At 40.8% G+C, this 70,240-nt stretch overlaps 6 protein-coding genes across 13 annotated transcripts; 3 read left to right on the top strand and 3 right to left on the bottom strand.

The window, feature by feature from the left end:
• Window positions 1-917: 917 nt before the first annotated feature.
• dsela (dermatan sulfate epimerase like a) lies at window positions 918-5,624 on the bottom strand. 3 transcript variants are annotated; one of them, XM_046876995.1, is made up of 3 exons: window positions 5,177-5,624; window positions 4,707-4,794; window positions 918-4,613 (listed from the first exon to the last, which is right to left on the bottom strand). In XM_046876995.1, the coding sequence occupies exon 3, from the start codon at window positions 4,608-4,610 to the stop codon at window positions 987-989; it is 3,624 nt and encodes a 1,207-aa protein (XP_046732951.1). In that variant the 5' UTR covers window positions 4,611-4,613; window positions 4,707-4,794; window positions 5,177-5,624; the 3' UTR covers window positions 918-986. The 3 variants fall into 3 exon arrangements, with proteins under 3 accessions (XP_046732951.1, XP_046732950.1, XP_046732949.1); XM_046876994.1 differs by having other exon boundaries at window positions 5,070-5,624; XM_046876993.1 differs by having other exon boundaries at window positions 4,707-5,624.
• A 1,049-nt stretch (window positions 5,625-6,673) lies between these two features.
• Window positions 6,674-17,899, bottom strand: tmx3a (thioredoxin related transmembrane protein 3a). Of its 3 annotated transcripts, none has more exons than XM_046877175.1 (16): window positions 17,748-17,895; window positions 17,566-17,620; window positions 16,482-16,521; window positions 16,266-16,389; window positions 15,340-15,385; window positions 14,126-14,206; window positions 13,113-13,212; window positions 12,192-12,269; window positions 12,037-12,103; window positions 9,509-9,607; window positions 8,776-8,833; window positions 8,631-8,684; window positions 8,488-8,544; window positions 7,389-7,518; window positions 7,248-7,316; window positions 6,674-7,139 (listed from the first exon to the last, which is right to left on the bottom strand). In XM_046877175.1, exons 1-16 carry the CDS (start codon window positions 17,776-17,778, stop codon window positions 6,945-6,947), a joined length of 1,284 nt encoding a protein of 427 aa, XP_046733131.1. In that variant the 5' UTR covers window positions 17,779-17,895; the 3' UTR covers window positions 6,674-6,944. The 3 variants fall into 3 exon arrangements, with proteins under 3 accessions (XP_046733131.1, XP_046733132.1, XP_046733133.1); XM_046877177.1 differs by having other exon boundaries at window positions 6,943-7,084; window positions 17,748-17,899; XM_046877176.1 differs by lacking the exon at window positions 8,488-8,544 and having other exon boundaries at window positions 17,748-17,899.
• Window positions 17,900-19,254: 1,355 nt separating this feature from the next.
• On the top strand, window positions 19,255-44,635 carry tesk2 (testis associated actin remodelling kinase 2). Its single transcript, XM_046877172.1, is given in 12 exon segments — window positions 19,255-19,681; window positions 25,607-25,771; window positions 25,774-25,914; window positions 29,550-29,671; window positions 33,629-33,677; window positions 38,690-38,836; window positions 39,842-39,924; window positions 40,465-40,549; window positions 40,639-40,722; window positions 41,175-41,261; window positions 41,966-42,104; window positions 43,309-44,635. Coding segments are annotated over 11 exon segments (1,848 nt in total). The 5' UTR covers window positions 19,255-19,681; window positions 25,607-25,690; the 3' UTR covers window positions 44,139-44,635.
• toe1 (target of EGR1, exonuclease) lies at window positions 41,064-49,306 on the bottom strand. Of its 2 annotated transcripts, XM_046877174.1 has the most exons (8): window positions 48,948-49,306; window positions 48,819-48,859; window positions 47,837-47,933; window positions 47,601-47,759; window positions 46,726-46,985; window positions 46,203-46,365; window positions 45,306-45,961; window positions 41,064-41,166 (listed from the first exon to the last, which is right to left on the bottom strand). In XM_046877174.1, the coding sequence occupies exons 1-7, from the start codon at window positions 49,062-49,064 to the stop codon at window positions 45,347-45,349; spliced, it is 1,452 nt and encodes a 483-aa protein (XP_046733130.1). In that variant the 5' UTR covers window positions 49,065-49,306; the 3' UTR covers window positions 41,064-41,166; window positions 45,306-45,346. The 2 variants fall into 2 exon arrangements, with proteins under 2 accessions (XP_046733130.1, XP_046733129.1); XM_046877173.1 differs by lacking the exon at window positions 41,064-41,166 and having other exon boundaries at window positions 45,192-45,961.
• Window positions 49,307-49,729: 423 nt separating this feature from the next.
• Window positions 49,730-52,759, top strand: si:ch73-382f3.1 (uncharacterized protein LOC100151273 homolog). 3 transcript variants are annotated; one of them, XM_046877179.1, is made up of 5 exons: window positions 49,730-50,241; window positions 50,758-50,917; window positions 51,260-51,432; window positions 52,231-52,653; window positions 52,698-52,759. In XM_046877179.1, the coding sequence occupies exons 1-4, from the start codon at window positions 50,092-50,094 to the stop codon at window positions 52,603-52,605; spliced, it is 858 nt and encodes a 285-aa protein (XP_046733135.1). In that variant the 5' UTR covers window positions 49,730-50,091; the 3' UTR covers window positions 52,606-52,653; window positions 52,698-52,759. The 3 variants fall into 3 exon arrangements, with proteins under 3 accessions (XP_046733135.1, XP_046733134.1, XP_046733136.1); XM_046877178.1 differs by having other exon boundaries at window positions 52,231-52,759; XM_046877180.1 differs by having other exon boundaries at window positions 49,731-50,241; window positions 51,263-51,432; window positions 52,231-52,759.
• A 2,162-nt stretch (window positions 52,760-54,921) lies between these two features.
• On the top strand, window positions 54,922-58,145 carry selenop2 (selenoprotein P2). The gene is made up of 5 exons (XM_046877181.1): window positions 54,922-55,074; window positions 55,158-55,435; window positions 56,172-56,384; window positions 56,539-56,647; window positions 56,727-58,145. The coding sequence occupies exons 2-5, from the start codon at window positions 55,218-55,220 to the stop codon at window positions 56,988-56,990; spliced, it is 804 nt and encodes a 267-aa protein (XP_046733137.1). The 5' UTR covers window positions 54,922-55,074; window positions 55,158-55,217; the 3' UTR covers window positions 56,991-58,145.
• Window positions 58,146-70,240: the final 12,095 nt, after the last annotated feature.

The following is a 70,240-nucleotide window of genomic DNA, read 5'->3' on the forward strand; positions in this document are numbered from 1 at the left end:
TTAACACGCAGATCATTAATTATTATTTTAACCGATATGAATATTCTGCATACTCATCAACCATTTGTTTATATTAATGCACTCGTTGGAATCCAGTTAAAGCTTTTGGGAATTGGTTCACATTAACTTTCACGATACAGACAAAAGTTTGGGGACACCTGCCCATAAGATTCTATTCCATCCCCTCCATCTTTCAGTCCAGATGTGCTGCTATAATAACCTCCTCTTTTCTGAGATGTTCCACTAGATTTGCGAGAACCACTATGTTCTGGATGTGAACGCTGACTGCACCTCAGACTTCTTCACCTCACCTACATCAGTACGTGCATCCAGTGAAACGTCTTCCCAGAAGAGTGGAGGTCTTCATAACAGTTAACAGAGACTGGATGTGGAATGGGATGTGACCACAAACTTTCACGAGGAATGTAGCTGGATTTCTTGTAGCTTCTTGTTCTTGACTTCAATAAGATGCTTTTTGGAAATAGAGCGATTAAAAGACACAAAGGTGAAAAATTGAACATGAGCTGAAGCACTTATGTCGTCATTGCCTGGACGTTATAAACTCTTCTTTTTTTATATCTTCCCAAAATATCCTGCATTTTAAACACTCCATAAAAGTCCCATAAAAGCAATCTAATCCTAAAACAATTTCATGTGAATTCCCATCCTCGGGAAACTCAATAAGATATTTCTCATAAAGTGAGTCATACAGCAGGCCTGCTTGTGCTGTTTTTTTCTCTCTCCTCTTTCTCATATACAGTATTTCATGTATTGGTACAAAGATGATTTAGTCCTCAGTTGACCTGTAAATGTGTGGGGTGCCAAAACTTTTGAGTCGTCATACCAGGGATTGAAACAAAACAGTAATAATTGCATAATAAACATCTACATTCCATAGAAGAAGAAAAAAAACACGATTTTAAATGTAGATATATTTTTTATATATAAACCGTTTTGCATTGATACAAACAGCAATTCCGTTTACTTCATACAGACACGTATCTTTTGTACTCGAGGACGTCCATGACGGTCCCACACACATGTTCTATAAGTCTAATCTGGTCAGGAGCCATGTTTTCTTTCCACATGTTAATTTTGGCAGGTGATACATCTCCTTCGTAGACTATGTGATACAGGTTCGTGGACGTGGCGAACGCGAGCTGGTTTACGGCGGCCGGAGCAACAGGGACGCCGAGAAACCTGTGTATCTTTTCTGCGGTATCTTCAGGAAAGTTCACGATGTCCTCGAATTTGACCTGTAGGTACGTGTACGAGGGCAAGTCGGCGCTCGCTCGGAGACTGGCAGACGTGTGAGCGAGCCAGAGATGAGCCAGCAGGAGGACAGGGTTAGCGTCTGGCTGAGCGAGGATCTCTCGTAACGGCTGAAATGCGGCGTCGAACCTCGTGCACGCCTGTCCTACCCTGTCGCTATGCTGGTTCAAAATGTTCAGCAAGTGTTTTCGAATGTTTTTGCTGGTGTAAAGGCTCGGCTTGCTGTTGTAGAGCATGAGATAGATCCACGCCCGGGGGTCACGCACTACTTGAACCGATCTCAACGAGTGTCCGATGACTTCTTGAAGGAATGGGAGTTTTAAGGACCAGCTCCCGCTGCGAAGGTTCAGCACAGGGCAGGCATTTGGGAAGTCCGTCAAGTGCTGCCTCAACTCCTTGATATACTCCACCTCTCTCGCTGCTGACCTCCTGTCTCTGATCTCGCTCACCTCCATCAGCAGCTTCCGTCTCTTCTTTATTCCCTTATTCACTGCTTCGATACTGCTCTTGTAGAGCTGAATGTTCTGCAGGTGCAGTCTGATACCATGTAACATCGAATGGAACCATCCTTGGATGGCTCGAAACTTTCCGTTCTGGGCATCCGCTCTGGACCACTCGCAAGCGTCTGCAAACGAGTCCGGAGCAAAACTGGTCTCAGGGATACGGAGGTAGGTGGAGGGAACACTAAGATACACAAAGTCGGAACTGTTGTCAAAAAGGGGTTGAAGGATCTCAGCTCCAGAGCCGGGAAGCGAGGTGACGATAATGAAAGGAAGAGGGTCTGGGGACTGATCGAGAGGGAACGTGGATCGAGTGACGGCTTCCTCGGAGGCACGGAGATCCCGCCACATGATGCCGCACAGCACCTCCTGACAACGATGAGACGTCACTAAGAGTTCAAACACCCAGAAAACTAGCACTGAAACGACCGTGCAGCGGATAAGTTTCCGGGAGGAGACGTTAAACTTTCTCTTTATGGTCAAAACCGCGATGGCAAAACATAGAATCCACACTGCGATGACATTGATCATGAAACCAAAGTTAAACATGGAGTCTTTTTTCTCTTGACTGGGTAGAACCTGAACTCCCTGACCAAAATTGATAATCCTGTGTTTATTCTCTGCTTTTGCGAATCCTGCGAAGCCTAAGTAGGTGAGTCTGGCACCAATGTCTTTGTAGTTTGTTGCTATGGACACGGTGGTCTCTGTGTCATTCAGGGTAAGTGACAGTTTAACTCCATTTTTGCTGTTGTCAACAAACCTGCAGTCTGATACTTTGACAAACGGGCCGTGCATCAGGTAGGCCACCCTGCTGACTACACCGTCCATGGAAAAAGTAACGTTTATGAACTGCGTCCACCTCTTTTTGAACTCCGCGACCTGTTCTACTTCTTGTATCCTACCGACGGGACTGGCTCCCTGACTGTCAAACCAAAACATCTCGTAATGAGCGTCCCATACGTCCATTAGCGCGCCGCTGTATTTATTCAAAGACCTGTGCGGGACGTATCTCAGGTCAATGTCAAGATTGTGGAAAAAGGCACTTACTGAGGTTAGGGGGGATTTTTCATGCTTTTCGACGTGATCTAACACTAACAAGGTTTGCGAGTTGAGCAGAACCAGGGCTCGATAAACACTAACGAGCTTCATAGCGGACGAGTAAGCGGACACCGCTTCGCCGCTAACGAACATGGTGTCCTGGTGCGAGGACGCCGCGATGACCTCACCTGCGCTGTCTCCTACTTCCTTTTCGCCCCATTTTAACCATTTGGAACATTCCCCTAGCTGCCCCTCCCATGGTGCATTGCACTGGCTAGTTGGGGAAGGTGCAAACACCAAGACGTTGTTTAGATAGCTGTATTTTGGACCGTACAACGCTTCAGAGACAAACACTTGTCCGTTTGGTGCAAAAGTGAAGGAGTTTTGATCCGGGTGCTCATGACCCGGGTTGAAGTTAGTCCAGCCGTCGACCCAGGAATAAGGCTTAGCGTGGACGATGTCGTACACCGCTCGTCCACCTAACTTCCCCGATTTAAAAGACACAAAAGTGTTGTCCTGCCCCGACGGCAACCCCGCGCCGTATGTCACCACCCCCCAGTTTGAAAAAACATGCATGTCTGCTTTCCCAAAATCAGGTGGCGGCTGAGGAGTGAGCTCTGCGTCAAACCAGATGAACTCGGTGTGTAAAGTAGCCCAGCGCTGCGCCACGGATGGAGTCATGGGCCCATCCTTGGGCCGACACTTTCTGATCTGCTGCGCCAGCCAGTTACCTGAGCCGTTCCTCAGAACAAACGCATCCAGGAACACCAGCTGACTCTCCGGCCCATAGAACCAGTTGTAGTTGGAATCTGCAATGCCCACGGTTCTTTGAAAACCAGGGAGCACGGTGGCGTAGTAGAACATGAAGTGAGCTCTCAGCCAGTTGTTATGCTTGTTGTCGATTTCGAAATGCCGCACCGCCAAGAAAACATACTGCGTGATCGATTTGGCCGTGTAGCTCCCATACGCGACGCCTTCGTCCAGCGAACCGTCTACAATGTGGTTCAGGAGAAACATGGTCTTTTCCATGTAGTTTACAGCGACCTGCTTCCACATCATGGCTTCACGATCTTTATGTACACCGGTTACGATAGCTCCCGTGAGCATGGCTAGAATGTTCGTAGTCTGGTGGTTTTGTAAAAACTGCCGACCCCAGCCTCTATGCTTGGACAGTTCGTAAAGTTCCGCTGTAACGGAACGTATCTTCTTGAGGTATAGAACCTTTCTCTGATTGTCCAGATAAGTATAAATGAAATCGTAAGCTGTAGCGAAGCCAGTGAGGGAATGGGATATGGGAACTTCATCGTGTGGTGCGCTAGTCACCATCCAATCTGGATATTCAGCCATACGGTCCATGTATTTAATTAAAAACTGGAACGCGGCGCCATCTTCAGGCTGGAGTAGGCAGTACAGCGCCAGCGGTGGAAGGTTGTTGCCATAAATCTCGTTCCATTTCTTTGCGAATTCCTCATGGTTCGTGGGTGGTAGGTAAAGCGTCGGGCTTTCGAGCATGGTCGTTACTGCGTTCCGTATAACTTTAAACACCTGTGCGTGCGTCCCGGCGGCTTTCTTTTTCAGCCGCCGCACTTCCGCCAAGTCGAAATAAAGGTTGGGGTGGACGTTCGACGCCATGTGAAATCCTCGCTCTGTCGTGGCGTTGGTGTCTGTATGGAAATCGGCTCGCTCGTCATGCTCGCTGGCCGTTCCGTATTTGCCTGACGGGTCAAATATCCCAGAGAAGGAAAATCCCAAGTTCACCAGACACAGCAGGAGCGCAGGCTTCACTACACATACAGCCATGATCTAAAAAACAGACGTGTGATTATTTTTTTTTTGTCTCTCTCTCTTTTTTTTTTTTACTTCAACAACATAAATAATCTTGTAACTTCTACTCACGTCTACGACAACTCCAGGAGATCCTACTTTGAGGAAGGAGGAATTTTACATCTGGGTTCTTGCCAAGTTCTTGGTCCAATCACTTGTTCTGAAGACATAAGGAGGGAAAAGTTCAAAAATGACAGATCTAGGTGGACCACCACCACCACCACCACCGAACCACCAGGTTTGTGATGATTTCCTTCATTCTAGATTATTCAAACGTGACCCCGTGTCAGTCCTGAACACTGCTTCTGAGGAGAAAGCTTCTGCAATGCATGCATCATCCATGACTGAACATGCCCATGTTCTTTCCTATCTCTCGTGTTGAATCCTTTTTCTTTGACACCACAAGTCCTTCACTTTCATCTGCTGATGTCTTACATGAACTGTCTCCATGGAGTCGGTATTTTTAAAAACAAAGAAAAAAACAACTATTTCCTGTAGGTGAATCTGAACCGGTAAATAAGTTCCTTCTGAGATGATCTCACGTTGCTGTTTTGGGTGCACGGCTCTGTTGCCTCTCGGTGATCACGTCTGATTTCGTTGTGCGCATGCGCGGCAACAAGTCCCTTTTATTTCGGCGTAACATAAACAAAAAGCCGAGAGAAATCGCTTTCCCTCGATTTTAAGACCCGCGTTTTAACTCACGGGGTAAAAAAAAACAATTATTTACCCCAAAAAGCAGAGAAGAAATCTAAAAAAAAAATATGCGCTCAAACATCAGAAAGAGGAACGATGGCGAGTGATACCCGGAAGTTACGTCCAGGCGAAACCGCAGATTAATGCGTGTATTATTAGACGCGAAATTCTTTGAAACATTTCATATCGTATAAATTAAGGAGTTTTTCGGCTTCTTTGTTGATTTAATATCAATTTCGTGCACCGATAGGAATTCTTCATCCAAACCGTGCATATTATTTCCTGTCGATAGGGGGCGTGTGGGGACCGGAAATGCATGTCCTCGTGACCTATGCTTTTCTGAGGAGGATAATTTATTTATTTATTTATTTATTATTATTATTATTATTATTATTATTATTATTATTATTATTATTATTATTATTAAATAATAAATTGTATTGCAGTATATTTATTTGTATTTAAAGAAAACATTTAAGTTTTGTGTATATATATATATATATATATATATATATATATATATATATATATATATATATATATATATATATATATGAGGCTGTCAAAATTAGCGCATTAATGCAAATGAATGTTAACGGCACTAATTCTATTAATGTGCGATTAACGCTGCGCATTTCTGTGACCATTTTTTTATTAAAACCTAAATAAATAAATATAAAAAAGGAGAAATTAAAACCTTTTTATTCATGACAAACCTTTTCTTTACTCAGGTATTTTTCAAAAACTCCACTTAAAGACATTTTAATCGCTAAACATTTGTTTTACCGATGTGCAAAGTCTCATATCATTAACTAAAACGCACACATCCGGCGATTAAAACCGTCCGTGAGGAAACATAGCAAAAGTTCTGTTTGGTATCCTGATGATTTACGTCATTTAAACCCCCATAATTACTTCACAACTTTTACAAGAATATTCAGATTTCATGCTCTATTTTGATTCGGTTTCAATAATAATAAATATTCAACTGAAATTCTGCATTAAAAAAGCACAGTGCACTGTATACAGTTCAATTAAACACTACATTTACAAGCTACATCATACAGTTACAATAATAAGTTACCTTCTAAAGTGGCTAGAAAGAGCGGTGAGGAACCAGGTCACTTCGTGGCTGTTTCACAACATTAAATGTGACTATAAATGCATAGAAAAAAAGAAGTCTGCTAGTGTTTGGGAAATTGCTGTGCTTTTAAAGGAATAAAACACTTTAATTTGTGATGTTTTGGGGGATAAAAGAAATTATGCATCATTACACCAGACTGTCCTTGATTATTTTCCCATAATACTCCCACGTTACTCAGAACAATGCAACAAAAGGCAAATAATACATTACGAGTGGGTTTTTATTATCAGACTTTGAACATATGAGATTCCATAAACGAGGGATGAATTGTAATTCGGTAAACACTGGTCTCCTGCAATGGTGCCTGTTTCATTGAGTTATCCGCTGTTACACAGTTAATTAAACTAATTTGTCAACTAACAGCCCTTTGCTGAGTCGATGAGTGTGTGTTAGACCAGAGAAAACAGGAAAATGTTCAAGGTAATGGCTGTGAAGAACCAGAGCTGGGATCCACTGCAGTGTTTGTGGTCCGTTTAATCTTTTTTCTTGGCTTCCGAGTGTTTCACAGCTGCTCTCTTTCTGCGAGTGACCACAGGATGAGGGCCATCATCTGCTTTTTCATCATCTACTCGCTCGGCCGTGCAGATTCCCGTGGCGACGAATCCGATCACGACTAACGGCAAGGAAATAAGAAAACACGTACCAAAGGGAGATGATGCGAAGCTCGTCTGAGTGAGAAGGAGAACTCTCTTAGAGATCAAGTCAAATATTTACTTCACTATTTGTGCAGCGAGAAGCATCTTCAGTTCACCTTTATTAATAATGCAGAGCCTCACCTTCAATGCGGATGTCGCACGATAATAAAGTCTCTTTATCCGCTGCAGGAATCCGTTTCCTCCGAACAACTGAAACGCACACAATTCGTGTTAAACGTGAAGCTGAGTAAAGATGAAACAGTACAGTGGAAATCACCAGACCTCAGATCTTCCAGTCAGGATGCTATTGAGGAACTCGAGAAGCTCTTCAATGGTCTTAACTGTGGATCCAGGAAGATAATATCCATCAATGGACATGTTCAATACAATGATTGAAGGCACTGGCAAGTCGCTGAGGAAAGGAAAACAATGACACTGATGATTATCGTTACAATATGCACCATCAACAGAATTTCCAAAACATTAAAAAACCTATGGAAGATAAAAGCTAAATCACATAAAATCTACATGTGCTCATGGTGTGAATCCGTAGCTCATATCCTAATCTTCTGGTCAAAACCATTATGAGAAAAACTATAAATCGATTTCTGAAGCTTATTGTTAAAGCCATGAACTTGACACAACCACCGTCCCATTCATGAGAGCTAGAAGTGTCAAAGAACCACATCCCCACAGTGATTACATCCTCAGAAGCTCTGTGAGACACCAGAAGGTATTGGTAGACCTCAAGTGGCATGTTCCTTAGCTTCAGATCTACCACCATGAGACCACACATTGTTCTGCTGTCTGCATTCTCCACACAAGTTGTCCTGCTGAAGCTCACTGCTCTTTTGTAAGAAAGCTTCTGGTCAGCGAATGCTAGTGGGCCGGTTTGAGGTTGAGATGTTTGCCAATAGATGTTTAACACCAGGGCTTTGCCTCTCAGTGTCCGTGAGCCCTCAACATGTCAGGCACTGTAGGAGAGGCTCAGAGCTTACGTTCATTGGAACAGTAGCTAGCTAAACATCTGGACACAAGCTGGGGTCTGTGTAGCCTGGAGGAGGGGGTATGAAAAATTCCTAAAAATTCCAGGAACGTCACGGATGGTGGGTTTTAAAGCATCAGCAGATGTATTTACTGAGATATATCTTGCGCCATGTGTTCATGTCAGACCTATGATATCATTTATTAGGTTAGGCAACTAAATACTTTTTTTTGCATTCAAATTATTCACCTACATTTTCTTTTGCAATTTCTATTAGTTGAAAATTATACTTCTAATGTCCAGTTTCACTCCAGAATTCAAGAAATATCAAAGAAATATCAAAAAATCCATAACTGCCAACAAAGTGGCTCCCATAATCAAGCTCCTCCTGCTCACCCCATTATGACACCATTGATGTAGTCGTTTCCATCCACGTAGCCAAACTGAAACTTCCTGTAATGCACACAGTCGCCATTTTTATTTTTTTACACCCAAATCCTCCATTATCTTGGCAGTTCTTTATTTCTTCGCCTACTCACGTGCTGTACTGCTCGCCGTGCTCGGTGGCCACCTTCTCCACCAGGCTCTTATAACTGTAGATATTAATAAACATTATGAGCATCGTAGTGTACAACTCAACACACAGCATGTGATACTTATTAGTGGAGAAATGTGCGGTTTTACCGAATACTTTCTGCAGATGGGTTTTTTTCATCCACCACGGCTACGGCTACAAGTTTCGCTGTGAGGAAAATGCAGGACACAAAATAATGAGATTATCTTGACGTCTGGAAAAAGTGAAACGTGTTTGTAGTGAACGCAACGGACCTTGCGTGCACAATTTTCTTTCAACCCGAAATGAACTAAAATTCCTATATGATTTGGAACAAATTCAGATGTTATCCTGCATATGTATGTTGAGGAATGACGATGACAAATTCACAACTATTCGGTGATAAAACATCAACGTAGCCAATGCAGCTACCAAAGAGACAAACTCTTCCAGGGTGTCAAGTCAGTGTACATTAATCTTAATTAAACATCCATTTTTTGTTGTAATTTATGGAATTGGACGTTGTAGCTCAGTGTTTAAAATGCTGAATTTATGCTTGGAAGACTGTGAGCTCTAATCTGGGCACTGACTCTGCTGGGCCCTTGAGTAAGGCCCTTAACCCCCAATTGCTCAGTTATATAACAGATAATTATAAGTCTCTTAGAAAATGGGCGTCTACCAAATGTAAATTTGTTTTACTTTGGTCAAGCCATTAAATTTTACGAAAAGTTTTCAAAAATGTTAGTAATCGTTTGTAGACTATTTTTTTTGCAGACGCTGTTTGCGTTGTTTTGGATATTAAACGACTGCCACCTTTGCGACGGTGTGAAATGCTAAGCATGTCGTGTTAGCGTGCGATCATACTTCGTTCTCCCATCTGATACAACGAGAAGCTGTCCATCAGGAAATAACGAGGGAAACGTTCTCGCTCCACCCAGGAGGATAGATTGCCTTCACGTACCTCTGGATGAAACAAAACAGCAAAGGAGAAGATTATATAGAAATACAGTAAAGCAATTTTTTTTTTGACAAGTTGCTTCATGTGAAAGTTCACTAAAAACCTGCTGCTTCAGAAGGTTGGGTGTTTAAGCACCAGCACTGTTGAGTTGCCAATGTTGAGCCCTTGAGAAAGCCATAACCCTCTCTGCCCCCGGGGTGCTGTATTATGGCGGACCCTGCACCTTAACCGCAAATTCCTAACTGAGAAGTTACGAAAAGGAAGAATTTCACTGTGCCGTAGTGTTCTTTCTTTCCGTAACAACAACAATGCTCTAATAACAGTCCAAGCTACTTACAGCTAATATTTACTTACAACTTAATTAGTGTCGCTGCTATCAACAAAAAAGTAATGGATGGGAAACACTTATACTTAGGAATTTAGTTTAATATATTTTATTTATTTTATTTATTTAATAGGAATTTAAACAAACCAAACAAAAATTAAAAAATGTTGAAATTGTTATATAATAATAATAATAATAATAAGAATAAAGTTAATGATCTTTGGTGCTGTGATAAGAAAATAATTTTACGATATGCTTCCAAAAGATTAGTAATATGTATTAGTTTTTCAAATCCTTTCTCTGGGTTTTAAAATTGTAATTAAGTGAATAAACAATTGAAGGGAAATATTTTTTTCTAAGTAAATAATTAAACCTTTATTACATGGTTATTCTCCAATTCGCTGCTGTTACTATTTGATTCATTATTATTTAAAGTTGACATAATGGCTGTAAATTTATATAGTGTATAAAGACGTCCTCGAGCAGGTAATGGGATCTGATCCCCGTCTTATCAAACGGTCTTTTATTACCAGCAATGCCGCAGCTGGCAGCGATTAAAGCGGCGTGTCGAGTAAACAGTCACCGATGACTTGAAACCACACAAGGAAACAGTTTTTTTTAGAAGCAGGATACTTTGTTTAAGTCAGTTGACTCAGAGGGCGGATGAGAGATGAAGCCAGACACAACTTTTGCTACGGTTCAGGTGACGACGTGTTTTTTTTTGTTTTGTTTTTTTGCTGATGATACGCCGATCTCTGTGAGAAAATAAACACAGATCAACCTGATATGATGGCGAGAGGAAATACGTTTTTAATTAAAAAGTAAACTGTGAATATGTGGAAGTTTAAAGGTATGTAAACAGAAGTGGAATAAAAATGTAATAAATGTAGGTTTAAGTGAAGTTACTTTCCATATCGGTTCATTTGTTGAATTTTTTTTATCGATTTTTATATACATGTAAACATTGTATTTGTCAGAATGCATTTACTTTCATGTACATTTTTTTATATTTTTGTATATACATGTATTTTTTAATATTGTTTCGGGTTTTTTTGCTAGTTTTTTGTTTTTTATTATGTGCTTTTTCATTATATATATACTGTATATATATATTTCTGCACATTTTTTGTCTATGCACTGCATTTAGTTTTTCACCTTTATTCGCCGGATTATTTTATTTCCACATTTTTATCCTATTTTTTGTAATAAATATAACATGATTGTCTCAGATGACTGGTTGATTTTCAGACCAGTTCAGTAAAAAACATTGTGATCATTGTTCACATTTTGTAACAGGATTTATCTTAAATCAGAGGTTTGATTTTTCTCGAATTTCTGGGTTCTAAATTTCACGTATCATTCGCGTGATCGTATGTTACGAGAAATGCGTCTGGGGTGATGTGGTGTTCGATCGTAGATGGGTGAATATTTAAAAGTGGTGTATTAACGGTATAAAGGGTGAACTGTAGTCTATTAGCTTAATATAATACAAAAAAAAGTCAAATAAGCCAAACTGGTTCTTCAGGACTGGTGAAATATCGCTCTAGAAGGTTTGTCCCATTCGATACCAGTGAAGTATTTGCTTTGCTAATATTCTTAAGACTCAGCAAACGTAAGGCAGAATAACTTTGTCTCTTTTCGTAGGAAAGCGAGTTCTCTGTTGGGATGACGGGCGCTAACTCGCGACTCTGGCGCCGATGATGGACGTCCTGACCATCCACGTCGTGGTGAACTCCTCCGACATGGCTGTGTTCCGCATCCAGGTGCGGTGCTCAGATCACTTTCTGCTGAACTTCTGGCTCCAGAAGGTGTTCTATGATAACGGCGAGGTTCAGCAGACGAGCGTCGTGCTGCAGGAAGACGGCCACGGCGTAGACTTCGTTCTCAGGGTGCTTCATCGCTGCTCACGCCTCCCTAACGACTACTACCTGAGCCCGTTCCTCGTAACCCTCTGTCTCGACGCTCTGGTTTTTCACTACCAGCTTCCTCCACAGCCCAATTGGGACGGCACCATCCGAGAGGCGCTGAGAGAAAACCGGTTACAGCTGACACGCCATCGCACGATGCCCTAAAACCGACCGGTTAAAAAAGTTCTGAAGGAGTTCTCACCGTCATAGACGACGTACGATCCGTCTTTGAACACTGCGACGGAGGGGACGTCCTGCAACGCAACTGCCTGGAATTCAACATATTTTCTTTTCAACAAATCAACTCAGATATGGAGCTTTATACCGAGTGGAAATGTGACATAAAAAGGTTTTCACCTTTGGGAGGACGTCCGGGGGGGCCGCGAAAAAATAGTTGTGGATGACAAATTCAGACGCCACTTTATAAAACTGACCCTGAAAAAACAGACATAAAAAAAATGACAACTTTTTTTTTCCTTAAATTTCTTCCTTGTGGACTTTGTAAATAGCTAACAGCTACTTCATGCGTGTGTGTGTGTGTGTGTGTTTACAAGATAATAATAAAAATACGCTCACATGAAATAGATTCCAAACTGCTTTCCAAATATAGTGCTGTATAAAACTTATTATAATGTTACGTTATTCTACTGTGCTTCGTTCACTAAATATTTATAATATTACACAAACAATATACAGACAAAAGTTTGTGGACACCTGAGCATAAGATTGTGCTTATTTTTGTACTTCCCATTCCACATTAAGTCCCTTATTTGCTGTGATAATGAGCTCCACTCTTCTGGAAAGATGTTCCACTAGATTTTATGGAGATTCATTCAGCCATAATAGTGTTAGTAATTTCAGGTAGTGATGTGGGTGAGAAGGTGAGGAGGTGTTCAATAGGGTGGAGGTCTGAGCTCTATAGCAAGCTAATCAAGATCTTCTACTCCAGCTTTTGTAAAGAAGATCTTCATGAAACTGGCTTTGTGCACATTGCCATGCTGGAACATGTTTGGATCTCCCAGAATTTCATGCTGCATCCAAAGACGTCCGATCCAATTGTATGTCTCCAGTTTGGTGAAGAACCACAAATGGCTGGAAAAGTCGTGTTACAGTTCTCGAGCTGGCTCTTATGGAAAATCTTGCTGTAGTGATGCTCTAGTAAGTGTCACACGTTTTCAAAGAAATCTGGATGTATTCCTCGAACGTTTTGCCAAATATCGTGCGTTTTAACATCATGCTTTCTTTTATCATGCGAAAAAATACCTGCAGAGGCTTTACCTTAAGTGGTGACCTCCCTCCGACGTAGAGGAAGAACAGCTGATGGTGGCTCAGGGCGTGCTGGAAGAGCCGGACGCTGCTCAGAACCCTCACGAAGGGACTGCGTTGAGCACAGATGGAGAAATTATTACACTAGTGTATTATATAGAAGAGTGGACTGACATTAATACTGAAGGAAGATTCTCAGAAGTATCTCTACTGTACATCTACTGTACATCATTTAAAGACGATATGCAGGGAATAAACCACTTTATATCACACTGATGTACAATTAGTTGGTTCCATAACAGCATATCCGTGAGTCCTTTTATACTGTAACTATTTGTCAGTACGGACTATTTGTTTGACTTTTCTCAGCCCATAGTTAATATTGTAGAACGTCTATGAGGCCAGATCCTGGTCTCATTAACATTATAGCGGCTCAGATTTCTCTCATTAGCGTCGCTCTTTTCACTCTCTTAAACAATGCAAACAAAAACTGTTATTAAGCACTAACACTGGAGACTCCTTCCATAAAGGTTCATCGAAAACGTAATGATCCACCAGAAGATGGTTTTCTTTCTTAAACATTGTCAGTTATTATAGTTCGACTAATTCTATTTATTCTGATTATTATTGTTGTCGTTATTATTATTATGAATACATTTTCATTTTATTGTGTTCACCGTCACTACACAAAGACACAACATTAAATAGAAATGTACCATTGAAGCATCTGAAGTTCAGAATCAGAATCAGGTTTTTTGGCCAAATGTGTTGACAGAAAGACACAAGGAATTTGGTTCCAGCTGTTTCTCTCAAAGTACAGACATAAATAACACTATACATTCAGCTTGGACTTTACGAGACAAAACAGTCAAGACAATGTGAGACAATGTGGATTTAGAATAACAGCCCAGATAATGATGGGTATGTTTTGTATTCCTTTAGCAGTGTGAAAATAGAAGTATTTAATAAAATAAATAATATGAACCAGAACATACAATAATGTTAAAAAAAGTTTCGATATTCACCCAGATACCCTGCTGGCGAACTCGACGATGGCATCTTTAGTCCTCGGGCCATTGAAGTGAAAATACTTCTCTCCTTTTATACTTGTAGAGAGATAACAAAGCATAAAATACAATTATAGAGCGATTACAGCGTGCAGTATTATCCTCGGACTAAAATAGCTCACTTTGTTGCTCGATGACAAATCGTTTGTAAATGACTTCAAGCGAGAAGTAGCAGCACTGAGATTGCAGAAGGTTTCGATATGCAAATGAGCCTGGAAATGGTCTGAAAAACATGTTTGTGTGTGAACTATAGAAAGAAAAAAAACATCTCAGATCTTGAGTGTGAGTTCGGATGAATTCAGCAGATAATTAGTTTGGGTCAGATAATAATGAGTTGCAAATATACATTTTGTCCATATCTCCGTCCTGTAGTGTGTTTTTTCTGCTTTATATCCAGTTTAAAGTGATAATACAGCATGCAGCTGTACTGTTTTTCTCTCGCTGGGTTTTTATCCGATGTTCATTTCATATTTTCACAGAAGACAAAAAGGAAATGATGCACTCACAAACCCCAACACACAAATTTCAAGTAAAATTAATATTTATATACATATTATATATAAACACACATATTATGGGGTTGTATTTTCTAATTCCAGTTCAAAAAAAAGAAAGGAAAGCTTGAAATATTGTGTAGGATTTCCTCACAGACCCCTGTAAAGAGGGGAAATCTTATCTTTTTCTAATTTTAGATGTTGCATGATCTATTTATTTAAATTAGTAAGACGAGAAAGTCCTTCCATTGAACCAGAATGAATCTTCTGAAGAGCCAAGCTGTATTATCGTACCTGCTTAGGCGGTCTATTCTGCGGTGTGAGCCGAATACGGCGATGAATATAAGAATGGGGCTGATCGGAACCCCGACTGTTTCAGAGCATGTGTCAAAAAAAGTTTTCTAAAAAAATGATGCAATCTTCGACAAGTTCAGAACAAACTCGAGGCTGTTTGCATCTGTAGCGGGTAGAGTCTCGCGCTGGTCTAATTTTAGAGAGTCTCACCTTCGACCGGCCGAAAGGTGATGTTCTACCTGAAATTGAGTTCTGTCACCGCAGAGGAAGGAAAGAATCCTGATAAAGAAATGCAAGGCTGGAGATGTGGTAATAGTTAATTTCTTATTCAAAATGATATTTGATCAACATAATCCTGAGATTATTCTGAGATTATACACTTACAAGATTATAGAAGGATATCCATGAATTTTAAAGTCTGTCACAGCATCTAAAAAAAAAGACAGGAACAAGAATTAAAACCACTTTGATACTTGAGTTTTTAATTAGTTAAGGGAAGGTGACTTTTCTTTATAGGGCATTAATAGTGCATTAATAGTGCATTGTATTAATAGTGCATTAATAGTGCACTTGCAGCAATTTCTTAACCAGGATGTTGTTCCACCTGTCAATCACTGAGCCATTGACCAATCATAGGTGTCTGTGAGCTCATGTATGAGAAAGAGGGCAGATAGTTTAAGTGTGTTATGAACTCACAGACATTGGTTTTGAGTGTGTAGACAGACGTTCTGTTTCATTTGATAGGGAATTAGCATGTGTCCAAATAAGGAAAAAAATGGGTGGATATATTGAATAATGCAAATTAATTTTTATAACCGTAAGTGTTACAATAAGGTGAAGTCTGTCCATATTGTTTCTTTATGGAAGTTTATATTATAATAATTTCAGGGCCAGAAAAAAGGAAAGTAGCAAAATCTTGGTATTGCATGAAAGCATTCCAAATTATTTTATATTATATTATATTATATTATATTATATTATATTATATTATATTATATTATATTGTATTGTATTGTATTGTATTAGTAAATATTGGTTAAAGCCTGGAAATTCTTTTTGAAACAAACTGCAAAGAAATAATTGAACTCAAGTTGTTAATGAAAATGCTGACTGTCCATCTGGTGCTTAATGAGAAGAAGCTTATTGAGGAGCAGGAGCTCTTTACTGAAGGCTTTAGACTCTCGTAGCTAATCTGATTATAGAGTACATTATAATGGCTATAGACTGTTGTGAGACAATGTGGTTGGGTATTCAGGGATTATTTCATGGATCTGATAAAAAAAGTTATTCTCGTGTTTATTGTGACTCACCGGCGTAAACAGTGGTGTCCATTTTGCCCACGTTGATGTGAGAGCCTTGACTCTTCAGCTCAGCAGCAACGTCGTACCAGATCAGCTCGAAGGTTTTACAGTATTCACACCATGGAGCGTAAAACTATAACACATATCAGATCAGATCAGATCAGACCAAGAACAGGCTGCATGTTCTGCTTGAAATAAAATGCTGGAATTAAAAAATGCACTTACTTCGACCAGCCAGGGTTCACTCTTACGCATCTCATTAAATCTATATTTTCAGAGAAATATGATATTATAACTTTACATCCTGCTTTTGAATAAACACATCACGTACATAAACATTCCAACCTTCAGTAATGAAGAGAAAGAAGTTACACATTCAGCCACTTGACGACTACTACTACTAATAATAATAATAATAATAATAACAATAATAATAAACTTTTATAATTAATTTTTCCATTTAAATGTAATTATCTGTTACTTTATTATTTTAGTGTTGTATCAGAGTTGTATTAAAGCTGTATTAGAACTGAATTAGAGTTGTATTAGAGCTAAATTAGAAAATTAGTTGTATAAAAGCTGTATTAGAGTTGGAATAGAGCTGTATTAGAGCTGAATTAGAGTTATATTAGAGCTGTATTAGAGTTGTATTAAAACTATATTACAGTTGTATTAGAGTTGTATAAAAGCTGTATTAGAGTTGGAATAGAGCTGTATTAGAGCTGAATTAGAGTTGTATTAAAGCTGTATTAGAGTTGTAATAAAGCTGTATTAGGGTTGGAATAGAGCTGTATTAGAGCTGTATTAGAGTTGGAATAGAGCTGTATTAGAGCTGTATTAGAGTTGGAATAGAGCTGTATTAGAGTTGGAATAGAGCTGTATTAGAGTTGTATTAGAGCTGTATTAGAGTTGGAATAGAGCTGTATTAGAGCTGTATTAGAGTTGGAATAGAGCTGTATTAGAGTTGTATTAGAGCTGTATTAGAGTTGTATTAGAGCTGTATTAGAGCTGTATTAGAGTTGGAATAGAGCTGTATTAGAGCTGTATTAGAGTTGGAATAGAGCTGTATTAGAGTTGTATTAGAGCTGTATTAGAGTTGTATTAGAGCTGTATTAGAGTTGTATTAAAGCTGTATTAGAGTTGGAAAAGAGCTGTATTAGAGTTGTATTAAAGCTGTATTAGGGTTGTAATAGAGTTATAATAGAGCTGTATTAGAGTTGTATTAAAGCTGTATTAGAGTTGGAATAGAGTTATAATAGAGTCGTATTAGAGTTGTATTGATGCTGTATTAACACAAATTCTGATGTACCTTTCATCGAGTTCTTCGACATATGCAGCTGCAAGAGTTATGCTCACTACAAGCCCTGCGAGATCAACAAATAAAAATAAATCAATTTCACAGTAGACATAAAAGCAGTGATGAATTTTGCCAAGTGTTAATAAATGTCACTCGGTGCTCTGCAGTCTAGCACTGATTTATTTTTAGCCTACCTGAAAAGATGAAGTGTCTGGCGGTTGTCATGGCGTCTGATGATGAAACAGAGTGTGTTGGAGAAGGACGGAGATGTGGCAATGGCTATTAGGCAGAACACTGTTACTGACCCAGTGACCAGATTAGACCCGGGGATTAGTGACGGATGAGGCCTTGAGGCAGCTCTTTGGTCCTATTGTGCGTGCCTGTGTCTGTGTCTGTGTCTGTATGTCTGTCTGTCTGTCTGTCTGTCTGTCTGTCTGTCTGTCTATCTATCTATCTATCTATCTATCTATCTTGTTCGATTATTTTATTTCTATATAAATGCATAATAATGTATAATATATTAGTACCAAATGTATTGTGTATCTTATTTTTTAATAGGTAAAGCCATTGAAGGTGTGTTCTCGAAAAATATACATGTATGTATGAATTATTTTGTTTACTTATTTTATATTTATTCTGTATTTACTTATTTATTTATTGTACTAGAATAATTAGTAGTAAGATCGTTCTTGTTCTTCATGTTTATGAGACAAATAACAGGGAAAAGTTGAACTCCATACTTCTGCACGTTTTTCTGTCCATCTGTTAAATTCTGTTTTGACCAGTAGATGGCGCTGACAACACACTGTTCACAGTTTGACATGCTGCCATGAGAATCACATGAAGTGCAGCATATTTTGAGTTTCACATCTGTATAATGAATAAATAACAATTATTTTAATTCACACAAGATTTTAGAAGCTTTTTAACTCGTGTGGAAAGATCAAGCCATCATTACGGCCTTTAAGTTTAAGCTTTGCAACTGGCTCAATCCAAAATGGTTTCCAAGTGCACTACGTAGGGCGTAGGCGCCATTATAGTACAGAACAAACAAGCACGGTCGTGTAGTGCGCTTTTATAGGGAACAGAGAGTATTTGGGATGCGGCCTTGAAGTGTACAGCTAAACTATGGGAGATAATTTATTAATGTTAATATTTTTAAGAAATATTTTTTTTAAAAAGCCTAACCTAATTTTAAATAAAGTTTTTTTTTTCTTACGAATTTTTAACACGTTAATGCAAGTTAAATATTACACGTTTATTTTTTCCGGGAAACGTATAATAATTCATATATAGAATAAAATGTCTCCTGAAGTACCTTTCTGGAAAAGAACGTCGTTTTTTTATTCACATTAATTCATTTTTAACGCATATTTATTATGCTAGTTTATGTGAGTTGTTTGCTAACTTTCAGGCGAAAACGACGTCGAAATTATTATTCAGACGCTCAGGCAATGAAGGATCTGATTGGTGCAAATCGGCCAGCGTCTCTTTGCTTATTGGATACAGGACACGTCAATCAAACTCCGTTCTCGATGTTGATTGGCTCTCCTAACTGTCAATCTTGATTGCTCCGAAAATGCGACTTGGTGTCAAAGGGGGAGCGGCCGGATGAAGATCAAATGCAAGTTTACTTCCTGGATTAGTACACTAGCTAGGGTATGAAATCAAAGCCGCACCGAGGAAACGTAGTGCACTCTTTTTGGAAATTGTGAGCTATTTGGGATACAGCTCACGGAGTTGCAAAAAGGGGTTGAAGTCGGGGATATACTTCGGCTGTGTTTTGACGCAGATTGGACTCGAGAGAACGGTTTTTTATGGTGGTGGATTTTCTTAACCAGCTTTAGATTTAGAGATATTTGAAAAATTTGATTTATATATTACAAAAAGGAGGATGTAATTAGAAACAAAAGAAAAAGTCTGCGGGGGAAAAAAAAGAGCCGTCGCGTTTTGTTTACTTTTCTTCTGTATTGGTTGCGCTCGCGCCTCGCTGAAATTCTGTAGTGCACGAGAAACTCCCTGTTTATGGATCCATTTGGAGGAGAAACGCGTTTATAATGTCGTCCCCTGAAGTGCAATGGGAGTAAATAAAGACTCGCACAACTTCAGGACAAGACGGACAATCAAGGTAAGACCCCCAGGTGTCTGGAAGCCATGCACGAGGAATACAAGAATTGCACCTTTGCAGTTTCCATTTAATGCAAGATATTGTGTGTGTGTGTGTGTGTGTGTGTGTGTGTGTGTGTGTGTGTGTGTGTGTGTGTGTGTTTGTTTGTTTCACTTGTTGCATGCTTCTGGTTCTCCAAGACCATTAATCTGCAGCACTGTGCATTTTGTGCATGCTCTGCAGACTATCCTCCTGATGCATGCACTTGATGAAGAACCATGAAGTTCTGCATCTCTTCAGATCTTAACTTTCATTTCCTGATGAACTCCTCAGTCATGTACCTGCAATAAGCGTAATCATGGTTAGGTATTTCTTGGTAAAGAGGTTGCATTATAACTGGGATCAGCACGTGAACAGTTTGAATGGATAAAGATCAGCAGAGTTTAGTTGGTTCTTAACATCCAGAAGGTCAGATTGATGTATTTGTTGGTCTGGACTGCAGTGTTGATGTGGGTAAAAGTTCACCTGGGGAGTGTTGATTTATGATGTTGGGTTGAGGGGAATTAACCTTTTGCAGGTTCCAGGGTTGAGTTGGTGAATTGGTCTTTGGGGTGTGACGAGGTTTTGAGAGGTTTTGAGTTGAGTGTGGAGTGGTGGTGGTGTGTACGGTGTTTAGAGTCGGTATGTTCAGTTTAAATTGTTAAAGGTTTGGTTAATTTGAGTGTTAGTGTTATAAGTTGGTGTTTCAAAGTTTGAACCGGCTTTTGAGTCTCTGAGGAGTTTAGTTGGCTTTTTGTGGGTTGAAAGGGTTGAGTTGGTACCGAAAAGACTGGGTTGAACTTTTGAGGGTTGAGTTCAACTTTTGGCGGTTGAGTTGGTGATATGAGGACTGGATTCAACTTTTGAGGGTTCAGTTGGTGCTGAGGGTCGAGTTAAACCCTTGAGGGTCGAGTTGGCACTAAAAGGACTGGGTTAAAACTTTGAGGGTCGAGTTGGCACTGAGGGCCGAGTTCACCGTTTGAGTGTTGAGTTGGCAGTAAAAGTTGGTAATAAAAGGACTGGGTTAAACCTTTGAGGGTCGAGTTGGCACTAAAAGGACTGGGTTAAACCTTTGAGGGTCGAGTTGGCACTAAAAGGACTGGGTTAAACCCTTGAGAGTTGAGTTGACACTAAAAGGACTGGGTTAAACCCTTGAGAGTTGAGTTGACACTAAAAGGACTGGGTTAAACCCTTGAGAGTTGAGTTGACACTAAAAGGACTGGGTTAAACCCTTGAGAGTTGAGTTGACACTAAAAGGACTGGGTTAAACCCTTGAGAGTTGAGTTGACACTAAAAGGACTGGGTTAAACCCTTGAGAGTTGAGTTGACACTAAAAGGACTGGGTTAAACCCTTGAGAGTTGAGTTGACACTAAAAGGACTGGGTTAAACCCTTGAGAGTTGAGTTGACACTAAAAGGACTGGGTTAAACCCTTGAGAGTTGAGTTGACACTAAAAGGACTGGGTTAAACCCTTGAGGGTCGAGTTGGCACTGAGGACCGAGTTCACCGTTTGAGTGTTGCCTTGACACTGAGAGGACTGAGTTAACCTTTTGAGTTGGCCTATTTTTGAGTGTTGAATTGATCTTTCTCTGGATGGGTTGGTTGTATTGTGTTTAAATGAGTGCTGAAATGTCGCTTTACAGTGGTCGAGACTTTATCAGCTGTTTTACTGTTGTTGTCCCTGAGGAGTGTTGAGTCAGCCCTTGACTTTCGGAGTGCCCTTTAGAATGTTGATAAGCCCTCTGTTAGTGTTGAGTCAGTCCTGATGGTGTTAAGTGAAGAGTTGCTACGACTCTGGAGTGCCTGGTTGGGACATCACTGTTAAGCCAGGCTTTAGAGTGTTTGGAAGGTTTTTACAGGGAAGAATTGGCCCTTGATGTGTCGCTTTGCTCATTACAGCGTTAAATTTAGCTTTTATATATTTGGACGAGCTCATGGGTGTGTGGTGGCCCTTTGAGGGGTTGGGTTGGTTCACTGCACAGCGGAGTCGGGTTATATAAGTCCAAATGGACACAAAGAGTTTAATTTACTGCTGTAGGTGCCGATTTAACACCTCGAGTGATAATCCAGGATCCTTCTCACTTCTCCACCCTCACCATGTGTGAACTCGTTTCCCGATTGTCATTTTCTTTCACTCGTTCCTGCTAGCGCTCGCACCGTGGCTGCCATGGTGTTCTCCAGAGCTTTAACCTGCAGTGGGAGATTCATCATATGGGCCCTGCATGCATGATAGACACTTCTTTATCTTCTGAAAGCTGACTCTGACATTTTTCAGAAAAGGAAATATCCGATGTGTTTCGCAACGTGTTTGTACAAGCAGACGATTTAGTTTCGGATGCTTATCAAAATCTCAGTTCTGATCTGGGGAATGCCAGGTATGTTATTGTTCAGCTCAGTCCAGAAAAACACCTGCAACTTTCAGGTAGTCTCTGAGAAACACCACGGAGACATGTCAGGGCAAAAAAAAACATCACAGAGTCATGACTTGTGTTGACATCCGCAGCCAGTTTCTGAAACCTGGATTTGGGGAAGTGTACGAGCAAACAAGTCACGTTTCTTAATTCAAGTGTCGCTATTATTATAAAACTTCTGACATTTATAAAAGATATTTTATTAAAATGCATTGATCTGAACAATTCACTGGCTACAGACTGATTTCCATCCAAAAAGATTCTTGACCCGAAACGTTCCTGTAGATGCAGTCTGACTCGAACGCCATGAAGGTGTTTGTAGATGTTTATGTTGCTGTGTGATGAGTTTTTGTTCATTATAATCCTATAGACAGCTGACTATCTGTTTCTTTAACATACAGAACATCCCAGCTTGTAGAGATGGTGTCATAATCCTGACCAACTTCTCCAGCTTCCTCATCTTGTCTTTTATTCCCATTCCAGAAATGGGTATTTTGTGGTGAAAAATACTGATGTATCAAAAGTATTCACACAAAGTTCTACACACAATTGTGATGCACAATTGTCAAATTTTCCCTTCACTTTTACACACACAAACCTGGTACATAAAGATATGGTTTACAAGGGTTGGATTAGAAGATCTCGCTAAATGTAGTGAATTCTGCACGATTCAGTTTAGCAACTCGCGTTTCGTGACGCACGACACATTTGAGTCGAATCACAAATGGTTTCTCTTGAAACGTTCGGTTGCTCAATTCCCTTCTGCCTGAAGAACCGCGCGAGAACTTTAACGCCGTGAACGCGGATATTTCTTAAGGGTGCTGTTGTACACCAACATGAGGAACACCACACATTCGATTGAAGTCGAGTCGAATCGCACATCTAAATACGTAACGTCGTGCCTTCATCTAATGGAAACGCAGCCCAGTTCTTAAAACCGGAGAACCGAACACCGTGCTCACTCTGGCAGTAAAGTCGGTGAAAAATAGGAGTGAGATGCCTGATTAAATATAGACTTCAGTGTTGCTCCAGCTGCACCATCTCCGCTCTCTGCTTCCTCTGTCCAGAGTACGAGAGGATCCACGTCAGATGCACTTTTACCCGCTCGGCGATCGGTTTGACCCGGCCTCTTGAGAGGAACAGCTTGAGGAATCCTGGCAACTTTCACGTTTTTTTTGCCTCTAAATTGGGGTGCGGTACGAAACTGAGAGAGAAGCTTGTGTTTAGGTCCTGGCAAAGCTGCACATTATCTCGCTTTTTTTTTCTCTTTTCCGTTTAGAAATAAAACGTTACGGCGCCGCAGTTCATCCGTATACTGAGTTTTTTTTAGATGAATGAGGGGAAACGCTTGGTTCATTGGTACGTGGTGGAAATCAAATGCAACATCGCTTTTAATGCATTTCAAGATGCTGGTCAGTGGAAAAAAAAACTTTGGGGTGTCATAATATCATAATATATAACATAAATATATATATTGTGATAATGTTATCATGATTCACGTTTTCTTGAGATTTTGCCAGTATTGTGATATTATTTATATATTTTTTTAATAAAACAACAGGCGATTTCAAATTCAGTAAATATAATTGTGTAACATATTGTTAACAATTAAAATTGTACAACTAGGAATTTATTATTTAGTAATTAAATTGATTGCAATTTAAACTACAACACTTGTGCTAGCAGCCAATTTACCAACGTTTATATATTATTATACGATAGCTACTTTTTATTGAGTGAAAATTTTAATACAATTTAACAATTTAACAACCTCGCTAGCGTTTTCTTCAACCCGAACGCTACCAATACCAGTGCTGTTATGGAAACATGGGACGTCGTAAAAATGCGCTAGCTAGACTAGTTACCTTGGATTGATTAGGGTTGCGTCAAAACCCGTTCTGTCAATTATCATCATCATTTGTAGGCATTCATTCTCTCCTACACAGTATCCTCACAAAGTTGTGGACACCTGACCATAGGATTTGTATGCATGTCCTGTTTGGAGCATCCCATTCCACATTCAGTTCAATTCAATTATATTTGTTTGGTGTAAGTTTATTGCATAGAAGGTAGTAATTGTTTTTTCCTAAAGAGCAAGCCAGTGGTGACTGTGGCAAGGAAAAACTCTCTTAAGACGGTATAAGGAAGAAACCTTGAGAGGAACCAGACTCAAAAATGGAGCACATCCTCATCTGGGTGGCCCCGAATGTCCATTCATTGCACATTTAGTCCCTCATTTCTGTTATAATAACCTCCACCATTCTGGAAAGATGTTCCACAAAATTTTGTGGAAATTTATTCAGCCACAAGGGTCTTAGTAAGGTCAGATACTGACAGAGGTGAGGTGAGAAGGCTTGTGAGAACAGTCAGTGGATTCATCCCAATGTGTTGATTTCAGAGCTCTATAGTTGGGGGTCTTTCACATCTCCAAAACCATGTAAAGAATATTCAATTCAATTAATGTTTATTTGTATAGCGGTTTTAACCATGAACATTGTCTCAAAGCAGCTTTACACAGATAAATATCTTCATGGAGCTGACTTTGTGCACAGGGACATTGTCATGCTGGAACAGGTTCGGATCTCCTAGTTTAAGTGAAGAGAAAATTTCATCCAAAGACATTTTATACAATCCAACTTTGTGCCAAAGTTTGGGAAAGAGGCACATATGGCTGGAAATGTTAGGTGTCCCAATACTTTTGGCAATACAGTGTAGCTAAGCTAAGTGGTAACTTTTACTTTTGAGTTTAATGATAATATTGTAATAACTCAGCATATAATAATGCTAATAATAATTTGTTTTGTCAGGTTTGTTGTATAGGTGGAAAAGTCTTGACATTTTTACACTCAATACCAGGTGTTCCTCAGGGGTCGAGTCGAGGTCCGGTGCAGTTTATTTCACTGATCACATATTATTTGTTCTACTCTGTAAAAGAGCAATGATGTAATGTAAAGGTTTCACTGCCATTCAAGCCACTTACTAACATTAGTGATGACAAATAAATTATTGCCACTATGCTACCAGAGTCTCGAAGATGGGTTCAAGTAAATATTTATCTCACCACAAAGGCGTTCCTGTTTTGAAAGAGCACCGCGTCCAGGCAAACACATAGAACTCAAGATGGCTGTAATCAATCTGTAAACAGAGAGGGAGCAAAGTTTACTTTTTCAGCTTCGAAAAAATGTGCTCTTTTTGCCTCGGTTTGTTTATGACATCGGTCCATGTTGCCCCATAGTTCATCTTCTCGTTCTTGAGCAAACAATCCTTCTTACAATTAAAGGAAATGTCAGTGTTTTTCCCAAATGTAGTAATATTTTTACGTCATTTGGATTACGTAAAATAAAAATGAAACAATGACTCAAATTTTTGGTATTTAAAACAAATGTTTTTCCCCCTCACGATTCAAGCTTTTTACATCTCCGTTATGAGGAATAATGTGACCGAGAGTGAGTTCATGTCTAGATAACATCGATTTATGTCTCTTCTGATTTCACAGGTCTGAGGAAGACCGTCACTGCGTAGAAAATGTGAAGGCCTGATTAAAGACTTGTCCGCCACATCAGTCGTGCAGCACTTAGCAATGGAGAGGAGCAAGCGCAACTCCATTGCTGGGTTCCCCAGGCGGCCTGATCGACTGGAGGACCTGGACGAGCAGTGTTCGAGGCAGAGACAGGTCCTGCCCAAACGGACAGGGTGTGTCCTTCTTCCTACCGTGCCCTCATCAGTGCCTTCTCCTGCCTGACACGCCTTGATGACTTCATATGCGAATGGATCGGCTCCGGGTTTTTCTCAGAGGTTTATAAGGTAACGGAATTTTGTTCTGTTTATGCTGCTGGGCAAGTCGATCCAACGTTACGTCCTGTAGTACCTTCTGGTCTTCTTAAAGGTCTTGTTTTATAAAACGCATTGGACTTTGATCTTCGAGGTACACCTGCTGGAAGGTGTGGACGCGTAAGGGTTTTTCGGTAATTGCGTCTTTTCCGTCTAATTAACACTAAGAGGCAAAACCAAGGAAGTTGCTGTGGTGTTAGAGGAACAGGAAACGTCAGATCATACTGTTATGGAAGTTTAGTACGCTTGAAGTAAGGTCGCTTCATCCCACCACACCATAATTGGAAAAGAATGGTGTGTTGAAGGTAGGAGGAACAAACTGTTCGGGCCAGGTGGCCTTAAGGACAGGAGTTAACGACCCCTGGTCTAGATGACTGAGGCCGATGTGATTCGCATCTCGATGCATAGCTAACGATACGATACATTAAAGATAGATATGAAGCTGCTACTGGTACGATCAGACTTCAATTCAATTCAACAGTATGATTCGAAGCAATCCGATGCAATGTTAAAAAAATAAGATGTCCAGGAAGTTACAGCTCTACCTCTGCCATGTTAATCTATCTGTATTCTACGTGACTCTCAGGACACGCCTCTGTCTCCGTAGCGTTGCGATACTTCATATTCACGTAGCAGCAGCGGTGCTGAGAGAACTCGCTCAAGAGACGGTTTAGCGACGAGAAAATCCATTTACATATAAAATATTGGACACAAAATCGGTCACTTTCTAAATTTATAAAAACCAAGCGCATCTACTAATAATGATATATCAATAAATCGTTTTTACCGATGCAAATGCGTTTAAAAACGATGCACACTCTTTCTTTTAAAGCGGTGCATCACATTGTTAACTTTTATGGCGATGCACCGTTACAAATCAGGGAATCTCATCATCCCTGCTGGACGTGCAGAGCTGCTCGCCTGCATCCTCTCTCACTTCAGATGAACCAGGGACTGTTGGGATAGTGGAGATTCTTGAACGCCACTGTTTATGCTTCAGGAGGTTGAGGGGTGGTGTTGGAACGACCAAGAGGTTTATTATAAGAGTTTAAGACCATTTAACACGATCAGGACTTGTGACAGATGATTGGTGTGTATGTTGTAGATTGACCGTCAGCCCCATTGCATGTCAAGAACTGGTTTTGTTCTAACTGCCCCATGTCTAGCCCTGTTAGATTTTTATCTGCATCCCTAACAATGGCATTTATTCGCCTCATGATTTCCCATTGTTGGCTTTTTTAGTGTGCCATTTATACCCAAGTAATCTCTTAGAAACAAGTGGCTTAACCTTTAAAACAAACAGAAAACAATGGGACATGGATTGCATTAATTCTTATTATGGCCTGAAACTTGATCAGATGGCCATGCTTGAATGGTTTCATTGTTGATCCGGACAGATGACCATGGTGGAACGGTTTAATATCGGATCCCAAACTGATTTTTTCAAATACGCTATGAAACCTATACCCATGTTTGAATGGTTTTAGAAATCATTTGAATGAATGTATGTCTATGGTTGAATGTTTCCTAAGACAGGAAAGTGGATACCCAGGTAGTAAGGTTTCACAGGAGATTGAACCAGATGGCCACGGTAGACAGAGTTTGAACAGATCTCCATGGTAAAAAACATAAAATCCCCAAGGTGGAAAGGTTTGATTTGTAAGGCTGGAGGTGGACTTTGGGACCAGATTGTCATTGGTTTGAAAAAAGAGAATACATTTCTAATAAATTAGGCAAGTTTTCTAGCTGATTTATATACACTATACTGCGTTACATAAAAGTTTGCAGACACCTGGTCATACGTTCGGTGCTTTTTGAGCATCACATTCCACATTTAGTCCAAATTGTCTCTTATAAATCCTTATAAAACATTTTGGAATGTACTTGTGGACATTTGTGTTCATCAGCCACAAGGGTATTAGTAAAGTCTGATGTAGGTGAGAAGGTGAGGAGACCTGGGGTGCAGTCAGCGTTCACATTCATCCCAAAGGTGTTCAGTAGGGATGAGATCAATACTCTATAGCAGGCCACTTAAGATCTTCTTCTCCAAATCATGTGGACCATAATAATCTTCATGGAGCTGGCATTGTGCACAGGGGCATTGCCATGCTGGAACACGTTTGGGTTCCCAAGTTAAAGCTGAATTTGATTATAGACGTCCTGTACAATTGTGTGCCTCCAGCTTTTTGGTAACAGTTTGGAGAAGAACCACATATGGCAGGAAGGATCAGGTGTCCCATTACTTTTGTCTGTATAGTGTATGAAGCACACAGGTTTGAAGAAAGGGAATATTCTGCTTTACACTCTGGTATGATGCATATAATGGATTGTTCCTGTCGCACATGTGAACTGTTAGCTAGAATGGTTGTGTAGCAGGTCGTCTGGACCACTGTATACTTTATAGAGCGACTGTCTGGGCTTGTGTTTCCACCAGACTGCTCGCTCTGCAGTTGGGCTGTAGATCAGCGTGAGAACATTATACATGGCCGTCTGACTCCTCATGTCCTCTCCTCAGAACCAGAATCAGATCCAGACATTTTCATCACCACTCGCCAATTGTTGAGATATATGTGTGGAGTTCAGTCCCAAAGTCTTTTACTTTATTTGATTAAAACCGGTGGATGTTTCTGAGGTGGACGTTCTTAAAGCTTTGCCTCCACCGCTTTTGCTTTTGTTATTTCCAATAATGAGTATGTAGTTGCTACAAAATGCTAATCTAATAATCTAATCTAAACTAATAATAGCTCAAACAATGACTATATTATTGTGTGTGTCCTTTCTGGAGACAAGTTCCTCTCAGGTTTGTCCTACCTGAAGAAGTTCCTCTCTAGCTGTGGTGGAAACAATTTAGATGAATCCATACTCTCAATCGTGTGTGTGTGTGTGTGTGTGTGTGTGTGTGTGTGTGTGTGTGTGTGTAGCCGCAACTCTCTCTGAACTAGCATCAATGTAATGACATATTGTGACCTAAACCAGTCATTTGGGTTGTTAGCGTTGGCAATTTTTTTTGTAACACACCACAGAGTTTCTTCTGTGCTCTGTGCTCTGTGCTCTGCTTAAGAAGTTCTGGCCAAGACTGATTCTACTTTTTTTTTCTTTTCACGCACTTGTCAACGAAACTTCCTGTGGTTTTATCGCTCGACATATTTTAGTCCATGAAAGAAGCTTTGACATGAAGAGGAAATGAAGAAATGTGTCTGAGTGCAGGTTATCTGACGATCCGAGAGAGGTTTCACGCACCATGAACGATTAGTCATTCCTTGTCAAGCTTTAATCACCGTGAAGAAGGTTGGAGGATTGAGATCTTCTCAGCCTGCTGGTGCACAAAGCATTTCACTTGAAGTTCTCCTGGAATCAAAATCGGTGTTGTTAGTCAAAGTTTTTGAAGAAAGTCTTAAAAACGTTCATGCCCTGCCTCCTGTCCTCACCCTTTTCCATTCCATTGATTCTTTTCATCTGTTTTTAAATTCTTAATTCTGATTGGTTAGAAGGGGTTGATTAGTTTTCTCTAAACGAAGCATGACACGGTGTATTATTCCATTCTGTTGTGATGCGATTCACATCAGCACAAGTATATATTTTGTATATGTGTGTGTTTGTGTGTGTAGGTTCGTCACAAAGCCTCAGGCCAGGTGATGGCTCTGAAGATGAACAAGCTGAGCAGCAACCGAGCCAACATGCTGCGAGAAGTGCAACTTATGAACCGACTCTCACACCCCAACATTCTCAGGTCAGACACACACACACACACACACACACACACATATATCAATAATAGAAGCCATGGTGCATCATATAAAATTCTGGATTAGACTTTCAGACGTTACAGAGGTTTTCCAGCAACATAAAATTAATGGGAAAGTCGATGCAGTTTTTATTCTCCTCATGACCAAAACATGATCCTAAAACCTTCCGAATGGATTTAAAAGAGGTCTTTGTAAACGTTTTGAGCTCGTTACTATAAAAGAATAAGCAAATGGAAAACCGTCGACCAAATTTCAGTGCCAGAGAAGTCAGAGAGGCAACCATGAGGTCAATTTCAACATGATGCTGCCACCACCATGCTTCAATGTTCAGATGGTGTTCTCAGGTCGAGTCGCACAATAGAGTTGCTTAAAGGTTAAAGGTTACAAGGTACCATGTCATAGTCAAGAAAAGTGCCTGCTGTTATTCTGCAGCATAACAAGTGTCTAAACATAATATTAAATATAGATAAAAAGCCCTGTTTGTGATGTCACAAAACAAGCTTTATAGCGTTTAGCCAATCACATACGATATGCAAATGAGCTAATTACTTTTGGATGGTGTGATACCTTGTAAATTTTAATCCTACATGTAATAGAGTTAATTTTAGAGTTTAGAGTTTGTTGTTAAAGAAACAAGACATGAATGTCTATATCGGTCAGTATATACAGATATAGAGTGGTTGGTCAGTGCTGTAAGTAGAGATGAGGTCATTGGTACAGACGAATCTTGAGCGAACTCGGAGAACACTGGACGTGATGAAGCTTCAGGGAAGACGTGCATCGTAAAGCTCCGATTCTCATCCCTCATCTGTTGATTCGATTTGTAGTGTCTGCCGTTTTTTGTGGCCATCTGTGGAAAACTACAGTCTCGTAAAAAAAGAAAAAGAAAAAAAACCCAGATGTGCACATTTGTCTATAAATGGAACCGCAGTTCAGACGGCTCGTTCAGGATCACTCTATTTCCGTGCTCTGTGTTTGTACAGCAGAATGTGTGTGAGAGAGAGAGAGAGAGAGAGAGAAAGAAAGAGGGGGGGCTTGTGTGTGTTTTTCACAATCACGTCATTGTTGTGTCCTGCTGGAACGGGGGCGAAAGGCCCCGAGCGCTGACTAAGGGGGTCTTTGTTATTTGGAAAAAGACCCAACGAGTAAATGTCAGACCTGTAGTTTATTACGCCATAACTCCCCGGAGTCACTCCTTAATTGGTGTGGTGTGGTGTGGAATTGCCCCGGGTGGGGCAACGGGGGACCCAGGGGATCAGAGGCTCTAATAGATAGACACTAGATTTAAATAGACCTATAATACGAATGGCTTTTTTAAAGAGCATATTAATAAATCTAGTGATTCTTTTTTATCATACTGTAAAGACTTTCCTGCACTGGATACAGTTCTGCTGCTCGCTTCATAGCTGCCGGTTTTACAAACAGATTCACTCGATTTAACACTATTGTGTTCACTTTTACTGATCATTATTGTTTTCTAAAGATCAATTGCTGATCACTATTATTAACATCCAATCACTGATCGCCATTATTACCTATAAACTAATCACTGATCGCCATTATTACCTATAAACCAATCACTGATCACCATTATTATCTATAAACCAATCACTGATCACCATTATTACTTTTAAACCAATCACTGATCACCATTATTATCTATAAACCAATCACTGATCGCCATTATTACCTATAAACTAATCACTGATCGCCATTATTACCTATAAACCAATCACTGATCACCATTATTATCTATAAACCAATCACTGATCGCCATTATTACTTTTAAACCAATCACTGATCACCATTATTACCTATAAACCAATCACTGATCGCCATTATTACCTATAAACCAATCACTGATCACCATTATTACCTATAAACCAATCACTGATCACCATTATTACCTATAAACCAATCACTGATCGCCATTATTACCTATAAACCAATCACTGATCACCATTATTACCAATAAACTAATCACTGATCGCCAGTGTTACCTATAAACCAATCAGTGATCACCATTATTACCTATAAACCAATCACTGATCACCATTATTACCTATAAACCAATCAATGGTTGCCATTATTACCTATAAACCAATCACTGATCGCCATTATTACCTATAAACCAATCACTGATCGCCATTATTACCTATAAACCAATCACTGATCACCATTATTACCAATAAAATAATCACTGATCGCCATTATTACCTATAAACCAATCACTGATCACCATTGATTACCAATGACTATTTTCTGATCACTGTTGTTTCCCAATGACCAATCACACTGATCGCCTTTGTTTCCTAAATACTTATCACTGATTATCATTTTTATCTAAAGACGTATTACTGATCACCATTACTACCAGCAACCAATCACTGATCTCTGTTGATTCCTAATGACTACTTACTGATCACTGTTGTTTCCCAATGACCAATCACTGATCACTACTGCCCACTATTGACCAATCATTCATCTTTTTTTTTTTTTTTTACAATAAAAGCTCATTATTCCATAACCATTTCGCATCATGTCTGTTATAACACTCCTCACTACTACATTTACAGAAATATGTTTTTTTTTTTTTTTTTTATTAAATAAATAGTTGAGAGACAATGCCATGACCAACAACAAAAAAGCTCTTCAAATAAATAGAAATTACTCTACAAGATCTTCTGACTGTTTTGAGCGATTTCTTGAGAAGGCATTAGCTGCTCTCCCCTGACGATTGCTGGCATGCGTACAGCTGGAACGTGACTGCGAGATCACGTAGTTTCGAGTCTTAGCTAACACGCAGCACAATAAACCTGTCTCAGACACAGAGTTTCATAAATAGAGTCTTCCAGCTGCCATGCGACGTGTAAGACGGAGTGAGAGGGAGCGGAGGAAGAGAGAGAGCAACATGTTAGCGACGTGTTAGCGATGTGTTAGCAGGCTGTGAGTGTTCTCCATCAGCAGTGTGTGAGTGTGTGTCATGGTTGTCTGTTGGCATTCGTCTAGACGTCTCTCACTTAGGTACCAGAGAAACGTCTTCAAAATCTGGTGCAAAGGCTTCAAACGACTCTGGTTATTGGTCAATAGCAAAGAATATTCATGGAATTACCTCCATTTCCCCAAAACCCCACCCCCACTCCCCGACCCACACAAAAGTAATTGGACACCTAACTTTTCCAGCCGGATCTGCTTCTTCTCAAAACTGTTACTAGAAACTTGGAGGCCCACGATTGTATACAATGTGTTTGTATGCAGTAGCAAGAAATCTTTCCATCACGAGACACAAAACCTGTTCCAACATGACAATCTCCATGTGCACAAAGCCAGCTCCATGAAGATCTGCCTCACATCTCCTGCTATAGAGCTCCAACCCTACTGAACTCCTTTGAGATGAATGTGAACCCCCCAGACCTCCTCACCTCACCTACCAGACTTTACTAAACACCCTTGAGGCTGAATGAACCACCACAAATCTCCACAAACACCATCTTGTGGAACATCTTCCCAGAAGAGTGGAGGTTATTCTAAGTGCAAATGAAGACTGATTGTTTAAAAAGCACAAAGAAATCTTTTTCTCAGGGCTCCATATTTCATTGTGCATTATTTCCCCTCAGGATCTGCTGTAGCCTTCGAGCTCTACACCGAATACATGGTCTTTCCTAAAGTCTCATCTCACTTCTCATATCTCCTCCGGCTGTCGCACGCTAATCCTCGGTGACAAATGACAGGACGTACTCCATCTGGAGCAGATCATTCTGAACTTGTTAGAGGGACATCGTTTAGAAGCCGGAGAAGATTTTCTCTTTCTCTTCGTAGCTTGCTGCGGTAAAGTAAAAGATACACAGCGTTGGTTCACAGAAACAGGACGTCCTGCCGAATAAAACGATACGTTGATCTTTTTTTGTGCCTTGATTTTTTTTATTTCATTTTTTTTGCAGGTTCATGGGTGTTTGCGTGCAGGAAGGTCAGCTCCATGCCCTCACTGAGGTAAGAGGAGCCTCTGAGGAGGTTCAGGCACGCAGATGCACCGACACCATCACCTACAACAGACTGTGCACGCCATCTCATTTTCACTTTACATGAAACGTGGAAACACATTTTAGTAAATAGAATAAATAAATAATTATAATAATGATCTTCTATTTATATTTTGTTTATTATGAACTCAATGACTTGATCTTTTTTTGCATGTGCAAATACATTTAACACCTTGTGCTTATATGCTCAAATTTCCTCAGTCTTATGAAAGAGAGGGAAAAAAGTTCTTTGTTTCTTTCATTTGTTCATTCGTTTATTTTATTTCTATTCTTTTTTGATATTTGTTATCTTGATAGTCACAGTCACTCTACAGAGAGAAAGAAAAGTTCTTCTTTCTTCGCATATCCCATTGACGTTAGGAACCCCAGGGTCAGCACAGAGGGTTTGAGGGCCTTGCTCCGGGGCCCCGAGAGTGGCAGCTTGGTGATCCCGGGGTCAAAGTGCAGGGTCAGCCATAATACAGAGCCTCTGGTGCGCTGAATGGTTAAGGGCCTTACTCAGGGGCCCCAATAGTGGCAGCTTGGTGATACCAGGGCTTGAACCCCAGACATTCCGATCAGTAACCCAGAGGCTTAACCACTGAGCTACAACTTCCACGTTATAGCAGCATACATCACTGTTATACACAAAAAAATAAATTTCAATGCCACATTACAGACACGTGATCGACCAAGAATGTTTGAGATCAGACGTGGGCGTGTCCAGAGACTTGATTTAAGTTGAGAAGAGTGTAACTTTATGCAAATATGGAGCGACTCGGTTCAGCAATTAGCTACAACTGCTAGTAGGAACGCCTGCTGGGGACCGGATAGTACGGCGAGTTGTGCATGATGTGTGTGAACATATGGTTCTTCTACATTTAAGAGCGAAATGCAGCCATTAGATCGTCGTACTGAGATGAATTTTTTTCCTCAAATGGGCGTCGAGAAATGTCAAAGTGGCTGTTTATGCAGTGAGATCGTCGGAGTTTCCCTGCTGTGTGTGTGTGTGTGTGTGTGTGGTTGTATAATCGGGCCATGATTGGCAGTTAAATATAAAAGCAGCTGTAGGAGCAGGCTAATTAAAAGTTAGCCTTGTGTGTATAGCGGGTGAGTAGGAGTAGGAATGCGAGTTTCGAAACGCACACACACACACACACACACACACACACACACACACACACACACTCACTCAAGGATGTGTTCCTTAAAAAAGCGGGGACATTAGATTTAGTGCGTGTTTTGCCAAATTCATGTCACAATATCGAAGACAGGAGGACGTCATCGTGCACACAGCAGATTTAACATGTAATTCTGTTTCATTCTGTTTTTTGTGAACAGGTAGCTATTGATAAACTTATTGTTATTATTAATGATGATTAGCATTTGTATCAAATAAAGAGATGAGCTCCGGCGTCTCCGTAATCCACCCACACGTCGTCACCTCTGGTGTTTAATACACAAACAGGAGTCTCTCGACGGTGTAACCCGGGGATTTTATTTCACTTCTCACCCAGACAGCGGAGTGAGAAGTGACAAATGATAGTCGGCGGAGAGAAGAAACTAAATTTCATCAAAAAATATCCAGGATATTGATTTGTATAACATCTTCGAAATGCGGGAGCATGAAATCTTCCTTTTAAGTGATCTTGGAGACCCAAATCTGTTCCAGCATGACGATGCACAAAGCCAGCTCCATTGAAGATACATGGGTTGGAGTGGAAGATCTCCTGCTACCTCCTCAACCTTGTAGAACGTGAATGAATGTGAACGCTGACTGCACCCCAGGTCCCCTGATCACACCTACATGAGTACCTGAGTTTTCTAACACCCTTGTGGCTGAATGAATCTCCACAAACACACTCTAATTTTATAAGGAGAAACTCCATCACCCTGCTGCTTTCTGTCGGGACCCGGTCCAATCTCGATTCCAATATCGCAGGTTCATTTCCTAGTTTATTAATATAAAGCTGGATTATTTACAGTGGTTGACACAAGGTGGCCTGGTTTGTCCGTTTGCAATTTCAGTTCCATCTAAAAAAAATGTAAAAAAGTTCAGCGAAGTTTCCACTTGACAGTACGGATTATTGTCACGTTCTGATCTGGTTCAGTGTGGAAAAAGAAAAAAAACAATTAAGTCTTTATTCAATACAGCCTCAGGGCGATTTCTTTTAGAGAACAAAAACTGTTACCTCTCCTGCCCCAGGCTTGACTTTGCATGTGTGTGTGTGTGTGTGTGTGTGTGTGTGTGTGTGTGTGAGAGAGAGAGAGAGAGATTACTATTGATCAGGTGGGTTAAAGGGTACATTGGACTGATTAGATAAATGATTGACAGATTTTAGGTGTAAAGAAACTGAAGCATGAACTTGTATGAAGCAGATCTTCAGGTAAACATGCTGAGAACCGGACGAGATCCAGTTTCATGTGCTGCGTTAACACACTCACGAACGCAGCCTCCGGAGTGTTATAAACAAACAGAAGTCTGTCATCGGCGCAACCCTGAATAATACACGCCTCACGTCTGCCACCTGGCATTTCCCCGACCCGATGCTGTGATGGCTGAAATAATCATCGCAGGTCCTTTGGTCCTGAACAGTGGCCCGTTCCAGTACCTGCTCTGAACTTGATGGAAAAAGTTTATATAATATTTATAATGTGTTTTAGTGAATGTAGTTATTTTAATGAGAAATTAAAAGTTCAGTGGTTTAAGCATCGGACTTGCATTGTACCAAGCTGAAACCTTGAGCACGGCCCTTAACCCTTAACTGCTCAGTTGCCCTGGATAATGGCGTCAACCACATGGCGTGAATATAAATGTAATTTAGAGGAACGTTGGAGAAGCTGCTGCAGAAGCCGGACTCTGAGAACGGGAAAGCAGCAATCCAAAGTTGACTCTTTGGATGGTGTTTGACAGCTTGATTGATTAAAGGACTATAGGGCCGCTGCATTGTTATCTTTAGTTAGCCATGAAAAAAGGATTAGATCCCACTGCACCATGAACACCATGGCATTGTGGGTGATGCTGGAAAATGTTCATCAAGGTGAAAAAGAAGTGTGTTTCATGTAGACTCTGAGGTAAAACTAATCCTATATTCCTATAAGGAAATGAAGGGACCAATCGGTCCATTTAATACAAATTGAAAAATATACTGTATATACATTTTCACACCCAAATTTACCATTTTGTTCACTTTGATTAACTGATTATGACTTGAGGCTGCTAAACACCTCAGGGCATAAATAGCCACGTCCTGGTAAGGAGTATGTATATTTAGCCTGTAGATGGACGGAGCTGTCTGTCTGCCATTAAAACAAGAGAGAGAGACAGAGCAAGCAATGTACACCAGAACCTCCACTTATATATAGCCGTCACATCACCTGCCTTCATCTCTCTCAAAACACCTCTAATTAATTTGCCTTGGACAACGGTTTGCGTTAAAAAAAAAAAAAAAAAAAAAGAGAGCGTGGAACGTCACCTCGAAGGTCACCGTCTCCGGTTCCAGAGTGGAGATCAGAGACGATATTTGCATCGGAGCACTCTGTGAAAGTAGAAAGCCGATACCCTTAAACAAAACAGGGACACTCAAAACGACAGGACGGGTGTAAAATGTCATGCTGTATAATGTCATAAATCAGTAAACAGCAGGGAGGGATGAAGAGTCTGCTTTTTTTTTTTATGTACAGCAGATTGTGTGCAGTTGTTTGTGAATTTGTTTCGTTACTATAGAAACGATAAGAACCTGTTATCGTTAGGGATCAGCGAATCGACACCTTCAGACCAATCATATATATATATATATATATATATATATATATATATATATATATATATAAAATATGAACTTTAGCTCCTTTCAGTAGGTCCATTAGGACAGATTAAAGAGCGAAAGATAAAGGAGATGAACTGATAAAGGTTTCAGAAGAAGTCATATTTACTGAACACAAAGGAGGTGGAAGACGAGGAGGCATCACCGATTTACTCATTTTTACTTCACGTGTAATAATGTAAAAAAAATTGTGCGTTCATGTGGAATTCAGGCAATCAGGAAAGTAGGACGAAGAGGGACACAGCCTTTTTGTCTCATGGTTGGGTCACGCCACAGGAGGCGGATTAATAGAGCAGCTGTTCTGAGGTGTTTTAGAAACCAGATATTTTAACCACTGAAAAATGGGATTTTCTGTCTGGAAATCTGTTTTTATTTGTATTATTTTCATGTAATTATTTATTTTCTTCTTCTTCTTCCTCTCAGTATAATCAGTCCCACACACAGCTAGATGGATTTTCAGTAGCATTGACCCTCAGGATTGTAAAATTTACCTCAGAATTTTTCTTTTTATTAGGAATAAGAACCAAAAACGCCACCCAAAAATTCTCTATTTGTGTTTTATGTATACTTTTTTCTAACAAAATCCTTTTTCACATATATTTCACAAAATATAAAAATGATCCAAATGTTATTGCATAATAAACTGAACAATTAAACTGCTTTATAACTTTAAAAAGAAAAAGCAAATAGTAAAATTGGCAAATAATAGAACATTTGTAAAATAAATTAAAAAAATTATATATGAAAATCTCAGATGTATAATAATTGAAAAAGGTTTTAAAAAAAAACTAAATATTAAAAGACCTTAAGGTAAAAATAATGTGAAAGAAGATCCAGTCAACAATAAACTAGTAAAATTAAAATAAAATACAATACAGTTATAAACAGCGTAGCAAATAATAATAAAGTCTAAATAAAATTAATTAATCTGAAAATAATACCTATAATAAAAATTATAATAATTAAATAATAATTATTTAATAAGTAATGAGTAATTTTTACTAGTTAAAATATTAAAGATGATGTTCGTGCACAGATATAAATATCCCGAGTTGTGGTCATAAGATAAGATAAGATAAACCTTTATTCGTCCCACAGTGGGGAAATTTCTTGATGCTATTTCTTGGTCATGTCTGTGAATCGTCTTTTTCTGCAGTACATCAACGGTGGAAACTTAGAGCAGCTGCTGGACAGCAACAAGTACCTGAGCTGGACCACACGGGTCAAACTGGCATCAGATATCGCCATGGGTCTCACCTACCTGCACTCCAAGGGCATCTTCCACAGAGACCTCACCTCCAAGGTAACACTGAGGAAACCGCTATCTGCCCTCTTCCACATACCCGTTCTCACACGATTGGCTAGCATCACTGTGATTGACATGGGAGATGGTGTGATGCTCCTCCCACTCAGAGAGCACACCTCATTTTGTGGATTCATTCACAGAAGTTATGGCTTCACACAAAAAATACCGGTCCACGCTATCTTAATTCGCTGTAATGCCTGGAATTCAAAAATCTCTTTTCTGTTTGTCTAGATGTGATAAAGCATCCTGCCGAACCACATACTTTACAGAATAATCAAATGCAAAACCACAAATAGCTCCGGCTTTTGTACACACACGTGACCTGCTGACGTCCCGCATGGAAATCGAAACGGATTTATCCAGATCGTATCGGTGATCAAGAAAAAACGTGGAATGCAGGAATGAGGATCGGTTTGCTGCAGCATGTCAGCGGGTGTACTTACTTTTGGACTCTTAAAAAAAGCTTTTTGAGACACCATGTGACATTTAAAACATTTTGGCTAATAATTTTGTAATACGAAATCAAACAGAGCTTCCTTTATGTACTTCGGTTTTCACCCCAGTGCTTTCCTTTCCAGCTCTAACGCCGGGGCTCACCCACAGTCTTGCGTTTTGGGGCGCCTTTCCTCTTTGATGTCCGCCCGCGCCCACTCGCGGATCGGCACGCATTTCTTCGGCGTCCGCCCGTCTCACTCGCGGATCGGCGCGCTTTCTCTCTTCTCTGCTTCGTGGCTCTCTCTCGGAGGTTGGCGTCTCTCTCCTCTTTATTGGTGTCACCGGACTGTAACAAAGCACACTGATTAGTCTCATCAGTCTTACTGCTCGTTAAGTCCGGCTCCGCCCTCCACTCGCTTACGCGTAATTCACACTAATGCAGAGTTGTAATACTGTGTGGGGTGCCAAAACTTTTACCCCGATTTCACCCTAAGGTACAAAGAGGACTGTATAATCAGTTCTACCACTGCATCACCATACTTTGTGTGTGTGTGTGTGTGTTTGCAGAACTGCCTGGTCAAATCAGATGAAAACAGCTACACTGCGATCGTTGGAGATTTCGGGCTTGCAGAAAAAATCCCTAGTCATAAGTAAGTGACCGATAGTTTTCTCTCTCTGTGTGTGTGTGTGTGTGTGTGTGTGTGTGTGTGTGTGTGTGTGTGTGTGTGTGTGTGTGTGTGTGTGTGTGTGTTCTCGCAGAGCTTGCCCCACCTAGCTAATATGGGATCTGTGTCTTGCTCAGTGCCAAGATTAACAAGCAAGCAACTTTAATGGGTTCGGTGAATAAAGGTAAAGTGTGTGTGTGTGTGTGTGTGTGTGTGTGTGTGTATGTATGTGTGTGGGGCTGGTAAGGGCATCTGATCTGGCAGAACATAGCGTTCAGAAGTGAACTAATAGCAGAGCTAATAATACCAAAGCAGCTAAAGAAGTTCCCTAGCGCGCGCGCGCGCACACACATACATACACACACACACACAAACACACACAGTTTCTTTCTCTCTCTCTCATGCACTACTCCTCTGACATTACCATGATCTAAGACTTCCTCCTCACCTCCAGGCGTTCGTCATGGAGGAACGTGTGTGAACTCATTTGAGAATGTTCAGAATCTCTGTCTCTCGTGTCCGCAGTGGCGACGGAGAGAAGCTGTCGGTTGTAGGTTCTCCGTTCTGGATGGCTCCAGAGGTCCTGCGAGACGAACCGTACAACGAGAAGGTGAGATCCAGAATGCACCACACCTCTTGTGTTCATCACAATTCGCCGACGAGGGCGATGATAACACGCTGGTTTCTCCGTGTCTCCAGGCCGATGTCTTCTCCTTCGGCATCATCTTGTGTGAGATCATCGCCAGGATACAGGCCGATCCCGACTTCCTGCCTCGCACCGAAGTCAGTTCGGATCATCAGATCCTGTAGTGTCATTTATACACAATCACACCATCATGCATCATAGACGTACACTATATGGTCAAAAGTTTGTGGACACCTGAGTATAGGTTTTATGCTTTTTGGAACATTCCAATCCATATTTAGTCCCCATTTGCTGTTATGATAAATTCCACTCTTCTGGGAAGAGGTCACAGGTTTAAATCCCACCACTACTGAGCTGCCACTGCTGGGCCCTTGAGCAAGGCCCTCAACCCCCCTACTCAGTGTGTAAGTCGCTCTGGATAAGAGTGTCCGCGCAATGCTTTAAATGTAAATGTAGCTGGAAAAGTCCGGTGTCCCACAAAACAACTTTTGTCCATAGAGTGTATTTGTAACTAATTTCATAAGAAATCTGTCTAAAACTTGCGTGTGTGTGTGTGTGTGTGTGTGTGTGTGTGTGTGTGTGTTGGCAGAACTTCGGGTTGGATTATCACGCGTTCCAGCACATGGTCGGAGACTGCCCTCCTGACTTTCTTCAGCTCGCCTTCAACTGCTGCAACGTACGTGCCTTTACTCAACGCTTCGTCTCGCACCGAGATTCTCTGCTCAGTCTCGAATCACTTTTTCAATAAACTCAGAAATCTGTAAACGTGTGAAATGGGGTGTAACGGTACACAACATTCACGGTTCCGTACAGTTCGGTTCAATCAAATTAAATAAATGGAAAAATGTAATTAAATAGTGTACATTTGTTCGACCCCATTTGGGTAAAACAGATGTGTGCATGTGTCAGGATTTTCTCCTTTTAAGAGAAATTCTTGAAGCTGGACATCAAAGACAAAAGAACACATTCATATCACTAGACACGTAAAAACGGACGTAGCAGCGATTTCGCACATGCGCAAAAAAAGGCTACAAATCGTATTTCTGGTTCGCTAACTCTAATTTCTTTTTATACCTCTGGCATTAATGTTGCCTTATGACTGTCATATGAAGATGGTGGCATTTTTGCTGAGTTCAGGGATCATTTAGTGTGTATGATTAACACTGGATTTTTATCTTGAAGAAGAAAAAAAAATGGTAGAAATGATGTAAAGGTCGTAGTTGTGCACACCCACACTGTCTGACCCGACATGCTATTGTGTATTGTTTTCACGTCTCATGATGCACTGATTGACCTGCTATATTTGGATTAAAAAGGGAAAACACGTAGCCTTTTACACGTAGCCTGAAGGGTTTTCACCTCGTTGGCTCGTTGTTTCAGATGGACCCGAAACTCAGACCTTCGTTTTTAGACAACGTTAAGCGTCTGGAGGACATCCAGCGGCGTCTCAAAGCCGAAGACGCTGAAAGGGAGAGGATCCATATACCAGCAGAGATGGATAAAAAGAACATCCCTAAAGGTGTGTAACCAACACACACACACTCTTGCTGATAATACTCAGGAATAAATGTGTGTGTGCATCAATTATTCATCAGAACCAGAACATATGGAATGTTCAGACAGATGGAGAGCGCTCCTGTCGTTCAGCATTAAAGTTCCTTCTAACATCTCACCATTTTTTTAAATTATGAAGCTGTATAACATGCAGGACCACTTCCTGTCCGTCAGGGTCGCAGGGGTTCGATCCACGGCGAACCCCAGGTTCAGTTACACTCGTGATTTTACAGCCTGATCTCTAATTTCCTGTGGCACCAAATCCAGGAAGTGAGAGAGGGCCAGCGCTTTCACTGGACATCCCATCAATCATTCAGCATCCCTTTAGTTCTGTTCTATTTCGGTGTTGTTGCCACCTGAGCAGCCGTTTCTCTTTTGTTTGGGTTCTGCTCATGCGCTAAGCCGGAGCGAACATCTGCTCTTTTTTTCAGCAGTATCCCAAACAAGGCTGAGCGATGGCACAATGTTTGTAACGCATTAGATTCCACACATACCACGATTTCAGTCTCGGGGTTCAACCCTCTGGTACGCACTTACCTTTACGCCTGGCCCGAATCCAGGACGCATTCGTTTTTTTTAGCTCGTGGCGCCCCCTGGTGGTGAATGACATTAAAACGTATTTATACACTTCCAGTCAAAAGTTTGGACACATCTTTACTTTTATTGTTTTTAATATACCGCAGACAAATGATGACAGAACGTTCCAAGGTTTTTTTACTTACTTTTATAGTTTTTTAATCATTATATATAAAGACTGCGGGCATTAAAGTTATTATAGAACAAATACGGAGTCAGATTCTTCTTTTTGCTTTAATGAGAGCTTTGCACACTCTCAGCCATTCTTCTCAGCGAGCCTCATGAGGTAGTCACCTGGAATGGTTGGAGCTCCCAGAGGTGTTAAGTGCTGGTTGGCTGCTTTTCGTTCACTCTTTGGTCCAACTCCTTCCAAACCATCTCGGCTGGATTTAGATTTGGAGGCCAGGTCATCTGATGCAGCACTCCATCACTCTTCTTCTTAAACACTTAGATAACCTAGAGGTGTGTTTGGGTTTGTTGGAAAATAAAAGATGGTTCCAATGCAATGGCATGTCACTGCAAAATGCTGTGGTATTTTAGTTAAATAAAAGTACACATTTTTCAGCCTTTTGCTTCTGTGTGTCCTTGTTTAGGTGATAAGTTCCAGGGCATAAAGAGGCTGAACCCTTTGGGTCTACAGGACGATAAAATCCCGCCCAAATCGCCTCGCCCAAGGCGCAACATCTGGCTCTCGCGCAGCCAATCGGACATCTTTTCCCGCAAACCAGGCCGCAAGGTCAACGTCCAGGACCCGTACTACAATCCCGGACCACGAGGAGTCGCCAAGGTCAACCCTTTCATCGCTCGCGAAGACCTCAAGGGCGGCAAGATTAAATTCTTTGACATGCCCAGCAAGTCGGTGTTCTCGCTCATGTTTGACCTGCACTCACCACGAGGCAGCATGAGCTCCTACCAGCCTCAGACCAACGCCGCCAGCTCCTGGCCCGAACTCTGGCAGCTGCCGGGACGACAGTGCCACTCCCTGCCCGTGTCTCCGCAGCACGTCCTGTCCGAGGCCTTTAGCTCGGCGAGGAGCGAGGGCGGAGACTCCCGGCCTAAAGCGCTCAGCAGCTGGGCGAGGAAATACGCCGTGCCCGAGATCCCGGCCTACAGACCCAAACCGGCTTCCAGACGGAAGGTGGGGGTGGAGTCAGACGAGAGCTCCGTTGAGATCGAGGAAGCCATGGACTGCTCGAGCAGCAGAGGGAGTTTCTTTGATGAAACCGACTACAAGGAACGGAACCAGATGCCCAACGGAAACGGAGAGGACATGGAAGCCGAGGATGAAGAGAACGCGGCCGGTTTGTTCTCGCTGAACAGCAGGAACCCGCTTCCTCCGAGTGCGCCGGACAACGCGAAGGGACATCGCTCCATCGTCCTCGCGCCCGCCTCGCCCGACCTCCTGTCCCGATGTGACATCTGATAAACCAGACTCGTACCTAAAAACATCATCGAGCAGGTGAAGATCAAATGAATGTATTTATCTTAAACGGACGCGTCCCGTGACTCGCACAACGGCGAACCATGAAAAACCATGAAAGCTACAACGAACAGAATTCAGATTCTTTTTTGTTTTTTTTCTTCCCCCGGGGTATTTAAGCGTTATTTCAGCTATTCACTCGTATTGTTTGCACTGTCTGCAGCTCCTCTTCATCAGCACCCGATCGCTGGGAGAGAAAGAAACATTCCGTACGCCAATTCACCCCTTTTCAAACGAGTATTTCTGCAGAGATAAAAACCTTTTCTAATAATAATAATAATAATAATAATAAAGTGTCCGTGTCTGTAACTACTTAATAATTTGTAAATTGCACTTGAATCGATGAACTTGATGAATTATTCTTTTTTGGAAGCTTATTTTTTTGGTTGTTGTTGTTGGATGTCACTACATTTCTATGCAATAAAATGAACTGAAGCAGACTAGTTTTATATTAATATAGAGAGAGGCTCTATTTTGATATTTATGAGGGAGAAAAAGAATTTTACGAGGTCTTATTTTTCCTGCTGGTCAACCGTGTGATGTATAATTTCTACCAAAGACGGATCAGGACCTGCTTTTTTTGTTTTGTTTTGTTTTGTTCTATTCGTATGTTTTTTGGAGGTTTTTTTATGTTTAAGTGCATGTATGTATATGTATATTCAGTTGTTTAAAAGAAAAAAAATAAATGATTTGCTTTTGTGTCGTTTATACTTTTTTACGTTTTTTTTCTCTTTCAAACTTCAATGTGTCATATGAAAGGGGGCGGGGCTTGAATCAAGTCTGATGGGGGGTGGGGGTGGGGGGAGACTGTATGAAATTAAAGTTTCAGTTTTCCACGTTTATTAAAATTCCCAAAAGCGTGAAATGGTGAGTGTGTGTGAGCACGTCGACCTGCAGCGTCGCCCCGGAGCGTTCCTGGGGTAAATTCATGCACTTTCACTGCATAAAAACCACATTTGCAGCATGAAACGGTAAGAAAGCACATCTTCACATCTGTATATAAAAACTGAATGCTTTATTACGCCTTTGAAAGGAAAGCTTTCGCTAAAACCGTGTGTGTGTGTGTGTGTGTATATATATATATATATATATATATATATATATATATATATATATATATATATATATACCATATCGGACAAAAAAACGTGTCACATGCTCTCGTCTTCTTTTGGGAATCGTTTTCTCCAGATGTGCTCCATCTTGGTCACATGCGCTCTGGAGGATTTCGAGAAGGTGCTCTTGGCGATGTGAAGAGGAAGGCTCTTGCCGCTCAGGTACAGCTTGTTGGCGCATGATGGGATCCAGGGGTCTGATCCGTCTCCGTTCCGGATGCTCGCGAAGGCGAAGATGTATCCGGTCATGAACGCGTCGAAGCCGGCTCGGTGCGTTCCTCCTTCCGCCTTCTTCACACGGGTGTCAGGACGTTCGTTTTCCGTCGGATCGTGCGTTTGAGGAGCGTCGTTTCCGTTCTTGTCCGGATCGCCGCCGGACTCTCCAGCTGGAGTTTCACCCATCAGAATCTCATCGTGAACTTTCTCCTCTTTCTCTGGTTCTTGTTTCTCCTCATCCTCCACGTGAGCCTTCTTACCCTGCGGTGACCCGTCGTCTTCCTCATCATCTTCCTTCTCCTTTTCAGCCTTTTTCTTCTTCCTGCGCTTCCGTTTTTTCCGCTTATCCTCTTTGCTTTTCTCGTCTTGCCGGATGATGAGGTCCGTGTCGTGAGACATGGTGCAGCCCGAGCCGGTGGGACACCATCCGTACGCCTGCGACGGGAAAATGGACAATTTAGGACACATGGAGCTGAATTTATCGTCCTGAATGCTCAACTCGTTTATTCGTAAAAGACTTTCTGGAAGGAGTCTCCAGTTTCTGTGCTAAAAGAGGCAGGTGAGGGGAGAGAGCACGTTTGGCGAGAGAGACGTCACACGATAAAAACAGAAGACGTCGAAAAATCAAACTGCTGATTCATTTTTTTTTTCCAAAAAGCCCAAAAAAGAAACTTACAGAGAACTGAGGGCAGATGTTCGGAGGTCCTTCACCACCATAGCTGTCGAAACAGGGCCTGTAGTCCACGTAGCTCTGCAGACGGCCAGAGTAATTACAAAACTCCAGAAAGACGTGAGGTCCGTCCTGAGCTGCTTCCACCGACCTGCTGTTGTCCAGCTTACTGAAAGCACAACATCTAAAATTCGAAATCGTCTTCAGGAACACAATCACATTATATAGATGCAGATTTCAAAAAGACTTTTAAAAACATCTCAAATTTCTTTCTGAATATTGTGTTTACAGAAAATCTTTCTTAAGGTTTTAATATATAATATTTCTAATTGTTGTTTTTATTTATTTATTTTATTTTATAATCCTGAAGTGGAGTCTGGATTTTTTTTACTGTGCAGTGAAAATGTTTTTTCTTCCAATTTCATTCTTTTGTGTTTCAGTCACTTTTTTTTTTTTCCATAATTAATTTGACTCTTTTTCCCCCCAGGAGTTTTTACAGAATTTGTTTTGTTGTTTTTCCTCTACGTACCACTTCTTGTAAGCGTACTCCAGGTACGAGGCTGTGAGGCGGAGTTGGTACTCGGTGGCGTATTTGGTGTCGTACACGCCGGAGGGGAACATCTGCGAAAGGTCGGCGGTGAAGGTTCCCAGTTTCTCAGGCAGATGAGCGTAGAAGCTCTGGTACAGGAAGATCAGGTCGATCAGGCCGTTATGGAGCACCAGAGGTTTGTTGGCCCTCAGGAGCTCCACGAACAACGTGCGCATGGTCATACCCTGAGGTTCTCCACCCTAACACACACATACACATACACACACACACAACAACACTTTCTCTATGTCTCCAACTCATTCTCTCAGTTTCTCAATGTTTCTCTCATATCTCTCGCCCTTTTTCTCTCTCTCTCTCTCTTTTTCTCCAAGCTCAATCACTTTATCTCTGTCCCAATTCAAAGGTCTGTCTCCATTTCTCAGTCATTGTTGCTCGCTCTCTCTCTCTCTCTCTCTCTCTCTCTCGCTTTTTGCATTCTTTTATTCCATTTCCTACCCCCTCTCTCTCGCTCGCACTCTTTTTATTTCTCTATTTCCATATTCAATCTATTATGTCTCTTTTGTCATTTCTCTCTCTCTCTCTCTCTCCCTCCATTTCCTAACCCATGCGCCATCTTTCCTGCTTTTTATTTCTATATTCTCTCCATTTTCTCTCTCTCTCTCTCTCTCTCTCTCTCACTTAGTGTGTGAATGTTGAGAAACACTAAATGTAACTATAAACATAAAAAATAAAAAAAAAAGCACTAAAACAGGAAACTGATCAACTTCACGGTCGCCACGGCGACTCGACTCGTCACGTTCTGCCACAGTGGACTGTTTTTGCTATAGCGGCAGGACGCGTGACCTCCGACTCACCTTGTCGTTTCCCTTGTCGTACGGAACGCCTTGAGCGTACTGCTTGTTGAAGTCGAAGCCGTGCTGAACCAGGAACTGCACGGACTGCGGCTCGATCACGTACTCCTCGGCGCACAGCAGCGTCAGGTTGTACACCTGCACCAGGTACGTGGTGTCCGTCTACACGCATGTTCACAAAACATCCGGTTACACAGAAGCCCAGGAGCCGAACGCGGCCTGCGGGGGAAAACACTCACCTTCCCGTCGAGTCTCTTGTAACAGGCGAGTCCGAGGGAGAGAACGGAGCGAGTCCGGGCGGCGTGGCATATCGCTTTATACCGATCCTCGATCGACCTGCAAGAGAAAAAATGAAACGTCTCAGCTGTCGTCTCGCACAGAATCTGCAAAAACGTTCACTCGGTAATAAATAATTCTCAAGACGGTGGGAGGAAATCGCCGTCTCGAGCGTGTATCGTTTCCATGGAAACGAGCGTCCAATTGTACAATTGTGTGCCTCCAGGTTTGTGGTAACAGTTTGGAGAAGAACCACATACTTTTGTCCATATAGTGTATATGAGTAGCACATTCCCATCACATTCCCATCACATTCCCAACAATCGTAAAACAGATCCTGACTCCGAAAGGTGGCGCCTGTGAGATCGACCGCTGTCACGGCTCCTCCCACCGCAAATTGTTCATTTTATTTATTGGTAAACATACAACTTCTATTTACATGTTGGATAGTCGTAAATAAGCATTTCACAACGTCGTACTCTGAATGAACGTCTGATTGAGAAACTAAATTTGATTTGATCCTTAAAGAAGCTGTCAGTCATTTTTTTCTGCTTCTCTGCTGCTGCTATTAAAACTACCAGTCCATCAGGTGCTGCTTTTCACAGAAACTAAAATCTACCCTACACATCTGTATTAACTGCCTAATTCAGCCTAAAATGCCTAATTATTTGCACTATTTTATTTATAGGTTACCTTGTATTTTACATACCTTCTCTTTATTGCATCCCTTCATATTGTACGCTGTTTACTGCACCTTTAAAAGTGACTTGTATATTAAACAGGGGGGCGGAGCTTATTTCCGGGCCGGAAATAAACAGGTCTAAAGCAATGTAATGCATGGTGATGTTCATGTCTGCATTTTACCAGCTGTGTCTTTAAAATCAAATGATTGTTTTAGGTGTAGAAACGTACTAAAGATTCACTGATTGCTCCTTTAATACTCACTCTGCTAGAAGAGCTTTTCTGGCCCCGAGCCCGCTGAGCTCCTGGAGGAAGAAGAGGAGGGAAAAACAGGTGGTTAATGAAGGGAAAAGAGTGAAAGTGTGAATGATGGAGTGAGTGATGGAGGCTCACAGTGTCCAGGGCAATGAAGGAGGAGGTTTTAAAGGAAAGCACCATAGCAGGCCATAATTCTTTAAAGTTATTACTCTGAACATCTATAACAGGAACCACCACTGAGGAGCTCATCATTTATTTATATATTATTAATAATATTAATAATAATAATAATACAGACACTAGTGACTGCTGTTTGTTATTTAAATGAAACCTCTCATTTAAATCGGATTAATTTTTACAATCATGATAGCATTTGTCGGATTTTATCATTTAAAATATATATATTTCTTTTCACTTAATTCTACGGAAAAGAAAATGCTGCAAGTTTCTTTTCGGAATCAAACAGCCAACGCTTTCACGCCTGACTTCCTCTCCATGTGAGTCTCTCCATGTTGTTTGGTCGTGTTTCAATTCTAAAACCACACTTTGACCACAAAGCGCCCTACCTAGTGCGTAACAACGCATTCTATCTGCACTACATAGGTCGCCTATATAGAAAACCTGATGCGATTTGTAATTCAATCGGGGGTCCTGATAAAAAGCAGACTACACTAGATGCCGTAACTTTTTTTAAATAAAACAAAATACTTATAAAATTGTATTACCAAATAATGACGCGTTTAGCAATTATTAAAAGTATAATAGGTTATTTGGGACTTGGCATATTATAAAAGTTGATATTTTCCGTTTAAGTTTTTTTTTTCTTTAGGCAACAATATGAACAGCTAACAGAGGGGCGTCATTAACATCGCCTGTGCGAAAAAGACTCAGGCGCCATTTTGGCTCAAAGAAACTCAGGGTTGCACTTCTTTTCCAATGTGTATTGTATAATTTCGGCATAATCCGACATATTAGTTGGTAGTGCGTGTTCTCAAAGACAACAATATTTTAGCTCTTTTATCCAGAAGATTATTTGCTTGACAGGCAGAATATAGCCTTGTAGCGACGTGTGATATTAGCTAATTGTCGCTAACGGGTTTTTTTTTTCCCCTAACCGTTTTCTGAGAAGATCGATATGATTGGCTAGAATTTCATTCACAGAAGCCATCTGCCAATCACACAGCGTTTCGGAGCACCACCAACCAATCATAACACTCGAGGGCGGGAATTTGTATGAATACGGGTAGGAAACATCGATAAGCTCATTCTGGTGGAAACAATGGGTGGATGTTCTGCTCCGAACTGCTCCAATTCTACAAGCATCGGAAAACAACTTTTCCGTTTTCCAAAAGATCCGATTCGGATGAGAAAATGGCTGCTAAACTGCCGACGGGACTTCGTGCCGACCCCTTGCTCCAGACTCTGCCAGGCAAGTGGAACCATGAGCGGGGGGGAATGTTTTTTAACCGAACGCAAAAACAGGTGGCGCAAGACGTCAAGTCGGGCCGCCATATTGGAAAGGTCCAGATTCTTCTCTCCATCTCTCTTTATCACACATCTGTAACAGTGGTGTGTGTGAGTGTGTGTGTATGTGTGTGAGTGTGTGTGTGTGTGTGTGTATGTGTGTGAGTGTGTGTGTATGTGTGTGTGATGTCAGGGCTGAAACAGTGGTGTGTGTGTGATGTCAGGGCTATAACAGTGGTGTGTGTGTGATGTCAGGGCCGTAACAGGGATGTGTGTGTGTGTGTGTGTGTGTGTGTGTGTGTGGTCAGTGTTTGTATTTTGATGTACATGTATTTTGCACTAAATGTAGGAACAAAGACTACAAATCACCTGAGCTCTAGAAATCCTGAGAAGGTCTAGCTGACCTTTCCAAGATGGCTCCACTGCTGCTCCTGGTCTTAAGCTCAGGCTCTGGAATAAATCTTTCCTCGATTGTTCGCAGGATCATTTTGAGGAGAGTCAGTTCGAGGAGATCGCCAGGTCACCAACCGGGGGAAGGAAACTGAAACCCAACGCAGTTCCCACACTGTTCAACGTCCCGAACCCGCCCTCACCCATCGCCCAGCACACACACTCCACCCTGCCTCTGAAACTTGACCCAGGTGAACGACTCGCCTTCACACCTGCGTGGAAAAATATATATGTATGATTTTAACTTCACAATCGTACGCTATGGTCACAGAAATGTTTCATTAGGACGTAAAAACCAGTTATGACGTGCTACAAGCAGAGAAGTTGCATCTTCAATATGCCAGTTACAACAAATAAAATCAAAAATGGGAAAAAAAAGTCAAAACTATATGAGGAAATGAGCAATTCAGAACTAAAATGTATTTAATTTATTAAAGTCTGAATTATTATTTTAATCACTACACAGTTTTAAAAACATCTCGCTGTCGGCTCTCAGCTGTAATGTGAACTGTAACATTCTCGACTTGGTTCAGCAGAGAAAGATTTGAAGGTCGGGGATCACGGCTACGCTCGGCGTCAGCCCCGGGCCGAGCTCGAGGAAGACGAGCTGCAGAGAGCGGAGGAAGATCGGCCGTGTTCTCTGTGTCAGCACTATAAAACCCAGCTGGAGCAGCAGCAGCAGCACACGGCCAGGCTGCAGAGAGAGGTCAGATATCTTCTCCTGTTCACCTACACAACCAAAAACCAAACAGCACAGTGGCAGAAACAGCAGCCAATCAGGAGACGGAGTGAGAGTGTGAGAAGAGAAACCAGTGAAAAAGGCTGATCTTAAACTAACTGAAGAAAAACACATTCAGCCATGATGGAGTTTCATCTTCAACAGATTAAAGCTCTCTTTCAGCCCGTCTCTCTCCATCTCTCCATCTCTCTCTCTCTCTCTCTCTCTCTCTCTCTCTCCATCTCCCTCTCCATCTCTCTCTCTCTCCATCTCTCTCTTTCTCCATCTCTCTTCATCTCTCTCTCCATTTCTCTCTCTTCATCTCTCTCTCCATCTCTCTCTCTCTCTCTCCCTCTTTCTCTCTCTCTCTCTCTCTCTCTCTCTCTCTCTCTCTCTCTCTCTCTCTCTCAGTAAAATCTCTGCACTCGGGTTATAAAGCAGATGTTCTGACTGTAACTGCAGTTCTAATCTTCAGGGTCAGGAATACATGGGACACGTCCCAATCCACACTCTCTCGATCCTTTTAGTGAATAGAGTGCGGTTGGGGATGCAGCCCTGGTTTATAAATAATAGAGAAGTTGCGACTGGAAAGTGTTTTCAGTACCATTTTATTCCATCAAAAGGTGATATTCGAAGACGTACATCCTGCAGATCATTTTTATCTTCTCTTCATCGTATCTATAGCATCATGACAGCGTGTTTTTAGATCTTCGTGATATAAAAGTTAAATAATATTGTAAACACTCATGCTTCTGTTTCTGGATCATGTTTCTTTTTTCTGTGCAGGTGGAGGAGATGAAGAAGCGCTTGCACAGGCTGAGCAGGATGGAAAAAGGCCTGCAGATGTTCCTATACGAGGACCAGATCCGAGCCCTGACCCTGACCAAGCGCTCTCGCCGTGCCGTCTGGTCCCACGACACCGTCTTGACCGCTCGGAAAATCCGCTGCGCCGTCGGAGTGAAAGGATACGAGTTCCTGCGAGAGCTCGGCTACCCTCTGCCTTCGTACCGGACCCTGTGTAACCGACTCGAACCCAAAATGATGATGAGCGCGAGCATGCAGGAGGATCTGGCAGAACTCGGGCTGGGGATCATCACTGCCTGTGAGAGTCCAGACGAGAACGGGACAAGCGACGAAGCACTGATCGGAATCATGACATAAGACTGGGTTGTTGCTCAAGCGTGTGTGTGTGTGTGTGTGTGTGTGTGTGTGTGTGTGTGTGTGTGTGTGTGTGTGTGTGTGTGTGTGTGTGTTTTCTTTATTTTATTTTTTGATCAAATAAACTACTAGGAGCAAACCTACTGCATCTTCTCCAGCAGACTGTTCCATGTGTAGATTTTTTTCAATACAGTAAATACACCACAGCTCTGTTCCATTCTGAATTCTGATTGGTCGGATGGAGTTGATTAATTTCCTCCAACAGCAGCTGAACTCAGGTTTATTTTTAATGCCTTTATACGAAGTGGCATCAAAAAGCTTCGAGATTAGATTTGTAACACACCAACAGATGGCGCGCAATCCAGACTGAACTTGGAGGAGGAACATCAAAAACGGCAGATGTAAATATTTATAGTATGTATTACTACTTTTGACCAGTGTGAGGCGCTGACATTCAATGCGTAGCCTAAAATAAATAAAATTTCATAAGTCAGTGTGCCTAAAGACATGGGTCCTGTCTACTCGCCAGATTTGCCTCCTGCGGACTTCACCATCTTCCCCAAGATGAAGATCTAACTCGCTGTTTTGACACGGAGAATCGCAGAAGATGCTTAACACGCTTCGATGTTCTAGAAGTAGCAGAAACCCTGAGATCGCTGTATCGCTGTGCAAGGGGACTATTTTAAAGATGATACGATGAAATGTAGATAAGTAAATACTTTCTTGTAAACAGAGTTAAAATTTCTTTAATACATCCACACCCTGTAGGTTATCGAAAAATTCCACCGCATCGTTCCTTCTTTTCCAAAATTGTACTCTTATTTTTCCTTCATCTCAAACATCAATCAGACTGAACGTGTTTGTTATCTGCTTGAAGCAACTCTCAAACCACCCGTTACCTTCATCCATCCGGAACCTTTTACAGCTTCCTGTATTCATATCCTGGAGACCTGGCCAGGGTTCGAACCCTCAATCCAGAGGCAAAGCTTAACCATTTGAACCACAAGATCTCACACTTGCACAAACCTTCTTTTGTGAGACTCAAGTCAAAGCCTTCACACACCAGAGACTGAACACTAACCACTACACCACCACCACCAGCTCAAATGATGTGTTCGGAGGAAGAGGAATTTTGGGTGGATTTTGTTCAGCTCCTAGTTGGGAAAGGTTCAGCACTCATCACCCCCCTGGAGGTTCTCTCAGTAACAGGAAGCCATGCATGTTTGGGGGGGTTTCCTGATATTTCCCTTTTTTAATTCCAGTTTATTACAGGAAAGTAGGTTTTGAATATCAGTTTTTTTATACAGACAACTCTCAAGATGAGGTGAAGCTTGGAAAATTTAGAGGATGAGTAGCAAAAAGCACAAAGACATAAGCATGTAAGTCATGCAGGAAAGTAGTGTCTGAGCAGTAGGTGGCGCTGTAAATAGATTTGTTACATAGCCTCAGATTACGGTCCTGAATGTCTTACGCATCAGTGTGCAAAGTCATCGCTTAGATACAGACTTGCATCCTGTTGGTTGGCTTTGCTGTCAGATTCGTGGCTCATTAAGGAGAATCCGTTTAGAGTAATTCATGTCTGTATAAATACGATGATGAAGAGGAGGATGAGGATGATGTATGCCAAGTTTGGCGACAATTAAACCAATTTCGAAAAAGAAATATTAAAAAATGTTTTCTAACAAAACGACCCGAAAATTAACGAATGAATTAATAAATATTTTTAGCTGTAATGAAAAATAAAATAAAATATAAGAATAATTTATTTCTATATTTTGTTACATGATTTTATTATCCAAATATGATGAAATTCTGAGAGAATCAGGAGCAGGATTTACTATGTTTCTGAATTAAAACACACCGTAATGTTTAATAAACACAACTAGAAATTAAATGTTCAAACTGTAAAATCTAGAAAGAAGTTCATGAGGGTTCCTGTACTGTTCCTCTACTGGTTGATGATCTTATTGATCACACCCCTGCAGTACTTCAGTGTGGTTTTGGGTTCATCTTATCTGAATGGATCGTGCGTAGGATTTTGTGTAGGCGGTTGTTTTTACACAACCTTCCACCTGAGGGGATTAGCAAATGTTTAACTCAAACAAACAGTCACAAAATGGTCCACAGTCCCCCCAAAACAAACAAACGTTCCAGGCAAACTTTCATCTGTTGCCGATCTTTTACGTTTACATTCTCATCACTTTTAATCGCTCTTGATACGTTTAATGATGAGTTTTCGCCCAAATGTTTCTGGTTTGTTTTGTTCGTACGCAGCTTTATTTTTTTCCGCCGGATCAATGATCGTGATAAGAGATGTCAGGCTCTTCGTGATGCAACAGTACGAGGCTCCTCCTCTATTGGTTTACGTGTTTGTTCAGAGGAATCCGCCTTCCCCTGGACGGGGCTTTAAAAGTTCCTGAGTGAACGGTGACTTGTTTTTCTTCCAAACGCGGAGTAAGTGAGATAACCGAGGTACGTGTTCAGCTCTCAGTTTGATTTCTTACATATAAACAAACAATATAACCAATTTTTTTATCTCTCTGTCTGTTTCGTAGGTTAGAAATCGAGAGATTTGAGCTCACCTCCTTCCGTAAGGAAGGGACAGCCACGGAGCCATGCGAGCACTACTGGCTCTGTGCTTGGCCTCGTTCCCGGGCCTGCTCTGGACTTCACTACTGTTCCTGGAGAGAAGCAGTAGCGAGTCAACCATCTGTAAACTCGCACCGAACTGGAAGATCCAAGGCCACTCTCCCATGAAGGAGCTGTTGGGAAACGTGGTGGTGGTTGCGCTTCTGAAGGCCAGCTGACACTTCTGCCTCACGCAGGCTGCTAAGTGAGTTCAAATCAAACTAAATGATATTACAAAAGCACACATACTGTTTCTATCCATGCATTTATATCATAATAAAGAATGGTGTAATAAACAGTGTTTAATAAAATATAATAAATTAAATAAAAATGTCTTATTATTATTGTGAATAAAAATTATATTGCAATATATTATTACATTATATACATCATCCCATTTTGCTAATAGACTGCTGTATGTTACATAGTATACTTTATATTGTATATATTTTGGGGGTTATTAGTTTTAAAATCGAATATTCAGTAATCCATAATCAGTGAGTCTTTCACACTTTAATGCATTAACACAAAAGTAAATAGATTAATACATTAAATATAGAAACAAGACTTGCACAATCATGTGTATTGCGTAACAGTTCAGAAATTTTGTTTAAATTGCGAATTGTTTTATTAAACAAAATAACAAGTCACAGATGATCAGTTATTGCGCTTGGAATTGTAAACACACTCTGCACAGGTTCTGTATTTATATTTATTCACTGTTGGATCTATAAAATGTTCGCTGTACTGAATATTGTCGGATTTTCGAATGCAATGATATAAATATAGAAAAAGGAGCAAAAGTAGGCGCCGACATGCAAATAGTCTGCGTTCGTTTTTTACCAGACATTTCTATTTAATTGCCAGACATTTTGAATAAATGATAACGTGGTGACGAGAGAAACAAGCGTTTTACCTTTGAATTCTCTTTGTGACTACAGACTGGGGGGCCTGCGTGACAAGCTGGCGAAGGGAAACCTGACCCACGTTGCGTTTATGATCGTAAATGAACAGGACGCTCACTCCAGAGCCATGTACTGGCAGCTGAAGAGACGGGCAGCAGAGGGAATCCCTGTGTACCAACAGAGCCCACTGCAGGACGACGTTTGGGACACGCTGCAGGGGGACAAGGACGATTTCTTAGTCTATGACAGGTGACATTATAGAGAGTTGTGATTCTTTTCAAATTCTTATTTTGTTCCCTGGATTTGATCTGTCCTCGAGGCTGAGCAGGTCACAGTGATGTGAAAAAGCCAGACCTGGCACTCTAAACACTCACCCCTTTCCTTTCTCGTTCTGCTTGAGTAGATGCGGCCGTCTGACGTTTCACATCATGCTGCCGTTTAGTTTCCTGCACTACCCCTACGTCGAAGCGGCGATCAGAGCCACGTACCTCCAAGACATCTGTAACTGCACGGTGAGGGAACTGTCTCTCTGGTCACCTTAGCATGCGCCTCAATGAACATGCTAACCATATTTCCTTTTCTATTTAATAGCTGTATTCAAACTCCAGCAGCAACATGACCACATTAAGAAGCTTTGAGCAAAATATGACTGAAACAGAATCAACTAACGACAACAAGCAGCACCAACATCACCATCTTCATCATCAAGATCAACATCATATTCACATTAATAACCACAGCCAGAATGGTTCCTCCCCAAAGCCAATCAACACACAGACCACCAACACCAAGAAGGTGAAGGAACACATTCACCGTCACAAAGAACATCTCTCAATTATCCAAACGCACAGATAAGATTTGTTTTTTACATACACATCTGGACCAGGATCAAGAACCGGGGCTTTATCTAAATGATATGGTTCCTCATTTATCTCTTTGTATAGAGCTGATATATTTTATAAATCATTTTTTAGGGAAAAAAAGTGTGATTGGCTACAAATCGATGAGCAGTTGAGAATTACAGAGTCACCACTGTGGCTCTGGGAATAGCACTCACAACCTTCAGCAGTCCAATACCTTAAGAAAAAAATTAATAAAATGTATATTACCGATTAAGAGTAAAAAGCTGAGGTGCCTGTGAGCTGCAACAGCTGTAATGTGGGTGTGGCTAAATGTAAATCTACATCTAAATCTAAATGTAATTTACGTTTAAATTTATCATGATTTGTTTGCAAATACCGAGAGGTGAGAAGACCTGGGGTGCAGTCAGCGTTCACGTTCAATCCAGTGGTGTTTAGTAGGGTTGGAGCTCTATTGCAGGAGATCTTCAATTCCAAACCATGGAAAGCAGATGTTTATTGAGCTGGCTTCATGCTCAGGGGTATTGTCATGCTGGAACAGGTTTTGGGTCTCTTAGTTCGAATGAAGGAAAAACATCCAGAGACGTCAAATACATTTGTGTGCCACACATGGCTGGAAAATATCAGGTGTCTCAATACTTTTGGCCTGTAGTCTATGTGTGTCTTTATTTGCAATAAAATGTAGGTTTATATAAATGTAAGTCTATAACCAGCGTTCAGGCGGAGAAACGCTCGTCATGGGTTCCTCCTCAATGCTCTTAATGAAGCATGTACATCAAACCCGACCCGGTATGTGCACGTGGATGCTGAGTCGAGGAGAAGCGCATGGAGCACCAACACACGCTCTGTCTAAGATACTGAGAACCGAGAACCTGTCACACTGAAACTGCTAATGAACTGTTATGATGTTTTATATGGGGTTATTTTGGATTCTGTACAATAACGTAGAATAATGTGAAGATGCATTGACAGAAAGAGCGATGTGACATGTGTTACTGCATAAAATACTGTTAGTATATTGGGTTTTATATATATATATATATATAAAATTAAAGACCATTAGAAAATGCCTTTTTTTTAAAGTTAATACCAAAAATATACTGATGAATGCTGATGATTTGTTTCCCTAAATAAATTTTTTATTCACTCAGCAAATTTGTACCTTTTTTTTTTCTTTTTACAACACGGAATTGTCAGTTCTGATTAATGCTGGCTGTAAAGTTACAATGTTAATTAATTAGTTACCATAGTAACAGCTCAATCATGCACATAATCTGAGACCAATCATAAACAAATCATAAAAATATTCAGCAAATAAAGTCTGTAATCGTTTATATTGTGAAGTTCTATAAGGAAATTTAACGTTTACTTGACGATAATGGAAGAAGTCTCCAGTGTCATGGTTTTGTGAAGCTGTGAAACAGGGGTCCCCAAAATACAGTCCCCCACATTTAGAACAGCCCTCTGAACAAAGCCAGAGACATATTTTGAAAAATGTATTTTAAATATTCATTTTTAATATCTGTATTTGATAATGAGGGTTGGCTTTCAAACTAACATTTCCCTCAGTTATTAATAGAGCTCGAGGCACTAATAGATTGCTGGAACTATCGGCTATCAGCATAAATCAATACCAATAGTTTTTTTAGGCGAGTGCGATCCAACCACGCTATCTGTCGACCTCTAGTTGTTAGCGTAGCCTAATCATTTGTTAGCATATGCATATGTATAAGTACAATGTTTTAATTTCAATAAATATGAAAAAAATGTCATTATGGTAATGTTGGGACTATGGCACTAGTGGTGGCTCAGTGGTGAAGCCTCTGGGTTTTTGCTCAGAAGGTTGGGGGTTCAGGTCCCCAAGCTCCCACCACTAGGTCCTTAAACAAGGCCCTTTAACCCTTTCTGCTCCAGGGGCGCTGTATCATGGCCGACCGTGCACTCTGACCCCAGCTTCCTAACAACCTGGAATACGCAAAGAAAGAATTTCACTGTGCTGTAATGTATATGTCACGAGTAAAAGCCTCTCACTATCTCCATCTGACACACATGCATTATAACCTCACAGAAGGATTAATGATCCAGGCAATGATTCGAGTGCATTAGAGCAGGAAATGAATGCACACGACAGAACAGGAAGTGGGGAAACACTGAGTTCTAATTTAGCGTGCAGTTCTACTGAACACCACCAGGTGGCGTCTTGCATCAGCTATCCACCACCGACTTAATTAATACACCAAGTCTCACCCACACACCAGATAACCAAAAGAAGATTGGATTAGATGTACATTGGTGCTGAAATATTGTGATCAGGAGGTTTTGTGTATTACACATTTTTCACATGATCTCATCTCATTCTGCTGAATTATACAGCTGATGTGCAACTATGCTAATCAATTCTTCAAGAAGGTTCCCTAGTGAATAGTATATGAGAGGATCTGAAGATCTTCCACTCCAACCCATGTGCAGCAGATCTTCAAGGAGCTAGCTTTGTGCACAGGGGCATTGTCATGTTCAAACAGTTTTGGGTCTCCTAGTTCAAGTAAAATTCAAAAGTTTCATGATACTGCTTTCAAAGACGTCTGATGCAATTGTGTCCCTCCAAGCTTGTGGTAACAATTTGGACCACATATGGCTGGGAAAAGTCAATACTTACTTGTCAATATATTGTAGGTACGCTAATATGCACCTAGGAATGCATGCAATTGTTCAATGATGTAGGTATACACAGATGCAAAAGAAAGTATATATAGGTGTGTAGTGTGCTAGAAAGCTAGTATGCAAGATATATGTATTTGCAGTAGCAAAGAGGAATAGATAGCGCTATCTATATGTGTGATATTTTCTATATATTCACAGGTAACAGTATGAAAGTAGGCTAGTGTATACGTAGGCATGCTAGAATAATTGTGTATTAGCATGTAAATATCTAGGTGTGCTAGTGGGCAAGCATGCCAGTATGCTAGCAAACATGTGTGCAAGTAAGTGAATGTCATAGTATTCTTGCAATAAGCATGCTAGAATTTAAGTAGCCCCGTATACACATGTATTAGTTGGTAAATATGCTAGAATGTAAGTGTGCTGAAGTGATATTATGTTAGTATGCAAGTATGTTAGCCTCTCGGTGTGCTAGTGGGCAGGCGGTATGCCAGTGTGCCCTTGTGCAAGTACGTATAATAATATGCCAGTATAAAAGTGTTAGTACGAGGTTGTATCAGACCTGAGTTTCGCTCTGTTTACAAAAAAGTGCTATTTTTATTGACGTTTCCACAGGAGTCGAATCAGTGTTAGTGCACGTGGTCAGAACAGCACCAGTTGCTCCTGATGTACTCCTGATGTCTTTTGGCACACTGATTTAATGAAAGTCGGTGCTACCTGTGACTGTGCGTGCAGCCTTGTGCTGCCATCTATTGGCATGTTACAGAACTAGTCTCGAAACTTTTTGATACCACCTCGAATATACATTTGCTAGCATTGAAGAGTGCTAACATGTAAACATACCAGATGCTAGCATCTAAAACTTCTTTTCTCCTACAGCAGTTGAGGTGTTGTGTTGGCCAAGGACAAAATACACACCACCTGATCTCCAAAACTATTGAACATCGGTTTATTGAAACAATTTTGAGCTTGACAGAGCCGTGTGAAGTAGTGCACTTATTTTTTTTCTGATAACGTGAAATTGTGTATAACTATCAAAACACTTACAGATTTTCAAGGTAGAGATTTTTTTTCTATTATTTAATTTTTCCTTCGAGCTCTAGCCTTGCACTGTAACACACTGTACAAATCATTTCAGTGCTATTATACTGCTACTGCAGTATATCCCCCTACACACATTCACACTCACTCACACACACATGCAGCGACTGCTATTATTTACAGTCAAGTGCACTTACTCTTAATGTTCAATATAATCAGAGCTCTAGTTCGTCGTGTACGCTGTGAAATATGCACATATATTATACTGTTTATATTCACCGCATAAACAAAAAATCCTTAAATATTTGCATTAGTTATTTATCTGAATTTATTTATGGATGCTAGGATGCAAACATATACACGTTTTCTGATGTATGCAAGTACACTGCTATGGAAATGTGCTAATGTGCAAGTATGGATGTAGTATGTATAAGTGTGCTCGCTGATATTTAAGTCTGCTAGTTTGCAAATATCCATGTGTACTACTGTAAACGTACGTTAGCATAAACGTGTGCTAAAAAGCAAATATGGAGGTATACATATGTTTGTGCTATGCATGTTTACCGATACCAAGTATGGATGTTAAGTGTGTAAGTCTGCTAGTATGCAAGAATGTTAGCCTATACTGATCACCATTCTTTAAGACTCCTGGGTAGGCTAGGCCATGTCTCAACTTACAATATTTTTAAGTTACGATGTGGTCATTGTGACGCATCTCAATCGTAACTCTATTGAGGGGAGTGGGCTAGTGTACAAATCAACTAGCATACAAATGAGCGAGTATGCGGCTTTCTGATTGTATGTTGTACGCGAGTATGCAAACCTGAAACCTGCTGCTTTTTGTTCATGTTTATAAAAAAGCAGAATCCGGCAGGTCATTTTAAACGCTGAACAATGGCACGTTTTGAGACGAGGGTGCGATGATACAGATACAGTTTGCTAATAGTTTACAGTGATAACCTGGTAGTTCTAAGCTTCCCCTATTTGTTAGCAAGATTAGCTCTTAGTTTTAATGCAAATGTTTGGTTGTGATCTCGTTTTTCTTTGCATCCCCCTTTGTTCTGAAGGTGTATGGGACAAACCACACATCTCCACACACACACACACACACACACACACACACACACACACACACACTATTTCTCTCTTTCTCTGTAATAGTAACCCCTCACCCTCACACAACCCTCCTCCCTCCATCATTAGGGACCTCTGTAACGCTCCAGCGATCAGGATAAATTGAAATAAACCCGAGTGGACTTTACTTATCTAATCTCCTCACCACCATGACACTTCATCTGTCTTACATGTACTAGGTTCAGCAGCAACCAATCACAGGTTAGTTGAAGGTTTTGGCCCACCCATATCGGCAGTGCCTTTCACACAACCTGAGTGTGTGTGTGTGTGTGTGTGTGTGTGTGTGTGTGTGTTACTGGTGAGTATACTGGTTAATACAAAACCCAGTGCATGGTCGTGCAGTAGTATATACTACACTAGCTGCTTGTATGAAGCAGCTACAAATGCGATACGATTCGCTTTTATTCCTTCTGTTCAGACGGACAGAAAATCATCAATATGCTTAAATGCCTTCTGACTTCTAACGCATGGCCCTTTTACAAACACGCCTTTGTAGTGCAAAAAAAAAGAAAAAAGAAAAAATAAAGCCAGACGTTCTTTTCCTGTTGTGTCTGCAGGAAGATGCAGCTCTACCTCTGCCATGTTAATCTGTATGCTATGCGACTCTCAGGACACGCCTCGGCCTTCGTAGTGTTGAGATACGTCGTATTTACGTAGCAGCAGCGGTGCAGCTCGAGATACAGTTCAGCGACGAGAAATCGATCTAATATTGGTCACAAATTATTGGTCACTTTCTAAATAAAATAATAAAAGTCTAGCGCATCTACTTATAGTTATGTATAAATATGATTTGAAGATGCAAATCCCTAGCATTTATGTGTTTTAGCTCGCTAGTGTGTTTAAATATTCACTAGAATGAAAGTATCGAGTGAATTTGCTAATGAACTATGCAGTTATGTGTGCAGGTGTAGAAGTATAATATTAGTTAGGATTATGCTTCTTCACTTCTGTTGGAAAAACATAAAAAAATAAAAAAAGATGATAATGAGCTTCGTGCCAATCATATCGTATCGGGTGATTGACAAGCCGAGCATCTTGCTTATCTTCTCCAGTGTGTGCGCCTCTGTATGGAGGAGGATAGTCAGAGCAAAATAACCTAGTTATTATTTTGAAGAACCCTGCAGCTGTGCTTGAAAAATGCAGCTCTAGCACCTGAGTGGCATGTGTCACAGGAGGGCTGAGCCGCTTTTCCAGAAGAGGAAGGTAATGATACGGAATTGCTGCCAGGAAGCTGCTGGAATATTTGATAGACTTTGTCCGAAGCGATGCAGGCTCTAAATGTCAAGCGCTAACTCGCGTTTCGGGTGGACTCTTCTCTGTTTTCCTATTGAAAAGCCAGCTTTTTAGAGTTTTTTCACTTTATGTCGTGTGTTATGAATGTTAAATGTGCGCTGAGGAATTCAATGCTGAAATGAGCTGAACGTCTGAGAGACCTCTCCTGTCTGTCGAGGTACCGAAGGAGACAGGAGTCCCTCTCCGACCTGTCACGCCGCTGACAGAAGGTGCCTGTGGAGGGTTTTTTTTTGCGAGTGTCCCACAATGCCGTCGACGGTGATTTACAATAGGCCACCTGCCTGCACGAGTCCCGGAGTCGTGTGCGGTAAATAGCTGACAGTTCTCTGGGTGTGCCGCTAAATGTCACTTTCCCCCAGAGATGCCACATGAAGGCCGTTCCTCAATGCCGCTGTCACTTTAAGTGTGGGCCATTCTTTGTGGCTGAACCCTTTGTCAGGGATTGTAGTGAATGTCCTTCTCAAAGAAGCGTTCTTGAGGAAGAACAACAACACAGGATGAATGTCTGCCAACCTTCCTACCTCCTTCACTCACTCATTCCTACTCAGGCTTGATTTTTCACTTATTGTCTAAGGAAAAGAGTGCAGGACAATAAGGTGTATATACTGTATGCAAACCTGGTACTTTATACTGAAAATAAAAAAACGATCCAGACAGAAATCTATTTCTACCAACAAATAATTATCCGTGCTCTCTTTTTATATTTTAACATCTATAGTTGGATATAATGTCAGTAGATTCACAAGATTCTGAACTGAAATGATCAGAATGCTGAAGTATATGAAATACTAAGGTATGTAAAGTATCTTAGGGTATGGAAAACTGAAATTCACAGAATACTGAATTATTTATTGATAATTATACTAATAATTAAAGAATACCGAGATGCTCAGAATACTGAAGTGTGCAGAAGATTGGAGTGTTCAGAATACTGATGTGTGAAGAATACTGAAATGTCTGTGGTGAATAGTAAAGTTTGCAGAATACAGAGGTATACGGACTACTGACGTGTGTGGGATGATGAACTGTTAATATTAAAGTCTAAAGAGTCATGAAATGTAAGAAATACCGAAACATTCGGAATTCTGAAGTGCCTGGAATACTGAATGCTGAAATGTTCAGGATAATGAAGTGTAGCAAATAGTATAGTTTACAGAATACTGAAATATAGTGTATGGACTACTGATGTGGATTATAAAACATAGAGATTGATCAAATTTATAGAATTCTGAAGTGTTCTGGAATATTAAAGAGTACAGAATACGGACGTTTAGAGAATACTAAAGAGTAAGGAATACTGAAACGGTTGGAATGGTGAGTTATATATGGAATACTGTTTTCTTTTCTTTTTTTTTTACAGAATACTGAAGTGTATGGAATACTGAAATCTGTTATATTAAAGTATACAGAATACTGAAGTTGAAGGGATACGAAGAAATACTATAAAGTTCAGAATTCGTCAAGTATGGAATACTGTAGTGTAATGAATCGTGACATGGAGAGAATACTGAATGGTATGGAATAGTAAATGTTATACTGAAACGCAGGATATCTATGTGTACAGAATACTGAAGTGTACAGAATACTATAATACTGAAGTAGTTTTATATCGTATTTAAATGTTTCCCGTTATTTCTGTCAGCTTCCAATTTTGGTGATGGAATAAATCCCACTAGAACACATTCTTATGTTTGGATTTTTTTTTTCTTCATTTTCTGTATTAACCTGAATCCTAAATGCTTCCCTATTAGACACACAGTGCACAAGGCCGTAGAGTCATTATTTTATACAGTGTAGTGCGGTGCACTGATCTAGGAAGTAGGGCACTGGCTCCCAAATGGTTCCCTAATGCACATATAGTGCCCTAGGCTTTTTTTTCTTAAGCACTGAAGTGCAGTTATATAGGGAACAGAAAGCCATTTGGGATTTAACCATCTCCAACACTGCAAAGCCTGGAGTTTCGAGTTATTTCCCCAGTTTCCCTGGAGAATCCCAGACTCTTGCTTGAAGCTGCAATTACGAATCACTCAGAGGGCCTGGGTCATCTTGCAGTGGTCCTGGTCAGTAATCACACACACACACACACACACACACACACACACACACACACACACACACACACACACTCAAATCAAATGGGAATTAGGTGAAGGGCAGCTTCCAGACAAGTTCAACCCATAGTGCTTAGTGAAGTTCTCTGAGGATCCAGCAGGATTGGATTTAGACCTAAAGTGTAGCAGATACAGCAGTGCATTTCAGCATGTTATTTTACCGAGAACATGTCAAACGTTCTTTGTATTGAATTTAAGGAAAATCAGAACATCCAGGTCGAGATTAAAGGATGCAGCTTTCTTGGGCTGTGTTTTTTTTTCTTTTCTTTTCTTTTTTTTTACTCTGCAACCAATATAGAGCTCAGTTTTTCATAAATTGCCTGTCAAAAATGATTTTGGAAAACGGTAGAACGCACGCACAACAATGTCAGAACTGTAATCTGTAATAAAATCCATTTTTTGTCATATTGAAACTGGTCTGTTAAAAAAAAGTGCATCCAAAATCTTTTCATATTTATTTCTTTTTTTTTTAAATATCACTATACGATGTCATCGTTAGCAGGTTATAGATAGGCTACGTCTACATAAATATTTGGCGTTTTCATTAGTTTCCAGAAAGTTGCTCATCCACACTAAAACGCTCTTTAAAATGGCGCAGCAATGCTGTCCACCATCTTGGCTGAATTGGTCACATGACTAATCGGAGAGCGTTTTCACAAAGCTTCGTTTACTCTGGCTAAAAAAAACACGCCGTCTCAGTGTGGACAAAAACGGAGAGAAAAATATGCGTTTTCAAACGAAAAACTATTAGAGTGGACACGGCCTTAGTAAAATTCTCTCTTGCTGTCTACCTCCTCTTTCACTTCCTGTTTCCTGCTTCCTGCTTTGTACTTCCTGGTTTTTGAGAGGTTTGAGAATTCAAAATAGTTGTTTCCTGTCTTTTATCCGGGTGGAGATTCCATTGAAAAAAAGAAGAAGAAAAGAGTGTGAACATGTGTAATAGCTTTAATTCGAATCACTTCAGCGGTTGATCTAAAACGTGGGTTTCAGCAAACTGCATTTATCTGCTAAAAACGTCAGGAGCTTCAGGAATGCTAATGTTTGCGTCTGTCCACATGTTAGAGAAATTAGAAACACCATGAAAAAACCAGGAGAGCGTTTGAGAGCCTTTTGAGACACATTCATGGCTTCATGTGCAGTTTCAGAGGCAAGGAAAACAAACACAGGCCTGGGAGGTTACGGGTGAGTCACATGATGTTAGGATGTCGTGTCACAGAGCTGGAGATAAGGGCCAGTGCATCGGCGTCGCTGTGAAAAGCATTTCATCATGGATGGCAGGAAGATGTGCTGAGCTTTGGGGTGAGGGTGTTACAAAAACAGTGGATGGCAAGCTTCCTTTCTCCCCCACTCACGTACGCAGAGCAGGCCATGATGAAGCACTCGTTTTGCACCCTGGTGACACGAGCTTAATGTTTTCGATCGTCTGATTGATCAGGGCCTCAAAGGCATCAAGAACGTACGCATTTTTTAGCAGCGAATGCGTCTAATCCTGCGTGAAACATTGTGCGTTTATACACGGGATCAAGTTTTCATACAAAATGCTGTAAAACAGAGATGCAGTCCATCCCAAGCAATGAATCACATCAAATCCGTGGCTCTCAGTCAAACTAAACCACAAACATCAAACTGCGGCTCTAAAGAGATCCAAATCCGTTGCTAATTAAAGATCGGAGAGATTTAGTGTTGATCTGTTGACTAAACAACTCATTGATGCATGACTCTCCATTTATTCATTGATAATTTATCTCACTTGGGACCTCCCTGGATGCTGTGTGGGATTTACCTTATTTATTTGTGAAAGGGAGAGACCCATCTGTGGGAGACAGCAACCATTTCACTGCTCCCAAACGAGTCTCTATCAGTATCACTGAGAGCTTATCAATCACCCTGAGACCTGCCTGAGCGAGATTTAGAGGTTTGGTCAGGGAGAGGAGGGACTGTTTTAGGATGCAGAAGGTTTCAGGAGAAAGAACGTACCAAAGAACGAGTGATAAAATGGACTCAAAAGTGATGCATATAAAATAAAAAAGGGTTGATATTAGAATGTGGTCTTGCGTAAGAAAGGCGGAAAAAAACTATTTGGTGTCTTTCGGGAAAAATAAAACAGTGTTTTATTCATGTTATATCACAACCATTGATCATTTTTTGCAATCTTTATATTGAAAATAATGTGACCTCACATTTTCGCTAATATTCTGTAATCTTTTTGGTTACAAATCACTAACAATGGAGACTCGTTTATGGCATTTGAAAGACACCCTCATCCAGAAACAACTCAATTTTCTCATTTAAACGACCCTGCTCAGGAGCCCAGGCGTGGTAAATTGCTCATTCTAGGATTCGAACTCACAACCTTCTGCTCAACCTTTAAACACTTCTCTAGAACACACTTGCTGGAAACCACTTCACCAATATACAACAGCCTTTAAAGAATATACATCATTTTCTGACCAGTCAGGTTCAAGTTTTCAGCTGCGCCACGCTATAAAAAGTGAACAATTCTTTTCTTTTTTCATTCTTCTAACTTTTTTCCTTTATAATCGTTTTGTATCGCCACCATAAAAAAGAAAAAACATTTGCCAAAGTCTAAAATAATACCGATTTAAAGCTTTCCTTCTGCCTTTTTAATTTGCTTGTTTTTTTATTTTTATTATTATTTATGATAATAAATTTTTCAATGCATAAATATAAAAAAAAAAGTCTCTATAAAAGCTTTAAGTGTTTAACATGTGACAAGATACCGTGATTACGTGTGATTAGACTTCTGTAGAGTTTTATAATTTGTAAGACTCCCACAGGCAGCACTGAAGATTAAATCCAACCTGTTTTTTTCCCAAGCTGTGATAAAACAGGTCGTTTTTTTCTGAACAACAACTGCATGATTGCTTACAGATTGTCTCGTATTGTGTGTACACTTTTTTGGTTGGAGGTCCTCCTTTGCCCGGTGGCCATTTCTCCACTCTTGGACTAAAAATTCTTGTGGACTCAGAAGACCTACAGGTTTAAATATGCATGAGGGTTGCAGCGAAGTTTCAGATACAGGGATTGCATCAGTATGAGCTCATTCTGCCTGGCCTTTGGCTGTCCCTTGGCCTGCGCATTACAAGGGATGCTGGTCTGTACAATTTTACAATTGTGCATTCTCACAAAAGTCCTGCTGTTGTTTGGCTTTGTTTTTTTTTTCATTTGTTGATTGGAAAAAATGTGTTGGTTTGGAACCTTATTAATGAGGCAGGAATCCACCCCCAAGAAGGATTTCAGTCCATTGCAGAAATCCATGCACACAAATTCACACCTAGATTAAACTTTTTCAACTTCATCGCCACATCTGGCATGTTTCCGGGAGGAAACTAGAAAACCAGGAAGAGTCCTAAAAGGCATAGAAAGAATACACACAACCACGGATCAAGATGTTGACAGGTAGGTATGTGCTTGTGTGTACAATATTTGCTATTTTCTCTAAACTGTTACCACAAAGCTGAAGGCACGCAATCTTATAGGACGTGTGTAATAAAATTGGTGTTTACTTTCACTTGGAAACACAAACATGTTCCAGAATGGCAGTTCCCCTGTGCACAATGCCAGCTCCATGAAGATCTGGTTTAAGAGCTTGGAGTGGCCTGCTATAGAGCTCTGATCTCAACCCTACTAAACACCTATGGAATGAATGTGACTGCACCCCAGGAGAACCTTCTCACCTCACCTACATCAGTACCTGACTTTACCAACACCATTGTGGCTGATGAACACAAATGTCCACAAGCACACTCTAGTGGAACATCTTCCCAGAAAAATGGAAAGAATTAAAAGAGCAAATTGTAACTAGATGTTAAATGTGACGCTCACACAGCACATACTTTTGACCAGCAAACTTTTTGCAATGTAAAATATGGACCAGGAGTCATTTCATTAATATCATACTCAATGCAGAGGGAGGATTGTGTTTGCCTCCTCTCCATGAAGTAGCTGGTCTATAAACTGACCTCTTTATGCTGCTCAGGCTAGCTCAGTGTCCTCCCACTTTGCATAATTCACAATGAACCAGCCATAGCAGACCATCTCTCTGTGGTCCCCTCACGCCTACATTCGAGACTTCTCAACAGAGCACACATTCTCCTGGCTCCCATACAAAGGGCTTCGTGCACATGCGTATTTCCCAGGTCCCTGACAGCATTAAATATTAATGTTGGTATAATTTCTGAGGCTCCCGAGGAGCTGAGGAATGCAGGCCCCGCAGTCATTGGTGAGATATGTGTTTTTCCCAGTGGCAAGACGATTGTCAAAAGTAATTTGGTATCAAGAAGAGAAACAGCTCAGTGTTTAAAAAGCGTATGACTTTATTCAGGCTGGAGAGAGTGTGTGTGAATGTGTTCCAAATGAAAGCAGGCTATTTGGGTAAACATTTTTAGCCAGATCGAGAAAATACCCTTTAAGGTACCTCATTCTGGCCAAAATTCAAGGCTTGTATCCTTGTCATTAAAGACACAAATAATTTACTCACTAGATAAAAGTGCGGTGAGTCTTAACTCCATGCACACGATTTATTACTCGGGTAACAGTATGTACTAGAGGTTGTCGATTACAAATCTTTCACTTACAATAGGGGTGTAACGCTACACGTATATTAACCATATTAATGGCCTGCATGTATATTAAGTTTGTTTAGTCTCCGCCTCGCACTTCAAGCGCAGCGTCACCGTGGCTACACGATCCGTACACGATTTATACTGCGCATGCGCAAAATCGCTGCCACTTCCTGTCATCGCCAACGTTTTTACAACAGTATAGCGATATGGATGTTTTATGTTCGGCTTTAAGAATTTCTCTTTCAAAAAAGTGAAATTCCTGACAATTCTGCAAATTAAGGAAGTGAATGAAGGAAGGAAGGAAGAAATTAAGGATAAATAGATTAATTGAATAAATAAATAAATAGTATTATATAGTTAGTATTATAATAGTATTATAATAGTAGTAGTAGTAAATAAAAAGTATGCTGAAATAAGTACCT

Source organism: Silurus meridionalis, chromosome 20 (genome assembly GCF_014805685.1).
Source record: "Silurus meridionalis isolate SWU-2019-XX chromosome 20, ASM1480568v1, whole genome shotgun sequence".
Taxonomy (NCBI): Eukaryota; Metazoa; Chordata; class Actinopteri; order Siluriformes; family Siluridae; genus Silurus; species Silurus meridionalis.

Excerpts from the sequence above, each read along its gene's own strand:
- dsela (XM_046876995.1), bottom strand. The coding sequence starts at position 4,610 with ATGGCTGTATGTGTAGTGAAGCCTGCGCTCCTGCTGTGTCTGGTGAAC.
- tmx3a (XM_046877175.1), bottom strand. The coding sequence starts at position 17,778 with ATGACAACCGCCAGACACTTCATCTTTTCAG. Across the intron at positions 15,386-16,265 it reads GGACACCACTGTTTACGCCG|ATGCTGTGACAGACTTTAAA; the intron begins GTGAGTCACAAT and ends CTTTTTTTTTAG. Across the intron at positions 12,104-12,191 it reads CCCCGGACGTCCTCCCAAAG|GCAGTTGCGTTGCAGGACGT; the intron begins GTGAAAACCTTT and ends GTTGAATTCCAG.
- toe1 (XM_046877174.1), bottom strand. The coding sequence starts at position 49,064 with ATGATGAGCTCCTCAGTGGTGGTTCCTGTTATAGATGTTCAGAGTAAT. Across the intron at positions 46,986-47,600 it reads ACGACAAGGGAAACGACAAG|GGTGGAGAACCTCAGGGTAT; the intron begins GTGAGTCGGAGG and ends TGTGTGTGTTAG. Across the intron at positions 46,366-46,725 it reads GAGTACGCTTACAAGAAGTG|TAAGCTGGACAACAGCAGGT; the intron begins GTACGTAGAGGA and ends TTGTGCTTTCAG.
- si:ch73-382f3.1 (XM_046877178.1), top strand. The coding sequence starts at position 50,092 with ATGGGTGGATGTTCTGCTCCGAACTGCTCCAATTCTACAAGCATCGGA. Across the intron at positions 50,242-50,757 it reads CTTGCTCCAGACTCTGCCAG|GATCATTTTGAGGAGAGTCA; the intron begins GCAAGTGGAACC and ends GATTGTTCGCAG. Across the intron at positions 51,433-52,230 it reads CGGCCAGGCTGCAGAGAGAG|GTGGAGGAGATGAAGAAGCG; the intron begins GTCAGATATCTT and ends TTTTCTGTGCAG.